The 68,273-nt window shown below is 40.5% G+C and overlaps 1 protein-coding gene across 4 annotated transcripts; it reads left to right on the top strand.

The window, feature by feature from the left end:
- Positions 1-21,046: 21,046 nt before the first annotated feature.
- Positions 21,047-60,195, top strand: CD84 (CD84 molecule). 4 transcript variants are annotated; one of them, XM_063626996.1, is made up of 8 exons: positions 21,047-21,211; positions 34,907-35,248; positions 50,482-50,733; positions 51,133-51,252; positions 51,893-51,925; positions 53,600-53,697; positions 54,658-54,720; positions 56,322-60,195. In XM_063626996.1, the coding sequence occupies exons 1-8, from the start codon at positions 21,166-21,168 to the stop codon at positions 56,385-56,387; spliced, it is 1,020 nt and encodes a 339-aa protein (XP_063483066.1). In that variant the 5' UTR covers positions 21,047-21,165; the 3' UTR covers positions 56,388-60,195. The 4 variants fall into 4 exon arrangements, with proteins under 4 accessions (XP_063483066.1, XP_063483065.1, XP_063483067.1 ...); XM_063626995.1 differs by having other exon boundaries at positions 51,133-51,270; XM_063626997.1 differs by lacking the exon at positions 51,893-51,925.
- The last annotated feature ends 8,078 nt before the right edge of the window (positions 60,196-68,273 follow it).

Here is a 68,273-nt window from a genome sequence, read left to right as displayed (position 1 = left end):
TGGTAAAGGGGAGATGGAGAAACAGCAGCAAACTAAGACTGAAAATGTATTTTAAGAAATATAGTCTTATAAACTGGGTGTGGTGGCACATGCCTGTAGACCCAGTGACTCAGGAGGCTGAGGGGGAAGGATTGTTCGAGCCCAGGAGTTCCAGGCTGTAGTGCTGTTGTGCTCTATGATCACACCTGTGAATAGCCATTGCACTTTAGGCTGGGCAGCATAGTAAGACACTGAGGAAAGAAGAAAAGAAAAAGAAAGAAAGAAAGAAAGAAAGAAAGAAAGAAAGAAAGAAAGAAAGAAAGAAAGAAAAGGAAGGAAGGAAGGAAGGAAGGAAGGAAAGAAGGAAGGAAAAAAGATAGGCTCATACACTTAAATAAATGGTAGGAATCAGAATTTTCTATAATCTAACACCTACCTCAATGTAGACATCCTTTTCAAGTGGAGGCACTTCAGCCTGAGTGACATTCTGGGCCTGGCCTCTCCCCTACTCATTTACTCCACCGTCGGGGAAATTCACCCGTGATATTTCACGTAGGTTCTTTTCTGTTTTCCTTAAGTGCTGGCAGGTCTGAGAAATAAAGGGAAAGAGCACAAAAGAGAGAAATTTTAAAGGTGGGTGTCTGGGGGAGACAACACATGTTGGCAGGTTCTGTGATGCCCCCCAAGCCACAAAACTAGCAAGCTTTTATTAGTGATTTTCAAAAGGAGAGGGAATGTACGAGTAGGATGTGGGTCACAGAGATCACATGCTTCACAAGGTAATAAAATATCACAAGGCAAATGGATGCAGGGCGAGATCACAGGACTGGGGCAAAATTAAAATTGCTAATGAAGTTTCGGGCACACATTGTCATTGACAACATCTTATCAGGAGACAGGGTTTGAGAGCAGAGAACTGGTCTGACCAAAATTTATTAGGCAGGAATTTCCTCGTCCTAATAAGCCTGGGAGCACTACAGGAGACTGGGGCTTATTTCATCCCTTATCCACAACCGTAAAAGACAGATGTCTCCAGAGCGGCCATTTCAGAGGCCTACCCCTAGGAACGCATTCTCTTTCTCAGGGCTGTTCTTTGCTGAGAAAAAGAATTCAGCAATATTTCTCCTATTTGCTTTTGAAAGAAGAGAAATATGGCTCTGTTCCACCTGGGCCACAGGCAGCCAGACTTTAAGGTTATCTCCCTTGTTCCCTGAATATCGCTGTTATCCTGTTCTTTTTTCAAGGTGCCCAGATTTAATATTGTTTAAATAATTTGTGCAGTTAACACAATCATCACAGGGTCATGAGGCGACATTCATCCTCAGCTTATGAAGATGACGGGATTAAGAGATTAAAATAAACACAGGCATAGGAAATCACAAGAGTATTGATTGGGGAAGTGATAAGTGTCCATGAAATCTTCACAGTTTATGTTCGGAGATTGCAGTAAAGACAGGTGTAAGAAATTATAAAAGTATTAATTTGGGAAACTAATAAATGTTTATGAAACCTTCACAATTTATGTTCTTCTGCCATGGCTTCAGCCAGTCCCTCCATTTGGGGTCCCTGACTTCCCGCAATACTCCACCTCAGGGGAGAGGAGTGCATAAACTATTTTGTGAGTTTGGGAAGATAACTAAGCAACCTCCGCTCAACTCCTTCTCAGCTGTCTTTCTTGGAACCAGCCTTTCTGCAGGAGGCAGATATTCTTGTCTATTCCTACCTGCTCACAATGGCAGACTCTACTCATGTTGGGAGGGTTTGCCCACTTGTGACCTCTTCCTTCTTCTCTTTCTCCTACATCCCCCACCTCCTCCTGATTATAATGATAGTGATAGTCAACATTTATCAAGTGCTTTCTAAGTGCCAAGTATGGTCCTGAGTGTGAATCATGCATTAACTTGCCTAAAGCCACATTTGCCAACCAGCTTTATCAATAACAGAGCTGACACTTTTTCTCTATCTGTATGAATCTTCTGTCTATCTTAAAATTGATTCCAAATCAGAAGTCGAGGAAGTATAATTTGTTGCTCCCTCCCTCTAACCCCAACACCTCCTCTGGCCAAACTCCCTTGCCAAACATCCTCCATGTCTTCCCTGAACTTCTCTCTCACAACAGTTCCTCATGTTCCATTGTTAGAGAGCTAACAATGGTACATGTTCCATTAGAGTCAGTAGAGAGTCAAGTTTTTGTACTTTAAAATACTTCTTGGAACTTGCCTACTTTCTCCTAGTGGTTTTCTCTGAATAACCTAATTCCTCTTCTGCATAATAATTTTTCAAATATCTGAAAATAACTGTCATTTCTATGCAACTTGTGATCACTAAAGGAAACACAAAAAAATTTCACTCCCAAATACACTTTTTGACATATTTCAAGATCGCTGTTCAGATGACCTGAAGATGGGAATAGCCCTGCAAAGCTGCTTTTTGTGGAGGAGATTTGTCTCTGTAGAGAAAATCTGCATTGGTGAAATAAACAGCCAGGCTTTCTCTGCCCCATCCTGTCTAGATCTAGGAAGGATAGGCTCCTGGGAGAGAGACTGAAAGTCTGACACCTTATGGGGGCTGACAGAAACATTCTTTCTGAGAGCTATGTTGTCCAAAAGATCATCAGGATGGCTAAATAGTAGGAAGGAGAGCATTAGTATTGATATTGGTTTACAAACCCGGAAGAGACAGTTTCAAATATGTGCCTAAGCTGGGGTCTCTTCAAAGAGAAGGACAGTTGGGTATTACATGACAAAGGGTCCATATGGTTTTTTTTTTCCTGTCTCTTGTAATATCCAATTCACTTTTCTTTCCTTCTTTCTTTCTTTCTTTCTTTCTTTCTTTCTTTCTTTCTTTCTTTCTTTCTTTCTTTCTTTCTTCTTTCTTTTTTTCTTTCTTTCTTTCTTTCTTTCTTTCTTTCTTTCTTTCTTTCTTTCTTCTTTCTTTCTTTCTTTCTTTCTTTTTTCTTTCTTCTTTCTTTTTTTTTTTTTTTTAAAGACAGGGTTTCGCTTTGTTGTCCAGGCTGGAGTGAAGTGGCATGATTATGGCTCACTGCAGCCTTGACCTCCTAGGCTCAAGCAATCTTTCCACCTCAGTCTCCCTGGTAGCTGGAACTACAGACACATGTAACAATGCCCAGCTAATTTCTGTATTTTTTGTAGAGACAGGGTTTTGCCATGTTTCCCGGGCTGGTCTTGAGCTCGTGGGCTGTAGCAATCTGCCTGTCTTAGCCCCCCAAAGTGCTGGGATTACAGGAGTGAGCCACTGTGTCTGGCCTCATTTTTCAATAAATTCAAAATCTCTGTTGAAATTCTCTACAGAGAATTTTCACCTATTGTGTATATCTTTTCCACTATTCTCTTCAAAACATTAATTATAGCTATTTAAACATCCTTGCATCCTAATCTAATATCTATAGGTCTGTTTCTAAAGTCTCTTTTCCTCTTGTTTATCATATTTTTGTCTGCCTGGTATTTTTTAAATTTAATGCTGTGCATTATATATAAACCAGATATTGTTTTCCCTTCTTTCTGTTAGGCAGATATAAGAGACTGATCACCTCATGGCAGTCAGGGATCCAGCTTCATTGGCCTGGATTTCAATTTATATAAGGTGGCCTCCTGGGCCTTTGATTAAGACACTGTCAGGCATCCATCTCCTCCAACCTACTGAAGGACAATAGGAGAGCTAGCCCTTCTTTTCAGAGTTTCTCGGCCCAGCTCCTCAGCCTCCCATAATATATAGCTTTAAAACTTGGCAAATCAACTAAGGGAGAAACCACCACGGCAGGTCTCTTTCACGGTATGCAGGACTGTGAAAGATTTCACTCTACTTTTAGAAGACATCTGTCTAGATAATCAGACTCCCATGCACTCCTAGAAACTAGTAAATGTCCTGTGAGGAAATCAGCCATGTGTTAGAAACCACCTCAGGTTTCTTAGTCCATTTGTGCTACTATAACAGAAGACCTGAGACTGGGTAATTTATAAAGAATAGAAATTCATTTTCTCACAGTTCTGGAGCCTGGGAAATTAAAAATCAGGGTGCTGGGATCTTTTGAGGGAATACTTGCTGCATCCTCACATGGCAGAAGACAGAAGGGCCATAAAGTGTTTTCACATGGCAGAAGAGCAGAAGAGAATGAATTTATTCCCACAAGCCCCTTTTATAATGTCAGTTATCCATTCTTGAATGTAGAGCCCTTATGACCTAAACACTTCCGATTAGGCCCCACCTCTCTATACTGTTGCATTGGGGATTACGCTTCCAACATACAAATTTTGGGTGACGCATTCAGACTGTAGCAGCTTCCAAATTTTCCCTCTACACTAACACAGTCAAGAACATTTTTATTGTTCTTTCCTCCTCAGCCTAGACTAAGCTCAAAATTCAGCTCATGTCTAGAATCAGCAAATCTCCCCCTAACTCTCCCCTCAAGGTAAAAAGTGGTTGATGATGTCAGGTCACATGAAAAAGGTTCTGCCTCTCTGGAATTTTGGGTGATGATATCCCATTACTTCCCCTTTAAAGACTCTTTGATGCCTTTAAAAATGAGGACTTTGTAATTCCTCTGGCCTTCATTATTATTATTATTATACTTTAAGTTTTGGGACATATGTACAGAACGTGCAAGTTTGTTACATAGGGATACACATGCCATGGTGGTTTGCTGCACCCATCAACCCGTCATCTACATTAGGTATTTTTCCTAATGCCATCCCTCCTCTAGCCCCCTACTCACTGACAGGCCCTGGTGTGTGATGTTCTCCTCCCTGTGTCCATGTGTTCTCATTGTTCAACTCCCACTTATCAGTGAGAACATGAGTTGTTTGGTTTTCTGTTCCTGTGTTAGTTTGCTGAGAATGATGGTTTCCAGTTTAATCCATGTCCCTGCAAAGGACATGAACTCATCCTTTTTTATGTCTGCATAGTACTCCATGGTGTATATGTGCCACATTTTCTTTATCCAGTCTGTCATTGATGGGCATTTGGATTGGTTCCAAGTTTTTGCTATTGTGAACAGTGCTGCAATAAACATACATGTGCATGTGTCTTCATAGTAGAATGATTTGTAATCCTTTGGATACATGCCCAGTAATGGGATTGCTGTGTCAAACGGTATTTCTAGTTCTAGATGCTTGAGGAATTGCCGCACCGCCTTCCAAAATGGTTGAACTAATTTACACATCCACCAACAGTGTAAAAGCGTTCCTATTTCTCCACATCCTCTCCAGCTTCTGTTGTTTCCTAACTTTTTAATGATTGCCATTCTAACTGGTGTGAGATGGTATCTCATTGTGGTTTTGACTTGCACTTCTCTAATGACCAGTGATGATGAGCTTTTTTTCCTATGTTTCTTGGCCACATAAATGACTTCTTTTGAATACCTAATAGATGTCTACAGAACTCTCCACCCCAAATCAACAGAATATACATTCTTCTGAGCACCACATCCCACTTATTCTAAAATTGACCACAAAATTGGAAGTAAAACACTCCTCAGCAAATGCAAAAGAACAGAAATGTCTCTTCATATCCTTCACCCACTTTTTGATGGAGTTGTTTATTTTTTTCCGGTAAATTTGTTTAAGTTCTTTATAGATTCTGGATATTAGCCTTTTGTCAGATGGATAGATTGCAAAACTTTTCTCCCATTCTGTAGGTTGCCTGTTCACTCTGATGACAGTTTCTTTTGCTATGCAGAAGCTCTTTAGTTTAATTAGATCCCATTTGTCAATTTTGGCTTTTGTTGCCATTGCTTTTGGTGTTTTAGTCATGAAGTCTTTGCTCATGCCTATGTCCTGAATGGTATTGCCTAGGTTTTCTTCTAGGGTTTTTATGGTCCTAGGTCTTATGTTTAAGTCTTTGATGCATCTTGAATTGATTTTTGTATAATGTGTAAGGAAGGGGTCCAGTTTTAGTTTTCTGCATATGGCTAGCCAGTTTTCCCAACCTCATTTATTAAATAGGGAATCCTTTCCCCATTGCTTGTGTGTATCAGGTTTGTCAAAGATCAGATGGTTGTAGATGTGTGGTGTTATTTCTGAGGTTTCTGATTTCTGAGGTTTCTGTTGTGTTCCATTGGTCTATATATGTGTTTTGGTAGCAGTACCACATTGTTCTGGTTACTGTAACATTGTAGTATAGTTTGAAGTCAGGTAGTGTGATGCCTCCAGCTTTGTTCTTTTTGCTTAGGATTGTCTTGGCTATACAGGCTCTTTTTTGGTTCCATAGGAAATTTAAAGTAGTTTTTTCTAATTCTGTGAAGAAAGTCGATGGTAGCTTGATGGGGATAGCATTGAATCTATAAATTACTTTGGGGAGTAAGGCCATTTTCATGATATTGATTCTTCCTATCCATGAGCATGCAATGATTTTCCATTTGTTTGTGTGCTCTCTTATTTCCTTTTTTTTTTTTTTTTTTTTTTTTGAGACGGAGTCTTGCTCTGTCCCCCAGTCTGGAGTGCAGTGGCACGATCTTGGCTCACTGTAGGCTCTGCCTCCCGGGTTCACGCCATTCTCCTGCCTCAGCCTCTCCAAGTAGCTGGGACTACAGGCACCCGCCAACACGCCCGGCTAATTTTTTGTATTTTTAGTAGAGACGGGGTTTCACCGTGTTAGCCAGGATGGTCTCGATCTCCTGACCTCATGATCTGCCCGCCTTGGCCTCCCAAAGTGCTGGGATTACAGGCTTGAGCCACCACGCCCAGCCTCTCTTATTTCCTTGAGCAGTGGTTTGTAGTTCTCCTTGAAGAGATCCTTCACATACCTTGTAAGTTGTATTCCCAAGTATTTTATTCTCTTTGTAGCAATTGTGAATGGGAATTCACTCATGATTTGGCTCTCTGTTTGTCTATTATTGGTGTGTAGGAATGCTTGTGATTTTTGCACATTGATTTTGTATCCTGAGACTTTGCTGAAGTTGATTATCAGCTTAAAGAGATTTTGGGCTGAGATGATGGGGTTTTCTAAATATACAACCATGTCATCTGCAAACAGAGACAATTTGACTTCCTCTCTTCCTATTTCAGTACCCTTTATTTCTTTGTCTTGCCTAATTGCTCTGGCCAGAACTTCCAATACTATGTTGACTAGGAGTGGAGGGAGGGGGCATCCTTGCCTTGTGCCAGTTTTCAAAGGGAATGCTTCCAGCTTTTGCCCATTCAGTATGATATTGGCTCTGGGTTTGTCACAAATAGCTCTATTATTTTGAGATACATTCCATCAATACCTAGTTTCAATGAAACAGAAAATTAATAAGGATATTCAGGACTTGAACTTAGCCCTGGACCTAATAGACATCTACAGAACTCTGCACCCCAAATCAACAGAATATGCATTCTTCTGAGCACCACATTCCACTTATTCTAAAATTGACCACATAAATGGAAGTAAAACACTCCTCAGCAAATGCAAAAGAATGGAAATCATAACAAACAGTTTTTCAGACAACAGTTCAATCAAATTAGAACTCAGGATTAAGAAACTCACTCAAAACCACACAACTACATGGAAACTGAACAACCTGCTCCTGAATGGCTACTGGGTAAATAACAAAATTAAGACAGAAATAAAGATGTTCTTTGAAACCAATGAGAACAAAGACACAACATACCAGAATCTCTGGGACACAACTAAAGCAGACTTTAGAGGGAAATTCATAGCACTAAATGCCCACAGGAGAAAGTGGGAAAGATCTAAAATCGACACCCTAACAACACAATTAAAAGAACTAGAGAAGCAAGAGCAAATTCAAAAGTTAGCAGATGACAGGAAATAACTAAGATAAGGGCAGAACTGAAGGAGATAGAGACACAAAAAGCCCTTCAAAAAATCAGTGAGTCCAGGAGCTGGTTTTTTGAAAAGATTAACAAAATAGATAGACCAATAGCCAGACTAATAAAAAAGAAAAGAGAGAAGGGTCAAATAGACACAGTAAAAAATGATAAAGGGGATATCACCACGGATCCCACAGAAATACAAACTACCATCAGAGAATATGGTAAACACCTCTACACAAATAAACTAGAAAATCTAGAAGAAATGGATAAATTCCTGGACACATGCACCCTCCCAAGACTAAACCTGGAAGAAGTCAAATCCCTGAATAGGCCAATAACAAGTTCTGAAATTGAGGCAATAATTAATAGCCTACCAACCAAAAAAAGCCCAGGACCAGACGGATTCACAGCTGAATTCTACCAGAGGTACAAAGAGGAGCTGGTACCATTCCTTCTGAAACTATTCCAAACAATAGAAAGAGAGGGGCTCCTCCCCAACTCATTTTATGCAGCCGGCATCATCCTGATACCAAAACCTGGCAGAGATACAACAAAAAAAGAAAATTTCAGGCCAATATCCCTGATGAACATTGATGTGAATATCCTCAATAAAATACTGGCAAATTGAATCCAGCAACACATCAAAAACTTATCCACCACTATCAAGTCGGCTTCATCCCTGGGATGCAAGTTTCGTTCAACATATGGAAATCAATAAATGCAACCCATCACATAAACAGAACCGATAACAAAAACCACATGATTATCTCAATAGATGCAGAATAGGCCTTTGATAAATTTCAACACTCTTCAAGCTAAAAACTCTCAATTAACAAGGACACAATTTTATTTACAATATCATTTAAAAAATACCTAGGAGTAAATTTAAATGAGGAAGTGAAGAATGTATACTGAAAACTATAAAACATTGATGAAAAAATTGAAGATGACACAAATAAAATTGAAAACTATCCCATGTTCATGGATTGGAAGAATTAATATTGTTAAAATGTCCATACTACCCAAATCTACAGATTCAATGCTCTCCCTGTCAAAATTCCAATGTCATTCTTCACAGAAATAGAAAAACAATCCTAAATTCATATGGAAACACAAAAGACCCGGAATAGCCAAAGGGATCTTAATCAACAACAACAAAACTGAAAGCATTACACTACAGGATTTCAAAATATATTTCAAAGTTATAGCAGTGAAAACAACTTGATAGTGGCATAAAAACAGACACATCAACCAATGGAATAGGAGAGAGAGCCCAGAAATAAACTGGGTTCACACATGTATGGTCAATTGATTTTTGACAAATGTGCCAATAATGCACAATGATAAAAGGATAGTTTCTTCAAGAAATGGTGTTGGGAAACTGAATATCTACTTACAGAAGAAAGAAAATGAACCCTATCTCACCCCTTATGTAAGAATCAACTCAAAATGGATTGAAGACTTAAATGTAAGACCTGAAACTCTAAAACTAATAGAAGAAAACATAAAGGAAATGCTCCTTAATATTGGCCTGGGCAGTGATATCTTAGAAATGATACCAAAAGAATAGGCAACAAAAGCAAAAATGGATAAATGGGATTGCATCAAACTAAAAATCTTCTGCACAGCAAAGGAAACAACAGAGTGAAGAGAAATCACAGATTGGGAGAATATATTGGTAACATACATTGGATAAGGGGTTAAAAATCCAAAATATATAAGGAACTCAAACTACTCAATAACAAGAAACAAATAAGCCTATTAAAAATGAGCAAATGACTTGAGTAGACATTTCTTTAGAAAAGACATACAAATGGTCAACAGATACATGAAAAACCACACAACATCTCTCATCACAAGAGAAATGCAAGTTAAAAACACAATGAGCAATCACCTCATACCTGTTAGATTGGCTATTACCAAAGAGATGAAAGATAAGTGTTGGCAAGGATGTAGAAAAAGGGAATACTTATACACTGTTGGTGGTATTGTAAATTTTTTCCCCAGCCATTTTAGAAGACAGTATGAAGGTTCCTCAAAAAAACTAAATAGAAAATTAACACATGATTCAGCAATCTCACTACTGGGCACATACTCAAAGGAACTGAAATCAGTATATCAAAGAGATGTCTGCATTCCCATATTCATTGCAGCATTGATCACAATAGCCAAGATATGGAAATAACTTACATATCCATCAGTGCACAAATAGATTTTTAAAATATGCTACATATACACAATAGAATACTATTCCACCCCCCAAAAAACAAACAAAAGAAAACAAAAAGAATAGAAAATTCTGTCATGAACCTAGAGGACATTATGTTAAGTGATATAAGCCAGGTGCAGAGGGATAAATACCATATGATCTCGCTTATATGTGGAATTTAAAAAAGGTGAACTCATAGAAGTGGAGAGTAGAATAGTGGTTATCAGAGTCGGGATTGTGGGGGTTGATGGGGAAAAGGAAGATGTTAGTCAATGGGAACAAAGTTTTAGTTAGCAGTAATAAATTCTGGTGTTCTATTGCACAGCACAGTGACTATAATAATATATTGTTCCTGGCTAACACGGTGAAACCCCGTCTCTACTAAAAATATAAAAAACTAGCCGGGCATGGTGGTGGGAGCCTGTAGTTCCAGCTACTCAGGAGGCTGAGGCAGGAGAATGGCATGAACCCAGGAGGAGGAGCTTGCAGTGAGTCGAGATCGTATCACTGTACTCCAGCCTGGGCAACAGAGCGAGACTCCATCTCAAAAAAATAAAAAATAAAAAATAAAATAATAATAATAGCCAGGTGCAGTGGCTCACGCTTGTAATCCCAGCACTTTGGGAGGCCGAGGCGGGCAGATCACGAGGTCAGGAGATCGAGACCACGGTGAAACCCCGTCTCTACTAAAAATACAAATTAGCCGGGCGTGGTGGCGGGCGCCTGTAGTCCCAGCTACTTGGAGAGGCTGAGGCAGGAGAATGGCGTGAACCCGGGAGGCGGAGCTTGCACTGAGCCGAGATTGCGCCACTGCACTCCAGCCTGGGCGACAGAGCGAGACTCCATCTCAAAAAAAAAAAAAAAAAAAAAAAAAAATATATATATATATTATTTATCTCAAAATAGCTAAAACAGGATTTCAAATGTTCTTACCACAAAGAAATGATAAATATTTGAGGTGAAGGATATGCTAATTAGCCTAAATTCATAACTCCATATTGTATATATGTATTAAAACACCACATTGTACTTTATAATATATATAATTATTATTTGTCAATTTAAAATAAAACGAAACTTTAAAAAATAGATAAAAGAGACCCCAGAAAGCTAGCTCTTCTGCTCTACCATGTGAGGACACAGAGAGAAGGTGTCTTCTATGAGAAAATAGGCTCGCACCAGGCACTGAATCTCCCAGCCCCTATCCTGGACTTCCCAACCTCTAGAACTGTGAGAAGTAAATGTTTGTTGTTTACAAGCCACTCAGTTTATAGTATTTTGTTATAGCAGCCCAGACAGACTAAAATACAGAATATCTTCCATTTAGCAGAATTTACTCAGAGCTTACCAAGTACCCCAGCACTTACAGAGAAATTAGTTTCTCAGTTTAAAATATTGAGTCTATAAAGAAGAGCCATTTAAAGGCACCAATACATTTGTCCAGCAAAGTTATCTCTCCCCAAGCCCTGGCTGTAGGCTGCACCACTGCAACTGTGACCTTGGCTCCAGCCACCATGCTTCCTCACACGCCAGGCACCAGCCACTTAGTCTGCAGGAGGGTGAAGGGCTCTGCCAGGCAAGTGGAAAATCTAGCTCACCACAGAATGGTGGCTGCCATTAAGTAACCATAAAACGCAAATTTGAAGAAGTTTACAGGTAATTTTATAAGATAATTAAAGTAATAAGATCAAAGTTAGTTAAAAAGTACATTTTTAGAAAAATAATCCAGTGACTTTGTATGAGAGACAGATACAGCTAAAAAACTGCAACTGTGTGCCTACGTACCAGGAATAATTATTCTATTTATGTTGTTGATGTGCAGATGACCAATAATATAAATATAGCTTAATATATAAGTAGTAATAAACAAAATTTTGATTTTACCTCAATAAACATAAATATATTTTTATTTTTAGAAATAAATTTATGAAAATGTCTTTAATAAAACTGTTTTACCAGTTTACCAATTTAATAAAAATATATTTTTCACCTAATATATTAATATTTCAAAAAATCAAATAACATTAATTAGTTTAGTGCTTCTTTATCCCAAACATCTCCTGGTTTGGATAATTAATTATATGTTTACTCTGGGCCAGGCACAGTGGCTCAGTCCTGTAATCCCAGCACTTTGGGAAGCCAAGGCAGGTGGATACCTGAGGTCAGGAGTTTGAGACCAGCCTGGCCAACATTGTGAAACCCCGTCTCTACTAAAAATACAAAAATTAGCTAGGTGTGGTGGCACATGCCTGTAGTCCCAGCTACTGAGGAGGCTGAGGCAGGAGAACCACATGAACACGGGAGGTGGAGGTTGCAGTGAGCCAAGATCGCACCATTGCACTCCATTCTGGGTGACTGAGCAAGACTCTGTCTCAAAAAAAAGAAAAAAAAATTATATGTTTACTCTAGAAAGAGGAGAATAAAGAACTGACCAATAGAGTTCTATAGAGATCACTGATAAACTTGACAGAAGGAGCCTTAGTGGACTCAGGAGCTGTATCAGAGAAGGCTAAAAATAAAATAAAGTAAGGAAGTGGAGAGATGACAATATATTTATTTTTTAATATGTTTTGCTTTTAATAAGAGCAAAGAAAATGAGATAGTGTATAGTGGAAGAAGCGAGGTCAGGAGATATTATTTTTGCAACTAGGTTATAAAGTATATATCTATGTGTGTTTGTGTTGCTGCCCAATAATGAGGCAGCAATTGATGACGCAGGATGGAGGTAAAGGGATAGAGTCCAAATAACCAGAAGATTGACTTTTCATTCAAAGCCACAGTTGCATCCTTCTGGTAGACACGTTAGTTTTTCTCTTCCTTATTCTGCTTAATTCCCATATTATTTGATCTTTATTTGTCTTTTTTGTAAGCATAAATAGTAACATAAATAGAATAACAAAAATAGAATAATTAATTCTGGTACATAGTTGTATTCGTTTTTCAGCTATATCTCTCTATACAACATTACTGGAATTATTAAGAATGTCTTTTTAAACTAACATGAGTCTTATTAATTTGCTTATCTTCTCTTCAAATCAGTTTTGAAAAAATAGGAATGAAAAAGAGGAAGCGAGAGGAGGAAGAAGGAAGGGAAAAATGTTTTTATTTAAACATTTTCTCTATGCTTTGAAGATACAGGTTAGATGCTAATAATTGTCTCTGAGCAAATAACCTAAGAAATATGTGTGCACATATGCGTTTGTGTGTGTGTGTGTGTGTGTGTGTGTGTAGGGGACTTGCTGTTCTTTTCATTGTTTTCTCTAAGTAATTGGAGAAAATGCTAGTAAGCCTTAGCTGACATTTCATGATCTTTCTGGCCAACAGTCAAATCCAAGCTTCTTTGTTTTACATTACCCCAAAATAGATTTCCTTATGCTGATACAGAGAAAGTGGTTAGGTCCTTCAGTTCAGCTTGCATGTTGAGAATACTGACATTGTCACAAAATTTAGCCCTTCCCTTCCTGATATTTATCATGTTAGGTTACTCACATGCTGCTGCTGATAGTGTTTTTGAGTCAACTAGAAAAGCACAATGTATTAGATAAACAACCTCTAAGTTCATGACCCCATACACTAGGTAGTTGAGAAGACTGCATAAGAATGAAAAAATTGTGGCTGGGTGCAGTGGCTCATGCCTGTAATCCCAACACTTTGGGAGGCTGAGGCGGGCAGATCACCTGAGATCAGGAGTTCAGGACTAGCCTGGCTAACATGGCAAAACCCCATCTCTACTAACAATGCAAAAATTAGCTGGATGTGGTGGTGCACACCTGTAATCCCAGCTACTCAGGAAGCTGAGGCAGGAGAATTGCCTGAATCGGGAGGCAGAGGTTCCAGTGAGCCGAGGTCATGCCAGTGCACTCCAGCCTGGGCAACAAGAGCAAAAACTCTGTCAAAAAAAAAAAAAAAATTCAGAGGTTATTCAGCTTGACCACCTGATATTGAGACAAGTATTCAACTTGACCACTTGACATTAATACAAGTATTCTTCTCAGTAAGTAGCAAAACTGAATTTGAAACTCAAGTTTTGTGGCTCCAACACTTGAGAGTATGTAGTCTTCTTTTTTAAAGATTTAATTAAAATTTTAAATTGACAATAATTATACATATTCATGGGTTACATAGTGATGTCTTGATATATATAATTTATAGTGATCAAATCAGAGTAGTTAGCTTATTCATCCTGATGGTTTTATTGTAAAGCTCAAAGCTTTGGTCACAGAGGCAAATGTTTTTGGAGTCTTTTTATGCTATTTGGTTTTTTGTATTGCTTACTCAGAGCCTAAACTTTGCTTGACACTATAAAAATTGCATGTACTCTTTCATTTCCCTTTTAATTATTTGCAGAATTAAAAATGTTTTCATATTTCTCTCTTATTCAAACCCTTCCTTGTTTTGCTTTCGTGACATCACCTCTCTTGTTTTCCTCCTATTGCTTTAACAATTCTTCCTTTCTTCACTTTTCTTTCAGTTATAGTTGTTTTCCAGAGTTTTACTCTTATGTTTTGTTTTTTAATTTACCCTTTCTCTAGTATAGAGAATTTTTCAACTCGGAATTAGAGATAATTATGAGTCAGGTGCAACTGAAGACTATGAAAAGATTTGGAAATGAAAGCATATTACCAAAGTTTAAAACTCAAGCAAATAGCTGAAAGCGGTAAACATAGCTGAGAACCAATGTTTGGAAGACATTCCATAGGGTGTCTATAAGGAACTCTATCAGAATGTAAAGCAAGAAGACAAAGAGAAAATTAGGAGATATTAATTCAGCAATGTAGAGGATAGCTTTAAATATTTAGGGGGACTTTTAGGAAGAGCAAGTAGAAAGGCCAAAAAGGAAGCCATAATCAAAGAAACAGAACAAAAATTTCCTTTGATAAAGAAAGATTTGAACCACCAGACTGAAAATACAATCAATTCCAGCCAGAAATATGCCATGCAAACACACCAGGACACACCCTGGTAAAATCTTGAATTTCTGTGATAAAGGGAAAACCTTAAGTGTTTCCAGATGGAAAAGATAAAGAACAAGAATAAAACTAGTATATGTTTTCTTGTTGCAAACCTAAATGCTGGAACCAATTTAGAACTTCCATTTGGTCCCCTTCTGGGTTTTTATTTCTGTCCAGAAATACCAATCTCTTCAATCTCAGACTTCAAACATTTATGAAAAATGAAATTTAAAAAGAAAAACTAAAAATGTAAACTTTATTTCTCAATAGAAGCTCCATCAAATTCAAAACACTTTTGAAAGTGATGATACCAAACATTTAGAACATCCCTGAAGAACTGAGTGTCCTGGATACTTAACTATGTTAATGTAGTATTTTTACATTATTAACTGAACAAAAATGAGTGGCCTTTAAAGATTTTTTAAAGATTAGGAAACAAAAAGAAGTCAGAAGAAGCCAAATCAGGACAGTAAAGTGGATCCTAAAGATTTCCTATTGAAAAATGAGCAGGAGCTTTGTTGTAGAGAAAGACTCTAGTGAAGCTTTTCTGGGCATTTTTCTGCTAAAGCTTTGTCTAACTTTCTCAAAATACTTTCATAATAAGTAAACATTATTGTTCTTCGGTCCTTTAGAAAGTCAACAAACAAAATGCCTTGAGCATCCCAAAAAAATGTTCCAATGACCTTTGCTCTTGACTGGTTCACTTTCACTTTGACTGGACAGCTTCCACCTCTTGGTGGCCATTGCTTTGATTGTGCATTTTCTTCAGGATCGTACTGATAAAGCCAAGTTACATCTCCTGCTATAATTCTTTGAAGAAATGCTTCTACAAAGCATTTTCAAAGTGAGATCATCCTGCTTCTTTAAAATTTCCATTGAAAGCTTTGCTCTTGCCTTCAGCTGATCTGAGAGCAACAACTTTGGCACTCATTGAGTGGTAAGTTTGCCTAATTTTAATTTTTCAATCAGAATTGTGTAATTGGTTCAACATATGGAAATCAATAAACATAATCCATCACATAAACAGAACCAATGACAAAAACCACAGATTATCTCAATAGATGCAGAAAAAGGCCTTCGAAAAAATTCAACAACTTTCATGCTAAAAACTCTCAATAAACTAGGTGTTGATGGAACATATCTCAAAATAATAAGAGCTCTTTATGACAAACCCACAGCCAATATCTTACTGAATGGGGAAAAAACTGGAAGCATTCTCTTTGAAAACCAGCACAAGGCAAGGATGCCCTCTCTCACCACTACTATTCAGCGTAGTATTGGAAGTTCTGGCCAGGGCAATCAGGAAAGAGAAAGAAATATAGGATATTCAAATAGGAAGAGAGGAAGTCAAATTGTCTCTGTTTGCAGATGACATGACTGTATATTTAGAAAACCTCATTGTCTCAGCCCTTAAGCTGATCTCCTTAAGCTGATAAGCAACTTCAGCAAATTCTCAGGGTACAAAATCAATGTGCAAAACTGACAAGCATTCCTATATACCAATAACAGACAGAGAGCCAAATCATGAGTGAACTCCCATTCACAATTGCTACAAAGAGAATAAAATACATAGGAATCCAACTTACAAGGGATATGAAGGACCTCTTCAAAAACCACTGCTCAAGGAAATAAGAGAGGACACAAACAAATGGAAAAACATTGCATGTTCATAGACAGAAAGAATCAATATCATGAAAATGGCCTTACTGCCCAAAGTAATTTATAGATTCAATGCTCTCCCCATCAAGCTACCACTGACTTTCTTCACAGAATTGGAGAAAACCCCTTTAAACTTCATATGGAACCAAAACAAAGCCCACATAGCCAAGAAAATCCTGGGCAAGAAGAACAAAGTTGGAGGCATCAAGCTACCTGACTTCAAATTATAGTACAAGGCTACAGTAACCAAAACAGCATGGCACTGGTATCAAAACAAATATATAGACCAATGGAGCAGAACAGAGGCCTCAGAAATAACACCACACATTTGCTACCATCAGATCTTTGACAAACCTGACACACACAAGCAATGGGGAAAGGATTCCCTATTTAATAAATGGTGTTGGGAAAGCTGGCTAGCCATATGCAGAAAACTGAAACTGGACCTCTTCCTTACACATTATACAAAAAACAACTCAAGATGGATCAAAGACTTAAACATAAGACCTAGGACCATAAAAATCCTAGAAGAAAACCCAGACAATACCGTTCAGGACATAGGCATGGGAAAAGACTTCATGTCTAAAACACCAAAAACAATAGCAACAAAAGCTAAAATTGACAAATGGGATCTAATTAAACTAAAGAGCTTCTGCACAGCAAAAGAAGCTATGATCATCATCAGAGTGAACAGCCAACCTACAGAATGGGAGAAGATTTTTGCAATCTATCCATCTGACAAAGGGCTAATATCCAGAATCTACAAAGAACTTAAACAAATTCACAAGAAAAAAGGCAAAAACCCCATCAAAAAATAGGCAAAGGATATGAACAGACACTTTTCAAAAGAAGACATTTATGCAGCCAACAGATGTATGAAAAAATGCTCATAATCACTGGTCATTAGAGAAATGCAAATGCAAAGCACAATGTGACCATCTCACGCCAGTTAGAATGGCGATCATTAAAAAGTCAGCAAACAACAGATGCTGGAGAGGTTGTGGAAAAATAGAAACACTTTTACACAGTTGGTGGGAGTTTAAATTAGTTCAACCATTGTGGAAGACAGTGTGGCAATTCCTAAAGTATCTAGAACTAGAAATACCATTTGACCCAGCAATCCCATTACTGGGCATATATCCAAAGGATTGTAAATCAATCTACAATAAAGACACATACACACACATGTTTATTGCAGCACTATTCACAATAGCAAAGACTTGGAACCAACCCAAATGTCCATCAATGATAGACTGGATTAAGAAAATGTGGCACATATACACCATGGAATACTATGCAGACATAAAAAAGGATGAGTTCATGTCCTTTGCAGGGACATGGAGGAAGCTGGAAACCATCATTCTCAGCAAACTATCACAAGATCAGAAAGCCAAACAACTCATGTTCTCACTGATAAGTAGGAGTTGAACAATGAGAACACATGGACACAAGGAGGAGAACATCACACACTGGGGCCTGCAGGGGATGAGGGGGCTAGGGGAAGGATAGCATTAGGAGAAATACCTAATGTAGGTGACGGGTTGATGGGTGCAGTAAACCACCATAGCACGTGTATACCTATGTAACAAAACTGCACGTTCTGCACATGTAACCCAGAACTTAAAGTAGAATAATTAAAAAATTAAGTTACATAAAAGTAAAATAAAATACACAGTATTAAAAAAATCTTGTAATACCATTTCCACATAAGAAATTGGTCTCTCCAGTAAATTACATATCACCATAAACAAAAATATACTGGAACTGAGAAAAATCAATAACTCTACTGTTTTGTGCAAATGCAGTTGAGTTTATGATCACAACTGCCCTTATCTATAAATCTGCTAACCCTTGAGCCTTGAAGGGAAAAGATAAACACCAGCAGGCAGTGTTTTAATTGTACCACAAGAAGGCCTGAAGAACATTTTTCCTGCATTGGTTTCATCAATACCCTGTCACTGAAGTCAGGAAATACCTTGCCAGTAAGGGACTGCCTTTTAAAGTTGTTTTGATACTGGACAGTGCCCCTGGCCACCCAGAGCCCCACGAGTTCAACAGCAAAGGCACTGAAATGGTATACTTGTCCCCAGACATGTTTCTAATTCAGCCTCTAGAATAGGGGGTCATAAGGACCTTTAAGCCTCATTATACACGTACTCTATGGAAAGGATTGTCAATGCCTTGGAAGAGAACCCCAGGAGAGGGCCATCATGAAAATGTAGAAAGATTACACCATTAAAGATGCCATCATTGTTGCAGAAAAAGTGGTGAAAGCCATTAAGCCTGAGACAATAAAATCTGCTTGAGAAAACTGTGTCCAAATGTTGTGCGTGACTTACACAGGATTTATGACAGAGCTAATCAAGGAAATTATGAAAGATATTGTGGATATGGCAAAAAAAAAAAGGTGGGGTAAAAGGTTTCAAGAAATAGACCTTGGCAAAATTCAAGAGCTAATAGACACCACACCAGAGGAATTAACAGAAGATGACTTGATGGAGAAGAATGCTTCTAAGCCAGGATCAAACAATGAGGAGGAAAACATAGAAGCAGCAGTGCCAGAAAACAAGCTGACAGACAGTCTGGCAGAAGGCTTCAACTATTCGGGACTGCTTTTGACTTCTTTTATGATATGGGCCCATCTATGGTATGATACAGGCACTAAAACTAAAACAAATGGTAGAAGTAAGAAGGGGTACCATATAGAAACATTTTTAGAGAAATGAACAAGCAAAAAAGTCAGACAAAAATTAAATATATTTCTGAAAAGTTACACCGACTGTGCCTGTATCTTCCACCTTCCCTTCGACCTTCTCTATCTCTTCTTCCCCAGGGACCCCTGAGACAGCAAGACCAACTCCTCCTTATCCTCCTCCTCCTTAGCCTACTTAACATGAAGATGATGAGGATAAAGACCTTTATGATGATCTAATTCCACTTAATGAACAGTAAATATATTTTGTCTTCATTATGATTTTCTTTATACCATTTTATTTTCTCTAGCTTACTTTCCTGCAAGAATATGGTAAATAATATATATGACACATAGAATATGTGTTAATCAACTGTGTTGTTGGTAAGGCTTCCAGTCAACAGTAGGCTATTAGTAGTTGAGTTTCAGGGTGTCAAAAGTTGTGCATGGACTTTCGACTGCTTGAGGGGACAGCACTCCAAACCCCTGCATTGTTCAAGGGTAAACTATATTCAGCATTATGTAAGTATATATGGGAAATGATCAGCAGGATTGTTCAATGAGTGACTCTAGAGGCCAGGTTACCTAGGAATGAGCTAGCTAGCGTGAGGACTCATCTCAATTTAAAAAAAGCTGTACGCATCCTCCAGGTCTCAGGGGTAGTGTCCCCAGCCTTCCCATTACTCCCCAAAACAGCTGAGTCAAACTTAAATATTCATTTCTATCCCCATTCCCAGACAACATCTCCCATACACACATTAAACAATCACTCTTATTCTTGTTAACCAGGATGAAGACCCTCTACAAGAAATAGTCCTGTTACATCTAGCTCAACTCCACCTAAGCATGCCTCTGCACCTGCTGTCTCTCATGCCTAGGAGTCACAGTCTTTGCCAAGTGACACTGCTGGCTTTTACCTCAGTTCACTAATTCACTGTGTGATATAGGGAAAAGTCACTTCCTCTCCTTCTGAGCCAGTTTCTCCATCTGCAAAATAGATTCAATAGTCTAAAAATCCCTTTTGACTTAATTTTTATCAAACACTTTTCGTGTCCCTAATAAGGTGTGATCATAATCATAATGTTTTATGATGATATCATGGAATTATACATAATTATGTGTTTGTAGTTATACTATATTATATATTAATATATTATATAATTATATATTAATATATTATATAATTATATATTATTGTATCATATATAAATATAATTATATATCATTAATATAATACTTAATATTGATTATGTTAAATATCACATGTTGATTATATAATACATAATCATGTACTTGTGATCATTTTATATAACTATATAATTATACAATTTTAATTGCTACAATTTTTTTAAGCTCCTACCATGTGTCAAAACATTTTTCCTCTTTCATATCCCCCACCGCCATTCGCCTAATAATAGTAATTCATTCTTCAAGCCTGTCTCAGGTTGGTTGTCAGTTTCTTCAGGAAGCCTACTCAAACTTTTCTTAGCCTGAATTAGATGCCCCTATTCCTCTCATAGTTCCCTGTATTTTTCCTATTGCAACGCTTACTACATTATATTGGAATTGCTTATGGAGTTGTTGATTACTCCAAAAAAGAGTATAAGCACCATGAAAGGAGGGTGATCAATTGCTTTCTTGCTCTATATATTGCCAGCACCCAGAAGAGTGACTGGCACATAGTAGGCACACAATAAATATTTGTTGAATAAATAATTAATGCTAGGCCCTTTAAATTGGAAAAAACTAGCACAGTAATACAAAGACCAATGTTAACTAAATCAGTTAACTTGCACTTCCTTTCTTAAATGTGGTTATAAAAAGGAGGAAGAAAACTCAAGTGAAACTGACTCTGCTAGAACAGTGCCGTGCTTTTCCACAGAAGGTTAGACCCTGAGAGAGATGGCTCAGCACCACCTATGGATCTTGCTCCTTTGCCTGCAAACCTGTGAGTTCTGACCCTTGCTGATCCCCTCCTAGATTTCCATAAAGTTTTAAAAATTGCCCTTAAGGAAGGCATTGAACTGTCTTTTTGATCTGTGTTTAACAGAACACCCTGGGTCTCAGTATCTACTGTACTCAACAGGATCCAACTGGCTGGGGAGAGACCTAAAATTCAAACCTAAGTGTTTAGGTTCAGCTTTAAAGTTTATATCTCTGAGTTATATTTCTGAGATCTGGAGATCTCAGTTTCCAAAGGTCTGAGGCAAATCCTTCTCAGAGGAATCAGCACTTGGTAAACCCACCCACAAAGCCTGGCAAAAGAAAGATCTTCTAAAAGCTTGAATGACTTACAAGCAATTTCTTCTTGGCATTCAACTGTGATGGCGTTTGAGAGAGAAAAATGTCTTTCCTAATTATAGTTGATTGCTCTATCAGGTTAGAGTGATGGATGACTCATCGTTATCATTGTTGAGCTTCATCTCTATAAACTCCCTTTATTTTCAAAACACAGAGCTATTACTCTGCTTTTATCCTCAAGAAACTCTAAAATAAATGAGGAAGAGATTACTATCCCATTTTTTACAAATAGTCTCAAAAAAGAGTTGGAGAACTTGAATTAAAAAACCCTATTTTCTTTACTTATGGCATAACAGTAAACTAAAAGAACAACATGAATATTGATTGTTATTGGTACAAAGAAAATTGTAACATTAACACAGATCTGAGAGTGCTGTGTCATTGTACATATTATCTCCTTAAATACAAACAATTGCTCTAACAGAAATTTACTATGTTTGGAACTTCTAAATCTACTTCTAGTATCTCTTTCCAGTTCTGAAAATGCACTAGCAAAATTCTGGCATAAGTTAGAACCCTGGGAACCTAGTACTTTTGGATTTTCTGTAAAGGTAGAATCGATGCACTGTGATCTCTCTGGTTCCCTTGGCCATTTCAAGCTATGGCTCCTTTAATTTGAACTTCATGGAGATTGTAACCGCTAGTCAGACCAAATTTTTGGAGCCTCTGCTGGTCGCTCTAGAATGGCAGACAGAAAATGCAAGTAGATGAGGAATGGTACTAGGGATGTCCCTAATCTTCCAGAGAGAGACCAGACAAGGTAGCATTTGATACCACTTAATTTGCAAAACATTCTACAATGTGTATGCCTACGTTCTTATGTTATCCATAGGAAAACCATTGAGATGAGCAAGATAGATGTTATTAATCCCATTATGCAAGAAAAATGCTCAACTAAGATTTAGAGGTTTAAAAATTCACCTGAAATTTCACTACCTAAATTGGTAGAGCTGGAAATAGACATTGGTTTTTCTAATCCCAAGGTTAATCCCAATCCCATTGATTCTTCTTTCTGCTCCACCTGACCTCTTCACTCATTGCTTTCAAATTTTTGACGCTCTTCAAAAGGTTAACACCTGCTAAGATAAAAGGTAGATCTAGGAGACACTTCTTTCATCTACTGAAACTGAAATAAAGTTGTCAAATCAGCTAGTAGTGAATTATTTATGAGTTTTGTGACCTAGAGGAAGTTACATTCCTCCTCTGACTCTTGTTTCAGCTTCAAAATGGGGAGGGTAATAATACAGTAGAATTGTTTTGAGAATCAAAATGATGATAATGCATGTCCAACACTTGGCATAGTACCTGAATATAGTAAGTGTTTAACAGATATTAGCTAATGCTACTATTTTTCACACTTGCTTTTCATGCAGTATTAGGAAGAGCCATGGCTTTACCACACAGAGATCCTGGGCAGGCCTCCTCTGTCAGGGAATTGTCCAAGGAACATAAACAGAAGAAAAGGTGGTGGGAGTTTGAGCTTAGGTGTTGGTTGTCGGTGTTCTGGAAAAGGAAACTAGGAATGAGATATTTATCTCATCAAGGATCCATGAAAGGGGAATGGGAGCTTGTTTTTATAAAAGTAAAGCCAGGAGCACTTTTTACATACTGTCCACCTTCACTGAAATATCTATTTGCCTCTTAAGGATTATTCTGCAAACCTTTTCTGAGCACAAAAATATACCGTGAATTCCTCCTGCTGCTGTTCCTGGTAGAGGTAGTCCCTTACATTCAGTATGGGGCTTAGGAGTCTACACTTTATTCATTTCCCTGGGATTCAGAGCAGTTGAAGAGGCTGAGAAGCAGTGGAGAGATGCAGGGAGAAATCCCCATTTCCCCTGAGAAATCACCGACATAAGGAAAGTCTGAGTGTGCAAACTTATGACTGTTGCATGTTGGAAAAGTTTTCTCTGAGTCAAAATTCACAGTCTTATGCTCTGATGCCAAATTTCTGATCATGACTTTGGAAACACCATGACTCTGACTGTCTCTCCACGTGCCATAGGAGACACTCCCACTCTGGGGGTAGGAGATGAAGGAATCCACCAGTTTTAATCCTTGCCCATCCCCTCTACATATTCTGTCTCATACTCTTAATTCTTCCTTTTCTCTGCCCCATTCTTACTTCTATTTCTTCAACTCCCTGCCTTGTCTCCCATCAATAATAGTAATAAATAACCATTTATGGAGCAATCACTGCATATTCAGCATTACTCTAAGTAGTCTACCGTTATTATTTTGTTTAATCCTTACAACACACTATGAGATAGGTATGGTTTATGAGCACATATACAGATGAAAGCATTGATGCACAGAGAGTCAAAGGTCACTTAACCAAAAAGTGAAAGAAGTAGAATTTAAGCTTCAGAGTCCTTAGACTTCACCTCTGAGTCATGCTGCCTCCACCCGCTTTGATGCCGAAGTGGAGTAAATTACTATCCCCACTGTTAATGTTTGGGAATATGTCAGTAAAGAGTGATGATTTATTTATTTCTGTCAAGACAGGGTTATTCGGATAGAAGCTGTGCCTTTCTCTATACCCACCTACAGAGGAGGAAGGAGCTGTTGGCAGGTCCTTGCCGATAATGGAAGTTTAGGCAGGGAAGTGAGGTAGAATACCCAAGCAAATAACCATCCCCAGACATGTTTCGAATACCATTCACTTTAATATTATTCAAATGTGATTTGAATTAGTTTCTTTAAACAAATAAAAGTCCAATATCGGCATGATGTTGATGTCCTGTTGGATGTTGAACATGGTCATGGGCATTTCAGCAGTTGAGACTTAAAATTCCAAGAAATGAGTGGGCCCACTGTGGGTAACTGGACCCCAACCATCATCCTGGGTCTCAGAGACAGGAAGCATATCCTTGCAAGTATGCTGACAAAACAACCCACCACTGATCTGAAGTCCTTGCATCGAGGGGTCTTCAAGATAAGGACAAGGCCTCTGTATTAGAATGAGATTTAAGCAGATGACTACTATAGACATTCAGAAAAGGGCTCAAAAGCAGAAATCCAGTTATAGAAATGGGAATATATTATATATGGGTAAAACTGGTTATCAAAAACCCAGCTTCCAAACAGAGGGTGAGAAGCTGTTCCCCCTGTGATAACTCAGGCCTTCATGGAAGGCAGTGGAGGCCTACCTTGTCAGCTCCAACTGCTGAAGCAGTCCTGGAGATCAATACAGAGGCCAACAAGGCAGCCGGAGCACCTTCACAACAGGAGCCTGATGGTCAGTGCCAAGCCATTCAGGCTACTGAAGTATTCCTAAATCAAACCTTTCTTGTCTTGGACCTTAGGAGAGGGATGGACCTGTAAGTTTGGAGAACACTGGGCTCATCTATGTGAAACTTGGAAAGAGGTGTGAGCAATCAGCTGGGGGCTGATATAGGTGGAACTGACTAGGTACTCATGTTTCCTTTGTTATACTCAATGTTCAAGTACACGCTAATAGAGGGCAGCAATGTTAAAACAGATGGATGGCCATGATCTCATGTCTGTTTTGAGATTGTGTGTGTGTGCCTGTGTGCGTGTGTATGTGTGTGTGTGTGTTTTGAAGGAACTGATTCAAGTAAACCTAAATCCCAATAAACGTGATATAAAGTAAAACTCCCGGGGGAAAACAATGTACTATTGCATGGGGGTGGTAGGTTCCTTTTTCTTAAAACCTCATGATCAAGGACTTTCCATCGCTTTGGAGAATGACACAAAATTTCTGGCAGTCCAGCCCTGTGCTTCCTCTTTCCCTCTATGTCCCTTCACTCAATGTAAGCAGTTACAATGGACTCTCTTTTGGGTACCACATGCTAAAGCTACCTCTGGTCACTCTCCCAGACCAACAATACTCAGTGATGTTCCACCCCTACTTTTTGACTCTAGGAGGCAGTGGGTGGAGAACCGGAGGGGAAGTTTAGCTAGTGCCACAAAAAAAGAACAAGAAATGTTTGTCTGGAGGATCCTAAGAAAGTAAGGGGTTGGAGGTGTCTGTTAAGCAACAGTACAGTCTTCCCCATTTCCACTCTTATTAATAGCTACTTGCTGACTTTAACATCTCCCCAATACCCCAACTCTAATTTTTCCCTTCATAGTTGTCTGAGGTGTTATTTTAGTCTCTTTGAGGATGTTTATTTGTTTTACATAGCAAACACATATAGCGCCTAGTATATGCCAGGCACTATTCTAAGAGGTCTACAAATATCAACTTATTCAACCCTCATAATATTTTTAAGAGGTCAAATATTGTGCTACTATTACCTTCACTAATGTGCTAATATTACCTTCATTTTAAAGCTGAGGAAACCGAGGCACAGAGAGGTTACTGACTTTCTCTGGGGTTTATGGCCAGTCCCTGACAGAGCCAGGATTCTAGCCCAGGCAGGCTAGGTCTCAGTGACTAACTCATGGTGCCACACAGGTGACTCCACAAGGCAAGGCTCTCCTTGGGACCACTAGACTCTTCTCCATTAGTACACACACTTGAGAGCACCCTCGTGTCATTTAATCCTCATAATTCCTCAAAGTGGCAGGACAGCTCTTTTTTATTTCTTTTACCAACTAGAACCCTCAGACTTAGCAAGTAAGTGACATTCATGGTCATTTAACTAGTCAAGACTCTTGACTCAAACATGTTTCCTAATCCCTGATTCAGGACACTTTTACTAACTATGCTGTGGGTCCCCATTCTGTGGATCTAAAAAATTTTCTTCACAAACAGTATAGAATATAGAAAGAAATTGCAGTTAGCCGTCTGCTTCTTGTTAATAATCAGTTCAAATACTTGACCTTTCACATCAAGACCCAGAGATCAGTAAAGAGTCCTCTCTTGTCTTCACTCTTTCTCTTGCTGAGATTTTCTGCCTTGTTTTTCTATTGTTGGAAAAGATTGAGTCAGTTGCAAAAAAAAAAATTCTTTGTGTTTTTTTTTTGCTTGTTTTTGCTTTTGTTTTGAGACAGAGTCTTGCCCTGTCACCCAGGCTGGAGGGCAGTAGCACAATCATGGTTCATGGCAGCCTTGACTTCCCAGGCTCAAGTGATCCTCCTGTCTCAGCCTCCCAAGTAGCTGAGACTACAGGCATGCATTACCATGCCTGACCGATTTTTTTTTTCTTTTCATAGAGATAGGATCTCATTGTGTTTCCCAGGCTGGTGTTCATTTTTTCAACAAACATTTAATAATCATCCACTAGTTATTGGAGAAACAGTAGTGATTGAAACAGACAAAGACTCACATTCTTGATAATTGCATTATAGTAGCAGTGTATTGAGGGGATAGGTTGGGAGACAATCAATAAATATGCACAGGCAATGCTTTAGTGGTGATAACTGCAATGAAGAGAAGGATAGCAAGGTAAGGCAAGAGAGAAGGATGGGGTAGGGATTGCTATTTTAGGCACAGTGACCAGGAAAGCTCTTTCTAATGAGATGATGTTGGGAGAGAAACCTGAACAAAGTGGGGGGGCTGCTGAAAAGAGTGTAGTAGGAAAAGAGGAGAACAACAGGTGCAAAAGCTCTAAGGCAAAGTGCCCTTGGCCTGTTTACAGAACAGAGGGAGCTGATGTGGTTGGAGTAGGGGAGAAGTAGGGGCAGATCAGGCAAAGCCTAGTAGTGATGGTAAAGGTTATGAAAGGAGAATAGAGAGCTCTCCAAGCTCCAGCGGTACACTGTGTTCATTTTTAATAGAATCTAAGGAGAATTATGGGGTTTTAGGTCTAAATGTCCTCTCCATTTTCATCCATATTTGACTTTGGATTCCACCCAAAACTTCAGTAAGTTTTGCTTGCCCAGCCTTGAAGAATTTTCCTCTCACCAGTTAAAAGACTCATGCCCCAATAATCTTTATATTTCATATGGGTTTCTGATTCTTTTCTATTTGTTTTTTGTTTTTTCAAATATTCTTCTTTTTCTCACAATCCCTATTGTCTTCTTCTAGTTAGTGGCTTTGAGCTGCCTAACCATGAAATGTACATTTGTAAAATCCATCCATACCCCTAAGATCATCCAGGGAAACAGGGTTATCATCTTAGACACAGAAAGGTGTATTGCATTGGGAAGGGTGCCCCAGCCCAATCGAGGAGGGGAAGGCAACCTACAGTGAGCAACCAGTCCTCAGTGCTCTCTTTCAACACTGGTCATCCTGCCCCCCTAGGTCCTGGGCTCCCTCTTTGCCATAGCTACCTAAGAGTCACAGTGAACAGGTTTTTCCATCTAAGCCTCCACCCCAGGGTTTCAGCCTTTTCTTGCCTTTGCTTCTCCTCTGGAGGTATGGCCTTTCTCCTACCTTTCCCATTTGTGTTCTGGCATAAGAAGGTCACGAAATCACACTCTTTGGAAAAGGTTGTAAATGTGGGTTACCACTTCTTCAATGGGCTTTCAAGGGTACTTAGCAAACACTTGATCCCCTTCATCAATCTCTTGTTGACTCCCTATGGTGTTCCTTATAGTAACATTCCCCCCTCCAATTTTTACATTCACCAAAATAATAGCAACTATCATTTGTATGTGCTAGGCATTGTGCTAAGTGCTTTATCTTCACAATTGCATTTAATAATTATCCACACTTTACAGATGAGGCACCTGAGGAACAGTGAATTTCAATAATTTTCTCAAGATAACACAGCTAGGTTCAAATATTCCTAGATTCAAAATCTGCACCTTTAGTCTGTATACCTCCTAGCTGGTCCCACTCTTGCCTCCTCACTGTTGCCAGATAGTCTCCCCTCCTACATTACTGAAGAGATGAAGGCCACCAAGAATGACTGTCTTCCATTTTATCCTATCTATTCCAAAATGTCCACTGTGTATTAAGCACCTTCTATGTGTCCTCAAAATAATTCTATAAGGCAGGCATTATTATAGCCCACCTTGTAGCCAAGTAAGATCAGGGCCTCAGCAAATGTCAGGAATTGAACCTGAGCACAAGCCCACCTGGCTCAAATCTATGCTCACTCTACTTCACCAAGCAGCCTGTTCCTATCACCATCTTTAATAATATCTCAAAATACCTTTGCTATTTCACTCATCCGTTCCTTTCCCCTTTCCACTTCAGGTGAGGGTGTAACCCTCCTTAAACCTATAGCTTCCACTGCCTGCCCTTTCCTTTCCATCTTTTGTTCCATGACAAGCATTTGTAGCCTGTGTATCTTGTGCTGTGCTGCGTGCCAGAGGTTTAAGGCAAGGCCCCTGGACTCAGTCATTCACAGTGTCCAGAACACAGACATGCAGATTGATGACCACCACACAATGTGGCAAGTGTTATGAGAGGGAAACCTGGAGTTCCAGAGAGGCCATGAGCAGGAGCATCTAACCTAGACCAGGCCCACTGGGGACATCTCTCTCTGCTCACCCTCCCTAGCACCTCCCCCCCAACCCCTAGTCTCCTCTATTTTAAAACAAAAATAAATTAGTTTTACCTGACCCTCTAGCTACTGTCCTATCTCATCACCCTTCTTTCACTGTCAAGTTTTTCCTCCATGCTTTACCACCTACTCCGTCAGTCCCCTAGACTCTGGCCTTCCATCGAGTTGTCTTACTTGTACTACATTCTCAAAGGCCATCAATAACCTCGTAATGGGCAAACCCAGGGCCATTTTCAGTCTTTATCCCATTGAACACTGATTCATTAGACATCAGTGGCAATCTCCTCCTTGAGACTCTTTCTCCTCTCTGTGATATGGTCCACTATTGGTGCCTCTCTTGCACTCTTACCGCTTGCTCTATTCTGTTGCTTTTGATGGTGTCTCTTCTATAAATGTGAGCACCCTCACAAGGCTCAGGCATGGACTTCAGGCTTACTCTTCCTGAATGACCCTCCTCTCCTTCACCCACGCCATTTCTGTGGATGATCTCTAAACCCGTTGGATTTCAGTGTTACAGTAAGTACCAGAGACACTAAAATAAGAATGGCTTAAACAAGAAAGAAGTCGAGATCGCGCCACTGCACTCCAACCTGGGTGACAGAGCAAGACTCCGTCTCAAAAAAAAAAAAAACAAAAAAAACAAGAAAGAAGTTTATTTTTTGCCCATGTAAAAAAGTGCGGAGTTGGCAGTTCACAGTCAGTAGAATAGTTCACAAGGTCATTGGGGTTTTGACTTCTATCTTCCTGCTCCACCATCCTCAGAACTTGGCTTCCTCCTCATGACTCAGAATGTCTGTCTAAGATCCAGCTGTCATGAACTTCTGGCCTTGCAAAGGCAAGGAAGAGATGAAAACAGCAAATTTCCCTCTTTTTATGTATTTATTTATTTATTGGTTTTCTTCTGAGACAGGATCTCACTCTGTCACCCAGGCTGGAGTGCAGTGGTGTGGTCTTGGCTTACTGCAACCTTGACCTCCTTGGGCTCAGGTGATCCTCTCACCTCAGCCTCCCGGGCAGCTGGGACTACAGGTGTGCATCATCATGCCCAGGTACATTTTGTACTTTTTTGTAGAGACAGGGCTTTGCCATGTTACCCAGGCTGGTCTCGCACTCCTGGGCTGAAGCGATCCACCTGCCTCAGCCTCCTAAAGTGTTGGGATTACAGATGTGAGCCACCGCGCCAGGCTCCTTATCCTTCTTAAAGACGTAGAAGTCATATACAACACTTCCATTTTTATTCTGTTGGGCTGAACTTAGTCATATGACCAACGTTAGCTAGAGGAAAGCAGGACAATATAGTCTCTACTCTGGATGGCTCTATGCCCTGCTAAAAATTAGTAATTCTATTATTAAGAATGACGGAGGGAACAAATATTGGAAAACAGCTAGCAGATTCTGCCACAGTGCCCCAAATAATACTTCAAGTCCATTCTCTCTCCTTATCTTCCATCCTTCCAACAGGTTACTTACATGGTCCACTATCATCTGAAGTTTAATATTTCTAAGACTAAACTTTCTTCCCCCTTTGACTTCTTTCCATCATAAACTTTATGAGTTTTTCAATGACATAAAGTAGAAACTCAAAATATATTGATGAACAATTGAATTCTAGCAGATGCTTCTTTATTTCTTGCCTTTCTTTGTGTTATCGTCAAATCCAGCCCTTCCTTTCCATTCCCATTATCATCCCCTGGTTCATGCCCAGAAGACTACAGTATTCCCTAAATGGCCTCTCCGATGCAGCCTCTCCTTCCTGTTTTCCTCCCTACACATCATTACTACATTACAATGACTAAAACATTATTTTAATCTTCACCCTCAAAAACCTTAATAGTTCCCCTCTGCCTCTGATGGAGACCGCAAACTCAAGGCTGTCTCAGATCTAAACCTAATTTGTATCTCCAGCTGTACCTCTCTCCACTCTTGATATGCAAATCTATATTCATCCAATTAACATCACAGGTTCTGCTTCTAAACTTTTATTCAGGATCTGAGGACTTGAGACACCCTTCCTTTCCCTTTCCATCAAGTAGAATTCTATTCACCCTTCAAAATCCTCCTCAGATTCTACTTTCTTTGAGATGTTTTTTCTAACCACTACAGCTCAGCGATCCCTCCCTTCTTAGAATTCCTACCGTAATCACTGTTTCTATCATTCACTTGAATTTATTATTCACTATCTCATATTGCAAAGGAGAATTTTGTGTGTGTGTGTGTGTGTGTGTGTGTGTGTGTATATATCTTATTTCCCCAACTGGGTATCAAATTCCCCCCAAAAGGCAGAGAAACCGTCTTTGCCATAGACTAGCATAGTGCATTTCATGGTTATCTCTGAAAATTAGATTTTACAAAGGTCACTTCCAGTGATAACATAATGTTAGAGTCCCTTTAGCACCTAGAAAAATAAATATTGGGATTGATTGATATGGACATTCTTTCTTTTAAATCATAAAGTCTTTAAAGAGCAGAATAAAGTCTATCCAGGGTACCTGAAACTGTCCCTCCAGGCTTTACTTGAATTAGCCCTTAAAAATGGCTTTTGATATATGCCCCAGTATGGCGTTGGCATCACCAAGACCATCATGAGGATGGCCTAGGGCAGGCCCAAAGGGCATGTACCAATTGTTAAAGTGATGATAAAGAACATATGATGAATGTTAAGATATCATTATCAACTCCAGAAATAACTAACATTTACTTTGCCTTAGTGATCAGCAAAGCATTTCTACTCATATTACATCATTTGCTGCTCACCAAATAGGACAAAGATCATAATTATTATTTTCATTCTATGGATGAAGAAACTGAGACTCAGAAAGGTTTTGTGACCTGTAATCCCAACATTTTGGGAGGCTGAGGCAGGCAGATCATTTGAGGTCAGGAGTTCGAGACTAGCCTGGCTAACATGGTGAAACACCATCTCTACTAAAAATACAAAAACTAGTTGGCCTTGATGGCATGCACCTGTAATCCCAGCTACTCTGGTGGCTGAGGCAGAACTGCCTGAACCCAGGAGGCGGAGGTTGTAGTGAGCCAAGATCACTCCACTGCACTCCAGCCTGGGTGACAGTAAGAGAGTGAGACTTTGTCTCAAAAAAATAAATAAATAAAAAAGAAAGGTTTTGTGACCTTGTTAAGATTGTCCAGCTCATAAGTAGAAGTACTTGCACTTACGCCTTCTGCCTCCCTATCTTTCCACCGCATGCAATGGTTTTGCAGCTGCTTCTCTCAGAGCACAGTTGGAGTGTTTGAAGGTGGCAGAATCTTCATCTTAAGCATGAGCAACCCCTTTGCCTTTTCCAGCAAGCAAAGTATTCTTGCCAACACCACCAGCAGCACAATAACAGCTTCCCCCAGCTTTGCCTACCCACCACCCCCACTGCCTGATTGCTCTTTGATACCCCACCATCACTTCCTGAATGACTTGCTACAGGAGACGAGAGATACTTTTAAAACTGACCACACACAAACCACTGTGGCTGCTCAACGGCACTAATATTAAGAAGATCTCAGCCTTAAAAATCTACCTACGTACTTCCTGGGGGTTAGTGAGAGAACCTAGCAAAATTACGAGTCTGTGGAATCTATGTTCTGTCTATCTCCTCACACCTAATCTCAATCCACAGAGTGGTGTGGCAATTAAGCACTAGGTCCTGACTTCAAAAAAGACTTGAGACATGGGAGATCTGAGACCAGGACTGGCTAGATGATTTGTGAGGCCCAGTGCAAAATGAAAATGGAGGGCCCCTTGTTTAAATAGTATGTAGAATTTAAAGTTGGCAACGCAGCATTAAGTCCAGTTCAAGGTCGTTTTGAGCTCAGGGTTCTGTGCAACTGCATAGATCACATGCCCATGCCTGGACCATCCAGGAATTCAGGCTGGGACACTCCAAACACCCCTCCCCTAGAACTCATCAGCCCAGAAAAACAGTTTATCTGGGAAGAATTAATGTTCTTGAATTTTGGCAAACTGTGACTCTTACCACCAAAGGCAGCATTAGCCTCTTTCTGACCAGCCACCCCAATGGCTTATTTCTATTGCTTTTACCATTTAGCACTCATCGTGTTGTATTATCTTTCACTTGTGTCCACATCTGTCTTATTTTCTGGGCCGTGAGCTCCTCAGGGCTGCAACGATGTACGGTTTATCCCTGTGTCCCTTACACAGCATCTGACACATAATTAGCACTTAATAAATGTTTGCAGATAAGGGTTCCCAATTTCCCCCTTCCTACTCCCACCCCACATACTCCCTACCCTGTTATATCTTCTGTACTTGGCCACCCCCCACCTACATCCTCAGGCCTTGTCCTGGATACTGCTCCTAAGGGAAAGTCTCTGTTGGTCAGAAAGGAAAGAGGTTTACATCAGCTGTCCCTGGGGCTCTTTCAGTGGTTGCTGAGCTGAAGAGCAAGGGTAGCCATAGTGAGATAACACCATCAGGTTAAGAAATCCCTTTGTTTTCATGCCACTTTAAAGTGATGTGTATACTTTATGATCCTTATTCTTCCATATACCAAGCCTTGGATAAACTTTAGGGTCAGCCTGAACCCACTTATGTGGAAAACTGATGTCGTGATCATCAGAGCCTACATGCAACCCGTACGCACCAGAACCGCTCAACTAGTTTGTTCATGGCTAACACCCTTTCTGATTGGTCAGGTCCCATGTCATATTGGTTATTAAATACTTTGGATATCATCCATGTTTGCCCCAAACAGTGTTTCTCACTAAAGAGCCCTCATTGAGAATTATAGGATAATGAAGAAGAGGAGGAGAAAAAGCAGAAAAATAATGTCTTGAAATTACATTGTCTCTCATTTTACAAACTATATATTAAATCAGTTTATCTTCAAAAGTGATAGAGGAGAGAAAAGGGAGGAGAAAATAAGCTTTTCATCTTCCCATGTTACATTTTAAAAGTATTCATCCTTAAGCTTTCACTAGGAAACGTTCCCTGGATTCCCAGACAGATCGAGTCCCCTTGCTGGTCTCTCTCAAATCACCATAATGCTTACATATTTTGTGCCTATCCATTTGTTTCTATGGTTATGTGATCAACATTGGTATCTTCCTCTGACTGTAAGTCTCAAAGAGCAAGAATTATATCTGTTTCTTCTCGCCGTTGTATCCCCAGCTCCTTGTATCTTGTTTAAAAGAGTAGATGTCCAACAAACACTTATATTATAAATTAAATTAATAAATACCCACCATAGTATCTGGAACAAAACTGATCCTGAATAAATACACGCAACCATTCACAAATGTATGAATGAATAAACGAAACTTGCTTACTTCAGAAGTTGTTCCGAGAGAGTCTAGGAAACACATGAGTAAATTCTATCAATTAATTCCACAAATATTTATTAAGCCCTTTCTCTGTGTTAGGCACTCTTCTAGAGACTAGGAGTATGGAATTAAACAGAAAAATATCCCTAAAAATCACCAACTTAGGGAATATTTTCTCCAGAGACTCCAAAGCACTCTCTGCTTGTATCTTCCAAGAAAAGAGACAAAACTGTTCCTTGCTTTTTGCAGAGATCACAGGAAAATAAAAAGCAATGACCCAAGGGTCCATCAGCCAAGGTATTCCAGGTTCTTGTTCCAGCTCTTCCACCACTTGGCAATATGATCTTGGGAAAGAAGTGCACCTAATGTCTTAGACTGCATGGAGGCTTATGGCCTTCACCTCTCAAATGTCTTCTAGCTTTCAGTGTCTATAAGTCTAGGTAAAATATTTTTGACAAAATGGATCTCTAGTGAGAAACTTAGTTTTTGAATGAGAATGCTTTAGAAAATTTAGTTGTCGTAACATATTAAATACACCTAGAGTAGAATGCAAAAAAAAAAAAAAGGCATCCTCAAGAAACTGGGTGAACTGCATTTGTGGCAGCTCCTCAGGGAGCTCCAAGGCCAGAAAGATTAGGAACTGAAAAAGCTGCAACAGTCAGATGGCTACAGTTTTCTTTTTATGTTCTCAGGGCCGGAAGCAGCTGGAAAAGACTCAGAAATCCTCACAGTGAATGGGATTCTGGGAGAGTCAGTTACTTTCCCTGTAAATATCCAAGAACCACGGCAAGTTAATGTCATTGCTTGGACTTCTAAAACATCTGTTGCTTATGTAAAACCGGGAGACTCAGAAACAGCACCCATAGTTACTGTGACCCACAGAAATTATTATGAACGGATACATGCCTTAGGTCCGAACTACAATCTGGTCATTAGCGATCTGAGGATGGAAGACGCAGGAGACTACAAAGCAGACATAAATACACAGACTGATCCCTACACCACCACCAAGCTCTACAACCTGCAAGTCTATCGTAAGTCATGGGAAGACGGAGGGCTTGTGTTTTATTTTTACTTTGCAAATTTGCTATCTGAAACACATCTACATTTCTGATAATTGGGTCCCCTAAATCTTTTTATATCTATAAATACTTATATATTAATACATCAATACTTATAAGAGGATGTAGTCTTATTTCAGTCCTGACTTTGCTAGTTTTTAGCTATGTAATCTTCCATCAGTAGTTGGTCCCCTGGGCCTTGGTTTTCTTTTTTATATAATGTCAATGATCATACTACTCACTTCCAGGGTTTTCATGATGATCAAATGAGACCGTGTATGCAAAGTGCTTTAAAAAAACTTTTTATTTTGAGATCATGATAGATGCAAAGAAGGTACAAATAAATATACAGGGAGGTTCTGTGTACCCTTCACCCTGTGTTAACACCTTGCATAACTATAGCACAATATCAAAAACAGGAAATTGACATTAGCACAATCTATAGTGCTTATTTAGGTTTCACCAAGTATGCATGCATTCATTTATGTGTGAGTATGTGTGTAGCTCTGTACAATTTAATCACATGGGTAGTTTTGTGTAACCACTACCATAATCAAGATTAACCATCACAAGATTCCCTCATACTCTCCATTTATAGCCACATCTCCATCTTTCCCTTACCCAGTCCCTGAAAAACAACTAGCTTGTTCATATCTACAACTATGTTATTTCACACATGTTATGTAGATGGAATCATGAAGGATGTATCTTTTTGAGGTTGGGTATTTTTCAGTTAGCATAATGTCACTGAGCTCAATGTCACTGAGATTCATCCAAACTCTTGTGTGTACTAATAGTTTATACCTTTTTATTGCTAGATAGTATTCTATGGTATGGATGCACTAGGTTGTTTAACCATTCACCTCTTGAGGAACATTTTAGTTCTTTCCAGTTTGGGGCTATTACAAATAAAGCTGCTGTGAATATATGTGTACACATTTCTGCATGAAATATGTTTTTATTTCTCTGGGACAAATGCTCAAGAATGTAATTTTATGATAAGTCTATTTACAGCTTTAAAAGAAACTGACAAACTATTTTCGACTTTCCATTCTCACCAGGAATGTATGAGTGATCCAGTTTCTCTACATCCTCACTAGCATTTGGTGTTATTATTTTTCATTTTGGCCATTCTGATGGGTGTGCAGTGATAACTCAATTTAGTTTTAATTTGAATTTCTAGTAGTTAATGCAAAGTGCTTTTGAAAGATAAAATATTATAACTATTTGTTATCATCATTATAATTGCCACAATTCACTGGGAGATGTGCGTGCTTTGTTTTGCAAGCTATCCCAAGTGTGATCTGTAGACTGGAAGTATCAGCATCAACTGGGAGCTTTTTGAAAATGCGAATGTTCAGGTCCTGCCCCTGACCTTTGTGAATGAATGAAGTCCAGGAATTTGTGTTTAACGTTATCTCTGGATTATTCCCACCTGTGCCAAAGTTTGAGAAAGCACAGACCTAGCGCTGCCCTGTTCAGTATGATTGACTCTAGACACATACAGCTCTTGAGCATCTGAAATGTGGTGAGTCCAAATTGAGATGTGCTGTAAGTGTAAAATTCATACCAGATCTTGAAAGCTTAGCACCAAAAAAATATATAAAATATCTCAATAATTTTCTTTTTTTTCTTCAATTTTTAAAGTTCAGGGGTACATGTGCAGGATGTCAAAATTTGTTACATAGGTAAATATGTGCCATGGTGGTTTGCTGAACAGACCATCCCATCATCTAGGTATTAAGACCAACATCCATTAGCTAACCTTCCTGATCCCCTCTCTCCCCCAACCCCTCTCCAACAGGCCCCAGTGTATGTTGTTCCCCTCCATGTGTCCATGTGTTCTCATCATTCATCTCATCATTCATCTCCCACTTATAAGTGAGAACATGTGGTGTTTGGTTTTCTGTTCCTGCATTAGTTTTCTGAGGGTAATGGCTTCCAACTCCATCCATGTCCCTGAAAAGGACATGATCTTGTTCCTTTTTATGGCTGCATAGTATTCCATGGTGTATATGTACCACATTTTCTTTATCCCATCTATCATTGATGGGCATTTGGGTTGATTCCATGTCTTAGCTATTGTGAATAGTGCTGCAATGAACATACATGTGCAAGTATCTTTGTAATAGAATGATTTATACTCTTTGGGGTATATACCCAATAACGCGTTTGCTGGAACAAATGGTATTTCTGCCTTTAGGTTTCTGAGGAATGGCCACACTGTCTTCCACAATGATTGAACTAATTTACACTCCCACCAACACTGTAAAAGCATTTCTTTTTCTCTGCAACCTTGCCGCATCTGTTGTTTCTTGACTTTATTAATAATTGCCATTCTGACAGGCAAGAGATTGTATCTTATTGTGGTTTTGATTTGCATTTTTCTAATGATCAGTGATATTGAGCTTTTCTTCACATGTTTGTTGGCTGCATGAATGTCTTCTTTTGAGAAGTGTCTGTTCATGGTTTTTGCTCACTTTTTAATGGGGTTGTGTGTTTTTTTTTCCTGTTTGTTTTTTCCTTAAGCATTTGTTTAAGTTCCTTGTGGACTCTGGATATTAGACCTTTGTCAGATGGATAGATTGGAAAAATTTTCTCCCATTCTGTAGGTTGTTTGTTCACTCTGATGATAGTTTCTTTTGCTGTGCAGAAGCTCTTTAGTTTAATCGGATCCCACTTGTCAATTTTTGCTTTTGTTGCAATTGCTTTTGACATTTTCATCATGAAATCTTTGCCAGTGCCTATGTCCCGAATGGTATTGCCCAGATTTTCTTACAGGGTTTTATACTTTGGGGCTTTACATTTAAGTCTTTAATTCACCTTGAATTAATTTTTGTTTAAGGTATAAGGAAGTGGTCCAGTTTCAATTTTCTGCATGTGGCTAGCCAGTTCTCCCTGCACCATTTTTAAATAGGGAATCCTTTTCCCATTGCTTTTCTCAGGTTTATCAAAAATCTGATAATTGCAGGTGTGTGGTCTTATTTTTGAGTTCTTTATTCTGTTCCATTGGTCTATGTGTCGTTTTTGTACCAATACCATGCTGTTTTGGTTATCTTGGCCTTGTAGTATAGTTTGAAGTTGGGTAGTGTGATGCCTCCAGTTTTGTTCTTTTTGTTTAGGACTCTCTTGGCTATTCAGGCTCTTTTTCCATTCCATATGAATTTTAAAGTAGTTTTTTCTAATTCTATGAAGAATGTCAATAGTAGTCTAATGGGAATAGCATTGAATCTATAAATTACTTTGGGCAGTATGGCCATTTTCACGATATTGATTCTTCCTGTCCATGAGCATGGAATGTTTTTCCACTTATTTGTGTCCTCTCTGATTTCTTTGAGCAGTGGTTTGTAGTTCCCCTTGAAGAGGTCCTTCACTTTCCTTGTTAGCTGTATTTCTAGGCATATTAATCTTTTTGTAGCAATTGTGAATGGGAGTTCATTCATGATTTGGCTCTCTGCTTGCCTGTTGTTGGTGTATAGGAATGTTAGTGATCTTTGCCCATTGATTTTGTATTCTTGAGGATTGCTGAAGTTGTTTATCAGCTTAAGAAGCTATTGGCCTGAGATGATGGGGTTTTCTAGATATAGGATCATGTCATCTGCAAATGGAGACAGTTTGACTTCCTCTTTCCCTATTCGAATACCCTTTATTTCTTTCTCTTGCCTGATTGCTCTTGCCAGAACTTCCAATACTATGTTGAATAGGAGTGATGAAAGAGGGCATTCTTGTCTTGTGTGGGTTTTCACAGGGAATGCTTCCTGCTTTTGCCCATTCAGTATGATATTAGCATGAGTTTGTCATATGTGGCTCTTATTATTTTGAGGTATGTTCCTTCAATACCTAAGTTATGGAGAGTGTTTAACATGAAGGGATGTTGAATTTTATCAAAGGCCCTTTCTACCTTGGTTGAGATAATCTGTGGGTTTTGTCTTCAGTACTATTTATGTGATGAATCACACTTACTGATTTGGATATGTTGAACCAACCTTGCATCCTGGGGATGAAGCCAGCTTGATCATGGTGGATAAGCTTTATGATGTGCTGCTGGTTTTGGTTTGCCAGCATTTTACTGAGGATTTTTGCATCAATGTTCATTAAGGATATTGGCCTGAAGTTTCCTTTTTTGGTTTTATCTCTACTAGGTTTTGGTATCAGGATGATAATGGCCTCAGAATGAGTTAAGGAGGAGTCCCTCCTTTTCAAATCTTTGGAATAATTTTAGTAGAAATGATGCCAGCTCTTCTTTGTAACTCTGGTAGAACTCAGCTGTGAATCTGTCTGGTCCTGGATTTTGTTTTGTTTTGTTTTTGGTTGTTAGGCTATTTATTACTGCCTCAATTTCAGAACTTGTTATTGGTCTGTTCAAAAATTCAACTTCTGAGGCCGGGCACAGTGGCTCAAGCCTGTAATCCCAGCACTTTGGGAGGCTGAGGTGGGTGGATTGCAAGGTCAGGAGATAGAGACCATCCTGGCTAACACGGTGAAACCCTGTCTCTACTAAAAATACAAAAAATTAGCCAGGCGTGGTGGCGGGCACCTGTAGTCCCAGCTACACGGGAGGCTGAGGCAGGAGAATGGCGTGAACCCCAGGGGGCGGAGCCTGCAGTGAGCCGAGATTGCGCCACTGCACTCCAGCCTGGGCGACAGAGCGAGACTCTGTCTCAAAAAAAAAAAAAAAAAAAAAAAATTCAACTTCTTCCTGGCTCAGTCTTGGGAGTGTGTATGTGTCCAGGAATTTATCCATTTCTTCTATATTTTCTAGTTTATGTGCATAGAGATATTTATAGTATTCTCTGATGGTTGTTTCTATTGCTTTGGGGTCAGTGGTGATACCCCTTTATCATTTTTTATTGTGTTTATTTGATTCTTCTCTCTTTGCTTCTTTATTAGTCTAGCTAGCAGTCTATCTTTTTTTTTATTTTTTCAAAAGGCCAACTTCTGGATTTGTTGATTTTTTGAAGGGTTTTTGTGTCTCTGTCTCCTTCAGTTCAGCCCTGATCTTTGTTATTTCTCATCTTCTGCTAGCTTTGGGGTTTGTTTGCTTTTGGTTTATAGTTCTTTTAGTTGTGATGTTAGGTTGTTAACTTGAGATCTTTCTAGCTTTTTGATGTGAGCATTTAGTGCTGTAAGTTTCCCTCTTAACACTCCTTTAGCCTGCCTTGCAGAGATTCTGGTACACTGTCTCTTTGTTCTCATTAGTTTCAAAGAACTTGATTTCTGCCTTAATTTCATTGTTTACCCAAGAGTCATTCAGGAACAGATTGTTCAATTTCCATGTAGTTGTGTGGTTATGAGTGAATTTCTTAATTTTGAGCTCAAATAATCCATGTTGTGACAGATGCAATTCAGGTATATAGGTCATCCACTAAAATGCAAGTTCCATAAAGGCAGGGACTTTGTATATTGTTTATCACTGTATTCCCAGCACCAACATCATCAGGTACATAGTGGATGCTCCAGAAGTATTTGTTGAAAAAGAATGAATGAATAGTATTATTCCCAGGTTTCACAGTGCTTAGCAATTGTGAATGTTTGATTAATATAAGATGATTGAATCAGATTCTATACAGATGGACAGCATAGTGCAAAGAACACTAATGTTGGGATTATGCATACTTTGCCAACTGTATGATCTTGAGCAAGTTGTTTAACCTCTCTGGCCCAAAGTTTCCTCACTTATAGAATGTAGATTGTAATCGATGGTATTAAATGAGATAATGGTAGTTGAGCTCCTAGTATAGTGCCTGCCTTAAAGTAAATGCTCAATAACTAGTAATCATTAATTTTTTAATCCTTATCCCTTAAAAAAATCTCATTATGAAGGACTTCCTAGATGAAGAAGGCTCTGAACTAGGCTTGAATAATGTAGTCAAAGAACCATACCCAAATGTCAACCCTTTAGAAAATATTTAACTCATTCAAGAACTTTAGCTGAGAAAATAAAGATGGTATTCAATTTTAAGATATTTATTTTTATCCCTTTATATGTTTAATTTTGCCTACCCAATCTTGAGAAAGTCTTCTACCACCTGCAATTAGAACACAATACAGTAATATCTTAGAGAAAGCTGTACTGTATATAAAATAAAACCTGTACCTTATGGGTAGTTAGCTGGAAAAATAAAGAGAAGGAAACTAACATTTATTGAACACCATTTATGTGCTTGGCATTCTACTATCTATTTTAAAAATATATAGATTATACATATTTAAGCACTGTGTGCACAAAAAGAGCAAAAGATAATACAATGAGATGTAACTCTCTCTTCTCAGAGGCAGTGGCTGTAGCCAGCTTATTCTGCATCTTCCATAGATAATTAATGTGCATACCAGCATAGACAGACAGATAGATGATAGATAAGTAAATAGGTAATTAGAATAATCTTTATCTTCAAAATCTCATTTAATCCTCACAACAATCGTATTTAGGGAAAAATTTTTACCCTCATGTTATAAATAAGGGAGCTGAAGCTCCATGAATCTGTATACCTTCTCCATTATTCCATAGCTAGAGACCAGTAGAGCCTGGATTCTGAACCAGGTCTCCAGTGGCTTCCACACTCTTGGCTTGGGAGGATGAAGATCTGTCAGCCATGACTCTGACTTTCTCTTCCCGGCATCTTTGTGCAGGTAACACCTCTGTTCCTGCTGAGAAAAGTGAGATGGGGTCCTCTTCTTCACCACTGTCCCCTACCTCAACACCTACCCCCAAAAAACTTTCTAAAAATTGGTAAACACCAAACACTCCCTAGGCATTTTTGTAAATCAAATTTCTAAAGAAACACACATGCACACACACAAAATTTGGTTCACTTTCTACTAATTGATATCGTATCAATCACTATTATAGTTAATCCAGGTCTGTAGCCCAAACTTGTTTTGGGTTTATTCCAAGTCATCACTAATTCTAATATGGAATAGATTCCTCTAAAAGATTGTTAGGACCAGAATTTCTGGCTAGCTTGGAATCAAACATTTTTACAGCTTCTTACTGTTCATGTTGTGTTCCTTCACAAGCACAAGATAATGGTTCTAATATCTTGTGTCTACACTTCTGAATTTATTGCCTTTCTGGACTCCACATTAATTAGAAAGTTGTGCACCAGTTGCTTCTGACTCCTCTATTCCCTTCCTCACATAGCTACAGTGGAAGAAACAAACCCCACCACAGCAACTTTGCTGAGAGGGCGCTGAACTTATTAACTCCAAATGTGGTCATTTTCTTATTCCTGGTAGAAGAAAAGACCTTAACGCTTCTCCATGCCAGCTCCAGTCCTAGCTATCACTTGAATTGAAATATTACTGTTCTTTAGTAACCCTTTACTAGCCTTCAACTTTTATAGTTTATTTTTTGATTGCTTAAGTAGAGACATTTTTAATGAACTTTTAAAGAAATTATAGCTTTCCACCATGGATAGTTTAAAAAAAAATAAAGAAAATATACATACACCAGAAAACAGAATGAAAAAAATTTTTAAAGATTATTTCAGCCGGGTGCGGTGGCTCATACCTGTCATCCCAGCACTTTGGGAGGCCAAGGTGAGTGGATCACCAGGTCACGGTGAAACCCCATCTCTACTAAAAATACAAAAACAAAATTAGCCAGGCGTGGTGGCAGGCACCTGTAGTCCCAGCTACTCCTCGGGAGGCTGAGGCAGGAGAATGGCTTGAACCCAGGAAGTGGAGCTTGCAGTGAGCCGAGATCATGCCACTGCACTCCAGCCTGGGTGACAGAGCAAGACACTGTCTCAAAAAAAAAAAAAAGATTATTTCTTGTAGTTGTGTACTGATAAATGTTCAATTAGCTCTTAATTGGGTGTGTGTATTCATATATATATAATTTATGTTTAGTACAAATTTTATTGACTTGAAGGATGTGTAGCACACAGTTTCATTAATGATAATAAAATATATAATAGTCTTTATTGTAAATTCTATATAGAATTTATTTTGCTGAGAGGGCACTAGAGGATAAATTCCAATTATTCTCGCAGAATGCTTTCATTGATTTTTGCTAAGCATTTATATCCCTAATCAGCTTATAGTTGTAACTGATGTATGAGTATAGTTCCAACATGAACATTGGTTGATATTTTCATTTCAGTTAAATAATGAGAAAAAAGTGATTCAACAAAGACATATATATTGGAGCTTCATTTGTTTATCAGTGACGCGAGCGACTTCTTTGCCGAATTGGATAATGGTTTCCAAACACCAGAAGAATACTTCCTATTCTTTGTGCTATTCACAATGTAATGGCTACAGATATTATACAATTTTAAGTTTAATCTGCATTCCTCCATTGCTATCTTAAGTCTAGAGCAACAATCACCAAAACAGCAAATCAAGTCCTAGCTTACAGCAATTGCAAATTTCTTTTTTTTTTTTTTTTTTTTTTTTTTTTTTTTTTTTTTTGAGACAGAGTCTCGCTGTCACCCAGGCTGGAGTGCAGTGGCGCGATCTCGGCTCGCTGCAGGCTCCGCCCCCCGGGGTTCAGGCCATTCTCCTGCCTCAGCCTCCCGAGTAGCTGGGACTACAGGCGCCCACCACCTCGCCCGGCTAATTTTTTGTATTTTTAGTAGAGACGGGGTTTCACTGTTAGCCAGGATGGTCTCGATCTCCTGACCTCGTGATCCACCCGCCTCGGCCTCCCAAAGTGCTGGGATTACAGGCGTGAGCCACGGCGCCCGGCCAGCAATTGCAAATTTCTGTGGGGTAAATACTCCTACCATGGCTGATTTTAAGACATGCAGAGTTGGAAAGACATATACTCCGTTAACAAAGGACAGATACAATAGACGTGGATAACCTCAAGAGCATAGACAGTAGGAAAATGTCAAAAAAAAAAAAGATTGAGGGTGGAGCCAAGATGGCCGAATAGCAACAGCTCCGGTCTCCAGCTCCCAGCCCCAGCGACACAGAAGACGGGTGATTTCTGCATTTCTGCTTGAGGTACCGGTTTCATCTCACTAGGGAGTGCCTAACAGTGGGTTCAGGACAGTCGGTGAAGCGCACTGTGCGTGAGCCGAAGCAGGGCGAGGCATTGCCTCACTCAGGAAGCGCAAGGGGTCAGGGAGTTCCCTTTCCTAGTCAAAGAAAGGGGAAACAGACGGCACCTGGAATATCAGGTCAGTCCCGTCCTAATACTGCGCTTTTCCAACGGGCCTGGAAAACGGCACACTAGGAGTTTGTGTCCCGCACCTGGCTCGGAGGGCCCTATGCCCACAGAGTCTTGCTGATTGCTAGCACAGCAGTCTGAGATCACGCTGCAAGGCGGCAACGAGGCTGGGGGAGGGGCGCCCGCCATTGCCCAGGCTTGCTTAGGTAAACAAAGCAGCCAGGAAGCTCAAACTGGGTGGAGCCCACCACAGCTCAAGGAGGCCTGCCTGCCTCTGTAGGCTCCACCTCTGGGGGCAGGGCACAGACAACCAAAAACTCAGCGAGAACCTCCACAGCCTTAAATGTCCCTGTCTGACTGACAGCTTTGAAGAGAGTAGTGGATCTCCCATCACGCAGCTGGAGATCTGAGAATGGACAGACTGCCTCCTAAAGTGGGTCCCTCACCCCTGAGCAGCCTAACTGGGAGGCACCCCCCCACTAGGGACAGACTGACACCTCATTCAACTGGGTACTCCTCTGAGACAAAACTTTCAGAGGAACTATCAGACAGCTGAATTTGTGGTCTCACGAAAATCTGCTGTTCTGCAGCCACCGGTGCTGACACCCAGCCAAACAGAGTCTGGAGTGGACCTCTAGTAAACTCCAACAGACCTGCAGCTGAGGGTCTTGTCTGGTAGAAGGAAAATTAACAAACAGAAAGGACATCCACACCAAAAACCCATCTGTACATCACCATCATTGAAGACAAAAAGTACACAAAACCACAAAGATGGGGAAAAAACAGACCAAAAAAACTGGAAACTCTAAAAAACAGAGCACCTCTCCTCCTCCAAAGGAACGCAGTTCCTCACCAGCAACGGAACAAAGCTGGATGGAGGATGACTTTGATGAGTTGAGAGAAGAAGGCTTCAGACGATCAAACTACTCTGAGCTACGAGAGGAAATTCAAAACAATAGCAAAGAAGTTAAAAACTTTGAAAAAAAATTAGAAGAATGGATAACTAGAATAACCAATGGAGAGAAGGGCTTAAAGGAGATGATGGAGCTGAAAGCCAAGTTTCGAGAACTACGCGAAGAATGCAGAAGCCTCAGTAGCAGATGTGATCAACTGGAAGAAAGGGTATCGCTGATAGAAGATGAAATGAATGAAATGAAGAGAGAAGGGAAGTTTAGAGAAAAAAGAATAAAAAGAAATGAACAAAGCCTCCAAGAAATTTGGGACTATGTGAAAAGACCAAACCTACGTCTGATTGGTGTACCTGAAAATGATGGGGAGAATGGAACCAAGTTGGAAAACACTCTGCAAGATATTATCCAGGAGAACTTCCCCAATCTAGCAAGGCAGGCCAGCATTCAGATTCAGGAAATACAGAGAACGCCACAAAGATACTCCTCGAGAAGGGCAACTCCAAGACACATAATTGTCAGATTCACCAAAGTTGAAATGAAGGAAAAATTGTTAAGGGCAGCCAGAGAGAAAGGTCGGGTTACCCACAAAGGGAAGCCCATCAGACTAACAGCTGATCTCTCAGCAGAAACTCTACAAGCCAGAAGAGAGTGGGGGCCGATATTCAACATTCTTAAAGAAAAGAATTTTCAACCCAGAATTTCCTATCCCGCCAAACTAAGCTTCATAAGTGAAGGAGAAATAAAATACTTTACAGACAAGCAAACGCTGAGTGATTTTGTCACCACCAGGCCTGCCCTAAAAGAGCTCCTGAAGGAAGCACTAAACATGGAAAGGAACAACCGGTACCAGCCACTGCAAAAACATGCCAAATTGTAAAGACCATCGAGGCTAGGAAGAAACTATAGCAACTAACGAGCAAAATAACCAACTAACATCATAATGACAGGATCAGATTCACACATAACAATATTCACGTTAAATGTAAATGGGCTAAATGCTCCAATCAAAAGACACAGACTGGCAAACTGGATAAGGAGTCAGGACCCATCAGTGTGCTGTATTCAGGAAACCCATCTCATGTGCAGAGACACACATAGACTCAAAATAAAGGGATGGAGGAAGATCTATCAAGCAACTGGAAAACAAAAAAAGGCAGGGGTTGAAAACCTAGTCTCTGATAAAATAGACTTTAAACCAACAAAGATCAAAAGAGACAAAGAAGGCCATTACATAATGGTAAAGGGATCAATTCAACAAGAAGAGCTAACTATCCTAAATATATATGCACCCAACACAGGAGCACCCAGATTCATAAAGCAAGTCCTCAGTGACCTACAAAGGGACTTAAACTCCCACACAATAATAATGGGAGATTTTAACACCCCACTGTCAGCATTAGACAGATCAACGAGACAGAAAGTTAACAAGGATATCCAGGAATTGAACTCAGCTCTACATAAAGTGGACCTAATAGACATCTACAGAACTCTCCACCCCAAATCAACAGAATATACATTTTTTTCAGCACCACACCACACCTATTCCAAAATTGACCACATAGTTGGAAGTAAAGCTCTTCTCAGCAAATGTAAAAGAACAGAGATTATAACAAACTGTCTCTCAGACCACAGTGCAATCAAACTAGAACTCAGGATTAAGAAACTCAGTCAAAACCGCTCAACTACATGGAAACTGAACAACCTGCTCCTGAATGACTATTGGGTACATAATGAAATGAAGGCAGAAATAAAGATATTCTTTGAAACCAACGAGAACAAAGACACAACATACCAGAATCTCTGGGACACGTTCAAAGCAGTGTGTAGAGGGAAATTTATAGCACTAAATGCCCACAAGAGAAAGCAGGAAAGATCCAAAATTGACACCCTAACATCACAATTAAAAGAACTAGAAAAGCAAGAGCAAACACATTCAAAAGCTAGCAGAAGGCTAGAAATAACTAAAATCAGAGCAGAACTGAAGGAAATAGAGACACAAAAAACCCTTCAAAAAATTAATGAATCCAGGAGCTGGTTTTTTGAAAAGATCAACAAAATTGATGGACCGCTAGCAAGACTAATAAAGAAGAAAAGAGAGGAGAATCAAATAGATGCAATAAAAAACGTAAAAGGGGATATCACCACCGATCCCACAGAAATACAATCTACCATCAGAGAATACTACAAACACCTCTATGCAAATAAACTAGAAAATCTAGAAGAAATGGATAAATTCCTCGACAAATACACCCTCCCAAGACTAAACCAGGAAGAAGTTGAATCTCTGAATAGACCAATAACAGGTTCTGAAATTGTGGCAATAATCAATAGCTTACCAACCAAAAAGAGTCCAGGACCTGATGGATTCACAGCTGAATTCTACCAGAGGTACGAGGAGGAACTGGTACCATTCCTTCTGAAACCATTCCAATCGATAGAAAAAGAGGGAATCCTCCCTAACACATTTTACGAAGCCAGCATCGTCCTGATACCAAAACCTGGCAGAGACATAACCAAAAAAGAGAATTTCAGACCAATATCCTTGATGAACATTGATGCAAAAATCCTCAATAAAATACTGGCAAACCGAATCCAGCAGCACATCAAAAAGCTTATCCACCACGATCAAGTGGGCTTCATCCCTGGGATGCAAGGCTGGTTCAACATACGCAAATCAATAAATGTAATCCAGCATATAAACAGAACCAAAGACAAAAACCACATGATTATCTCAATAGATGCAGAAAAGGCCTTTGACAAAATTCAACAACCCTTCATGCTAAAAACTCTCAATAAATTAGGTATTGATGGGACGTATCTCAAAATAATAAGAGCTATCTACAACAAACCCACAGCCAATATCATACTGAATGGGCAAAAACTGGAAGCATTCCCTCTGAAAACTGGCACAAGACAGGGATGCCCTCTCTCACCGCTCCTATTCAACATAGTGCTGGAAGTTCTGGCCAGAGCAATCAGGCAGGAGAAGGAAATAAAGGGTATTCAATTAGGAAAAGAGGAAGTCAAATTGTCCCTGTTTGCAGATGACATGATTGCATATCTAGAAAACCCCATTGTCTCAGCCCAAAATCTCCTTAAGCTGATAAGCAACTTCAGCAAAGTCTCAGGATACAAAATTAATGTACAAAAATCACAAGCATTCTTGTACACCAATAACAGACAAACAGAGAGCCAAATCATGAGTGAACTCCCATTCACAATTGCTTCAAAGAGAATAAAATACCTAGGAATCCAACTTACAAGGGATGTGAAGGACCTCTTCAAGGAGAACTACAAACCACTGCTCAATGAAATAAAAGAGGATACAAACAAATGGAAGAACATTCCATGCTCATGGGTTGGAAGAATCAATATCGTGAAAATGGCCATACTGCCCAAGGTAATTTATAGATTCAATGCCATCCCCATCAAGCTACCAATGACTTTCTTCACAGAATTGGAAAAAACTACTTTAAAGTTCATATGGGACCAAAAAAGAGCCCGCATCGCCAAGTCAATCCTAAGCCAAAAGAACAAAGCTGGAGGCATCACGCTACCTGACTTTAAACTATACTACAAGGCTACAGTAACCAAAACAGCATGGTACTGGTACCACAATAGAGACATAGATCAATGGAACAGAACAGAGCCCTCAGAAATGATGCCACATAGCTACAACTATCTGATCTTTGACAAACCTGACAAAAACAAGAAATGGGGAAAGGATTCCCTATTTAATAAATGGTGCTGGGAAAACTGGCTAGCCATATGTAGAAAGCTGCAACTGGACCCCTTCCTTACACATTATACAAAAATTAATTCAAGATGGATTAAAGACTTATATGTTAGACCTAAAACCATTAAAATCCTACGAGAAAACCTAGGCAATACCATTCAGGACGTAGGTGTGGGCAAGGACTTCATCTCTAAAACACCAAAAGCAATGGCAACAAAAGCCAAAATCGACAAATGGGATCTCATTAAACTAAAGAGCTTCTGCACAGCAAAAGAAACTATCATCAGAGTGAACAGGCAACCTACACAATGGGAGAAAATTTTTGCAACCTACTCATCTGACAAAGGGCTAATATCCAGAATCTACAATGAACTCAAACAAATTTACAAGAAAAAAACAAACAACCCCATCAAAAAGTGGGCAGAGGACATGAACAGACACTTCTCAAAAGAAGACATTTATGCAGCCAAAAAACACATGAAGAAATGCTCCTCATCACTGGCCATCAGAGAAATGCAAATCAAAACCACAGTGAGATACCATCTCACACCAGTTAGAATGGCCATCATTAAAAAATCAGGAAACAACAGGTGCTGGAGAGGATGTGGAGAAATAGGAACACTTTTACACTGTTGGTGGGACTGTAAACTAGTTCAACCATTGTGGAAGTCAGTGTGGCGATTCCTCAGGGATCTAGAACTAGAAATACCATTTGACCCAGCCATCCCATTACTGGGTATATACCCAAAGGACTATAAATCATGCTGCTATAAAGACACATGCACACGTATGTTTATTGCGGCACTATTCACAATAGCAAAGAGTTGGAACCAACCCAAATGTCCAACAACGATAGACTGGATTAAGAAAATGTGGCACATATACACCATGGAATACTATGCAGCCATAAAAAATGATGAGTTCGTGTCCTTTGTAGGGACATGGATGAAACTGGAAAACATCATTCTCAGTAAACTATCGCAAGGACAAAAAACCAAACACCGCATGTTCTCACTCATAGGTGGGAATTGAACAATGAGAACTCATGGACACAGGAAGGGGAACATCACGCTCCGGGGACTGTTGTGGGGTGGGGGGAGGGGGGAGGGACAGCATTAGGAGATACACCTAATGCTAAATGACGAGTTAATGGGTGCAGGAAATCAACATGGCACATGGATACATATGTAACAAACCTGCACATTGTGCACATGTACCCTAAAACCCTAAAGTATAATAAAAAAAAAAAAAAAAAAGATTAGAAAGTGATGAGTTTTGAGTATGTATTACCTTTATTTTTAACATAATTTATTTAATTAAGTTTTTATAATTTAATTTTTAATGATGGCTTGCAAATTTCTGAGAATTTAACAATTGGCTCCCACACACTAGTACAAGCCAGCTCCAGCTCATCATTGCCTCATGTGTTTGCCCCTCATAGGTCGGCTGGGGAAACCAAAAATTACACAGAGTTTAATGGCATCTGTGAACAGCACCTGTAATGTCACACTGACATGCTCTGTAGAGAAAGAAGAAAAGAATGTGACATACAATTGGAGTCCCCTGGGAGAAGAGGGTAATGTCCTTCAAATCTTCCAGACTCCTGAGGACCAAGAGCTGACTTACACGTGTACAGCCCAGAACCCTGTCAGCAACAATTCTGACTCCATCTCTGCCGGGCAGCTCTGTGCAGGTAACTAGCTCTGCCCATCTCTCCTGGTGAGTCTCAGAGATCACTCTGAGGAGCTGCAAGGTCTGAATGTGGGCCACATTCTCTAGGGAGATGTGCTTCCTTTATCTTTGGCCTGGTCACTGAGGGCATCACCTCCCAGAAGCCTACTGGGAAAGAGGCCAAATCCTTCTTCTGAGAGATACTAGACATTTCTGAGTGTTCTATGGCAGCCCCTGATCAACTCTCGGATTCAATTTCTCATCCTGGCTTTTAATAGCAGAAAGTTTAGTTTCCCTAGGAGCTTTGGCACTCCTTTGGAGGGCACCCAATTTTCATAATGCCCCTGACTGTGGGCAAACTTGCCCAGCCTCTTGGGCCTATTTCCTGAGAATCAAGACTCACTGCATCTTCTATTTTCAGACATCGCAATGGGCTTCCGTACTCACCACACCGGGTTGCTGAGCGTGCTGGCTATGTTCTCTCTGCTTGTTCTCATTCTGTCTTCAGTGTTTTTGTTCCATTTGTTCAAGAGAAGACAAGGTAGGATTTTCCCAGAAGGTAAAATGTAGAAACTCGCCTTCTCTCCTCCTGGAATTGAAGCCATTTATCCAAGGTTTGGCCGAAAAGTCCATTGTTCCAGAGAATCTGCCTTCTTCCAATCTCCACCCCACCACCTCCCAGAATGATGGCTCTGAGGATGGTATGACATTACCCTGAATGGTCTTCAGAATCCATTCCTGAGATCACCAGTATCTGGTGGGCCCAGAACATGGGTTTGAGCTTAGTACCTACATGAACAAGCCGTGCTTCATTGTACAAGTGTGTTCACCTCTCCAGCTCAGGGCCCTCACATGTGAAATGTTTGGACTAGAGGATCTCCAGGGTCACTTCCAATTTCATTGTATTTTGATAATGACTATTGGAGAGTCATTGAGAAACATATACTAATCCTGTACTCCATGGTTGTCACTAGGTCCCTCTGAATCCCTCTGGATCATTCTGTAGTTGTGCCATTCTCAATTCGGAAAACCTGATCTTAGACCCTGAAGGAATCATTATACCCTCCTATTCACCCACATCCCATGTCTGCCCAAGAACTTCCTTTTCCCATCAATCACAATAAAAAATATGGAACTTCTGCTTCCATGTTCCTGACTCTCCTTTGGGTCTGATTCCTCAGGTTCCTGCTTGAACACCTTCACTAAGAACCCTTGTAAGTTTTCAGCCACAAAGTTCCTTGAATAATAATTGGGAGGGATGGGGAGTTCACAACAGAATGGTTAAGACTAAGCACGTGATTTGCAGTCAGTCTGGGGGTGAAAGTCCCAGCTTGACCATTTATCATCTACCAGTTATTTTATCATTGTAAGCTTTCATTTTCTCAGTTGTAAAATATTCACAGTAATAAGGTGTGCTGCATATATATATTAAGTAGATTAAATTGAATTAGAAATACAAAATACTTGGCCCAATTCCCAGTACCTAGTAAATACTTGATAAATGTTAACTAGTATACTGATAACTGATGGGCCTGGGGCGTGGTAAGGAGGGGGCATTCTAGGGGGAAGGGGATTTGTGACATGTGCCATACTCAAATGGCCTCACAATGGGGAGAAGGCACAGCCTGCTTGAGCCACAGCTGATCTGCAAGGTCCCTCAAAGAGATATCGTCTTCAATCCCTCACCGCCTCTTGGGAAGAGAAAAGGGCTATTCTTTGCATCTATAAATGAGACAAGAGAGAGCACTCAGTTTGTCTCATACTCACCAAATACATGATAAGACTAAACTCTGAATGTTGGAGCCCTGTAATACTGCTCAGCTCAGACCTGTTATTTGCAGGTATGTTGGTGCCCTGTATTATGAAGGCCCAAAATTCTGGCCATCTTTTTGCACCTTGACCCTAAAATGTTCTGTGTTAGTACCAAAGCAAAGGAGTACACTGACGTGAATGTCTCTTCTAGCCTATACATTCTTAAAAGGAAAGACTTATCTACTGTCTTTTCTTCTCTGGGGCCTCACACAGAGCCTGGCACATAGAAGGAGCTTAATAAATGTTTATTAACTGTGTGAATTGGCAGGGTGTTGTGGCTCATGCCTGTAATCCCAGCACTTTGGGAGATCAAGGCATGTGGATCGGCTGAGCTCAGGAGTTCGAGACCAGCCAGGGCAACATGGTGAAACCCTGTCTCTACCAAAAATACAAAAAATTTGCTGGGTGTGGTGGCACATACTTGTGGTCCCAGCTACTCAGAAGGCTGAGGTGGGAGGATCACTTGAGTCTGGGAGATAGAGGTTGCAGTGAGCCCTGAGGTGGTGCACCACTGCATTCCGACGTGGGTGACAGAGTGAGAACTTGTCTCAAAAACAAACAAACAAAAACAGACTGTGAATCAATCAAACAAACAATAAATGCTCGTGAAACATCTACTATGTGCTTAACATTGAGATGGTTACAGCAAGGTCTGCACCAAAAGAATGTAAAACAGTGTATAACTAGAAAGAATCAATCAAGTTAAAAAACTAAGACCATGACATGGAAAGTCAACTAGCCATGCAAGACAGTCAGTGGTAAGTGTCAGAGACACAAAGGGAGATCCTGGGTAGAAGAGCTACATTTGACTGGCCACACAGGGAGGGGTTGGGGAAATTGTCTTTGGCCTAATCTGGACTCTAGAGTAGAAGAGAATTCCCACTGACCTTGGGTGAGGCCTCAGCCAAGTGACTCCTGAGACATTCTGAGGATCCAAGCATCCATTTCAAAGGATGGCAGCCATTTATCCCCTGGCGGCTTCCTTTCTTCATCTTAAAAAAGAGAACATTGGAATAGATCATCTCTAAAAAAACCACCTTTCACAGACTGTGTGTCTATATTTATTTTTGAGATAGATGCTGCCTCAAAGAAAACCATATACACATATATCACGGCTTCAAGGAACACCCAGCCAGCAGAGTCCAGAATCTATGATGAAATCCTGCAGTCCAAGGTGAGCTGATGCAATTCATGGACACCCCTGTGCCACCATCTCCATGACAGGGAGTCATGGGCAGCCATTGCCCTCCGCTTGTTGTTGTCTAGAAAGCAGCCATGGCCAAGAGTCCAGAGGTTCCAACCAGGAAATACTATGTCAGGGAAGCGATGCCACGGATCTTTCTATGAGGATAGGAACGTGACCCATTGTCACCCCATGGCAGCCTCCATGGGCTGAGGCCCTGAGCGTCCCAGAGTGGGCCTGGCTCCAGGTTAGATGAGCCATGACTAGGAGCAAGGCGCCCCTAGAAGGGCCACACAACAGAGGAGCTCTTGGAGTGAGGTGAGGGCTGCTATGTGACTACCAACGTGGTGAAAAGGTTGCTAAGGGGGCTCCGAGGCAACAGAACTGACAGACAAGTTCCCTTGAATGCCCTTCTTGGCCTAGCAGCAGCGGCTTGCTTTCCTCAGACTCAGAGTCACTGTTCCACACCCCTCCTCCCACCCGCCCTTTACCTGCCTTCCCCTCCCTCCCCTCCACCCTGGATCACCTTCTCCTGTGTCCCCACCAGCCTGCCTCCTTAAAGTTTGCAAGGAATCAAGGGGGAGACTGAGGCCTGCCTGGTCAGTCTAGCGTTGTGCTTGGACTGATAGGGCAGCTGGATCCATAGAGACCATGGAAAGCTAAAATCCTGACTGAGCAGGACTCATCCTGAACCATGGGATCCCTCCTCTTGGCCTCTGAGGTTTTTCACCCCTGAGACCCTGCCCAACTGCTATCCATTCACCCCCACCTTATCCCTTCCTGATCCTAAGCCTCTCCAGAGTCGGATGGAGCCAGAACTGAGGCCAAGGGGGAGGCCACCTTGTAAACGTGGGACCAGGGAAGGATGGTGGGTAGAGGCAGAATTAGGAAAGGGGACTTGTAAGATTGGGCCTGGGCTCCCTCACTGAGGGGAAGATGCATGTTTTACAGGTGCTTCCCTCCAAGGAAGAGCCAGTGAACACAGTTTATTCTGAAGTGCAGTTCACTGATAAGGTAACCCCTTTCTGGCTTTTTAATCCTTGCTTTCCTATCTCTTCCAGCCATTCTGGTGTACCCAGTCCATCCAACCAGGGGCTAGCTGTTTCCCATGGGACTCCTCGTAGTTCTCAGGACCCACTGCCTAGGTTTTTGGTCTATACGTACTTACACCCACGCACACAGTCCCACTCCCCAGGTCAACGGCCACCCGCGAGTTATCCTACTTGGGATGCTGATCCCACCTTTCAAATGCAGAAGTCCCTGTGCCTCTGGACTACGGTATGGGAACTCCATCCCGTATAATACCTGGGGCCACTGCTAGCTCACGTTGTGAAAATGAGAAAACAGGTGCTTCCCTCTGAGCAGACGCAGGCCCATGCCAGATGCCCAGATGGGTGCAATGGAGCAGAAGCTGAATTTCAGTTCATTTGCTCCCTCAGCTGCTCTTTTACCACACGCAGCCTGCGTGTGTCATCTGTAGTGTCAAGTGCCTTGTGCCTTATGCCTGTGCCTTATGGCCTTCTCTGCCATATGCAAAGCCCTCTGACAGGACTTTAACTTTCGGGGCTCTAAGGAGGGATTGCCACTATCTGAAGGTCCTCACTGCTGCTACAGTCAGGACAGCTTTAGGGTTGCTTAAAGAACCATGTTTTCTAAGTATTCCTGTTTAATAGCTGAGCTACCAAGCGGAAAGTAAACTGAGTACGAATTAAGAGTGATCCTATAAGGCAATAGGGAGGACATCTATGAGCTCGACGAGCAGGGCGGTGCTACTTCCTTTTAAGGAGGACTTGAAGCACAGGGCAGTTTGCTTGAAAAGATAAGCCAAATGGACTGGACAACCAGATAGAGGGACCTTTACTTTCTCGGTGATCAGGAGAGGGAAGGAGGGAAAGAAGAAGGAGGGGAAGAATGAGGAAAGAAGAGGAGAAGAAAAGGAGAAGGACAGGCGAGAATTGAGGGTCAGGGTGCCCAGCATATTTGTGCTGGGATCTCAAGGAGAGTTGGAGGAACAAGAGTAACCTAACTTAGAAGGAGATAAAATTTGAGGGATTAATCATGGAATCCTGGATTGTGACATCTCAAGATAAATCCTTAAAGACAAGTTAGATGACAATTATTGGGTCAGTATTTAATTGAAAACCTAAGACTCCTCAAGCCAATGGGAAGATTGTTTGCAACCCTCTAAATGCCTAGAGCACAGGAGATGCGAGCAGTGAGTCCCCACTATGTATAGGTGAAAGTGGAGTTATTGGGATATAAAAAAACTAAGGCTCAACTAGGAACAAGGAATGCAGGTAGCTTGAACCTGAATGTCACCTCAAGCCTATAATCAAAATCCGTTCCAAATACGCCTCCACCCCCATTCCCTCTCATTGCTCTTTTCTGGGCTAAGAAGTTAATTGCTCAGGGCCTCCCAAATGGGGGGTAGCTGGAGCAGACACAAGGGACTCAGCAAAGAACAAGGCCCTGCTACCCCAGATTTCCCCAGCACGAGGCAAATCTAAGGTATCCCCCTGTGCCATTTGCTTAACTCCTCTGGGAACTTGCAGGACTGGAGTTCCCCAGCAGCACCTCTCAGTTAACATTTTCTCACATGTTTCTCTCCTACACAGATGGGGAAATCCAGCACACAGGACAGTAAACCCCCTGCAACTTCAAGCTATGAAATTGTGATCTAGGCTGCTGGGCTGAATTCTCCCTCTGGAAACTGAGTTACAACCACCAATACCGGCAGGTTCCCTGGATCCAGATCTTCTCTGCCCAGCTGTTACTGGGAGATTGCAAACTGCCACATGTCAGCCTGTAAGCAAAGCAGGAAACCTTCTGCTGGGCATAGCTTGTGCCTAAATGGACAAACGGATGCATACCCTTCCTGAAATGACTCCCTTCTGAATGACTGACAAAGCAGGTTACCTAGTATAGTTTTCCCAAACTTCTTCCCATCATAGCACATGTAGAAAATAATATTTTTATGGCACACTGGGATAAACAATCAAGATTGCTCACTTCTGGAATCTGCATATGACTAGAGGCCTCTTGTGACTGGAGGTAACAACCCTGCCCAGTAACTGTGGGAGAAGGGGATCAATATTTTGCACACCTGTAATAGGCCATGGCACACCAGCCAAGATGCTCTGCTCACAGTCAGTATGTGTGAAGATCCCTAGTGCGTGGCCTCCACCACGCATCTTGAGCAAATTAGGAAAAGGTACCCTTCGCTTGAGGCAGATGCAGCCCTTCCCCTGAGTGCATGGCTTGTAGAGCAGAATGTGGGCTGCATATAAGCGCACTCATCCCTTTGTCTGGGAATCTTTGTGCAGGGCACAACAGGCTTAATAAGTCCAAACACAGATGACAATGCTGTGTGGGTCTCTGTCAGAGTTGTGGCTCTCAGCCACGTAGACACATTCTCCAAATGGAGTGTTGGAAAATGTTCTTTCTGCAGGGTCTAGAGACTGCTGGGACACTTTTCTTGGAGTGCTACTTCAGAAGCCTCATAGGATTTTCTTTCTGGCCAAGATTTCCTTCTGTATCACTCCAAGCAGCCTCAGCAGAAGAAGCAGCCATGCCCAGTATTCCCGCTCTCCAAAAGGAATTGACCAGCTTATATTTCCCACACTTCTGGGGAACTGGGTATAATCCAACCATCAAAATAGAAGACCTTGCAAGAAGCAGAGTCATTCTCCAGAAGGAACTTGGGAGATGGTGGTGCAGATGATGAAACTGGGTTCATCGCAGTTCCAAAGGCTCAGAGAACTACAGAGTTTAAGCTGAGGCAGAGTGCCCCCACCCTGGCATGCCCCACAAACAGACCACCAGCCAGCTTACACAGCCATTAACTCTCCGCAATGAGGAAGAATCATTCACAACTGAGCAGGACATTCATATGGTCATTTGAGGAAGTGTTTCCCTTATGTGTTAGCAAATATAATCGGCTAACTCCTAAATCCCAACGAATAGTCCTAGGCTGGACAGCAATGGGCTGCATTTAGGCAGATAAAGACATCAGTCCCAGTAAATGAATCCATAGACTCATCTAGCACTAACTACCATTAGCACTAACTACCATTAGCACTATGGTAGGAACTGCAAGGCCCCAAAGTAGGAAATGTACATAATGTCTGCCCTTGTGTAGCTCAGGAGACAATTCCAGCACAGACACTACAGTTAACGCTGAACTGCAGCTGCAAGTAATGGTATGAACAGTCAAAAAACACCTTATGAGGGGGCAGGGATGAAGCTGGGCCTTGAAGGATGGATGAAATTTGGATAGAGAATGAGGAAGACAGAGGGCCTCCAAGCGAGAGAAACATGAAAAATGAGCAGGGGCCTGGGTCAGTGGGGTGTATTCAGAGCACCTCTCCAGATGCACCATGCATGCTCACAGTCCCTTGCCTATGTGTGGCAGAGTGCCCCAGCCAGATGTGTGCCCTCACCCCATGTCCATTTACATGTCCTTCAACGCCTACCTCAAAAGGTACCTCTTCTGTAAAGCTTTCCCTGGTATCAGGAGTCAAAATTAATCAGGGATCTTTTCACACTGCTGTTTTTTCCTCTTTGGTCCTTCTATCACTAAGACTCATCTCATTCAGCCTTACAGCATAAGTAATTATTTGTTTTCCTCACTACATTGTACATGTGGGAATTACAGATAAACAGAAGCTGGCTGGGGGTGGTGGCTCATGCCTGTAATCCCAACACTTTGGGAGGCCAAGGCAGGCGGATCACCTGAGGTCAGGAGTTCGAGATTAGTCTGGCCAACATGGTGAAACCCCATCTCTACTAAAAATACAAAATTAGCCAGGTGTGGTGGCACACATCTGTAGTCCCAGCTACTCTGGAGGCTGAGACAGGAGAATCGCTTGAACCCAGGAAGTGGAGGTTGCAGTGAGCTGAGATCACACCACTGCACTCCAGCCTGGGAGAGACAGAGTGAGACTCCATCTCGGAAAAAAAAAAAAAAAAAAAAAAGATAGAAGCCAATAAGCATGGTACAATCAAATTCTGGCAAGCATTAAATATCAGGATGCAGCTGGGCACAGTGGCTTATGCCTGTAATCCCAGCACTTTGGGAGGCCAAGGTGGGCGGATCACTTGAGGTCAGGAATTCGAGAGGAGCCTGGCCAGCATGGTGAAACCCCATCTGTACTTAAAATACAAAAAAATTAGCCAGGCCTGGTGGTGCACACCTGTAATCCCAGCTACTTGGGAGGCTGAGGTGGGAGAATCGCTTGAACCTGGGAAGTGGAGGTTGCAGTGAGCCGAGATCCTGCCACTGCACTCCAGCCTGGGCAACAGAGTGAGACCGTGTCTCAAAAAATAAAAATAAAATAAAATAATATCAAGATGTATACATCAGAGGCTGTTCCTAGTGTAAAGGCACTTTGGAGGGAAAAGACTTTCAGAGTTAGGCAGACCAACTAAGAGGTCAGCTGAAGCACCAAACCAGTTGTAAGGAGGTGAAAGGCAGCACCCCAAGAAGAGACGTGCAGGAAGGAGGAAAGAGGCTTGGTCGTAAAGGATGGAGGAGTTCCAAAGTGACACTGAACAGATTGCGTTTATCCTAAAATAAAACCACTCCTCACTCTGTGGATGCATTGAAGACTCATTCCCGAACATCTTTATTCTCTAATTTGCCCTCTTCCTCTTCCTAATATGCTCACTCAAGTAAAATTCCTAGTGTCCTAATGCCCCTGTGCATATTGTCGAAAATAAAAATCAGAAGCAGGTTAGATCTGTTAGGTTTTCTAGAAGAGCAAACCTGGGATGAAGCCAGAGCCCAGGAATTCTGAAGGTGGCCTTTGGACTCAGGACACCCTGCTCTTGTCTCTCCTCTCACTGTTTCTCTCCTATGAATCTCCTGATTCATGAACACGTTATCTGTTCACCCTTCTCTCTAGGGCTTAGTTCTTAGATTTTCCTTCTGTAAAATGCATGTGATCTTATTTTCCCCTACACAACATACCAGATGAACTAGACTGTGACCAAGAGGTCTATAAAATCAAAGCATCATGGAACAGGATCTTGTATCAGACCAAAGTGTGCCAGTTTTTAAAAGTGTGCATCAAAATGGAAATCTCAGAGACAGAGCCCTCTGGTGGAAAGTTCTAGTAGGTCAGGACAGTCCTTCTGCCTGCAGACACCTTGGGCTTTACTGAGGACTCAACTGAGAAAATGAGGAATGTTGCAGCTCATGATTCTTAGAAGAAGAAAGTGAAGCTCGTTTAAAATATGATTTAAAAAATCTATAGAACACTCTAAACTACACAGGCTATGAGGGAATAGCCTGGTTGGACCAGCTTGGAAACCGGGCACAGGCAGGAAGGAGCCTGCCTGGTTTGGGCCGTGTCCACAGAGAGCACTTCTTAGGTCCTGCCTGGAGAGAAGGAATGGCTGGGCTATATTTTCTTCCAGACTCATTATTTTTCTTCTGTTTGACTTTTCTCTGAATTTCCCTTGATTTGTATAAATTTTCTCAATAATTAATGACAGTCTCTACTGATCGTAAAATGAAGCTTGAAGGCCAGGCACAGTGGCTCATGCCTGTAATCCTAGAATTTTGGGAGGCCAAGGTGGGTGAATCACAAGGAGTTCGAGACCAGCCTGGCCAACGTTGTGAAACTGCGTCTCTACTAAAAATACAAAAAAAATTAGCCGGGCATGGTGGCACGTGCCTGTAGTCCCAGCTACTCAGGAAGCTGAGGCAAGAGAATCACTTGAACCCGGGAGGTGGAGGTTGCAGTGAGCTGAGATCACGCCACTGCACTCCAGCCTGGGTGAGAGAGTGAGACTCCGTCTCAAAAAAAAAAAAAAAACGGGGGGTTGAAGAACAAAGACAATAAGAGGAAGTATAATGAGTGGTCATAAATGTGGGCTCTGACAGTAGAGGGCCTGGGTCTGAATCCTGGTTTCTTAGTCATGTGACCTTAGGCAAGTTACTTTAACCTCGCTGTACCTCAGGTTGTCCATCTGTAAAATGGGGATAATAATAGTGCCTACCTTGTAGGGTTGATGTAGGGATTAAATGAGGTGTTGCTCATACAGGAATGTGCCTGTGCATGGCAAAGTTCGGGAAATTTTTTATAAGCTGTTCTTCTAGGCCTGAAATCTTCAGAAGATGCTAATCCAAATTCAGGAAATAAGCTTCTTACAACAGAAATGCTGCTAGTATTATGCAAAATTAATGTTGTATATCAAACTTTTAACTCTCATCCCTCCTTATTCAGATATATTTTGTTATATGCAATGTTTATTCCCCCCATTATTATACCACAGTCTACTTACCTGATGCTATATCTGCCTCCCCAGTTAGACTGAGAGAACAGGGGATATACCTAAATAATAATAATAATAAATAATAATAATGGAGAGCTCCTTGAAGGTAGGGAACCTGTAAGAATCGTTGAGGGCTTATTTTGTATACCAACTGCTAAACTAGATGCTTCATACATTGTTGTCAATACTCATGACAGCCCTGTAAAATAGAAATTAATTCTTCCAGTTAACACTAAGGCTGACATAGGAATACCTTAGCAAAGCTGGAAAGCTGAGAAGACAGTATTTGAACTCAAGACTCCTTGTCACCAAGGGCCATGCACTTGTACTCTGCCATGTGGCCCCTTTTTACCTCCTGTGTATTCCCCCTACCTGGCACTTGGCCTTAGGTGTACACACACCTGGCACTTTGCTTGACACATAATAGGTGGACCACAAATATCTACTGAATGAATATTTGCATATACTATTTTGAGGTACTAAAAGCAGCTCAAAGTAAATATATTAATATATTAATTCCATTGCTATCTGGATACCCACTCAACTTTTCTGTTGAAAATGTCCGTTTAATTAAAGAAGGTTGGATAGAGCTCTCTCTATGCATTTTGGACAGGCAGAGGTTTCAGGTCATAAACACTCTGATGAGTTAATATAAAATGAGAGAAACTGTAAATTTCCACCACTAAAAATCACAAAAATAACAGAAACAAAAGAAGAGGTAAGAATTTGGGGAATTGTGCTGAACAATTTAGTGGTTAAAAAAAACAGCTGTGCATGTTTAGACTTAAATAAGCCCCCATCCAAGTGTGAGGAGTCCAGTAATTTTTCAAAACATATGAAAGTGTTAATACATTTTGACAAAGGACCATTAAAAAAGTCCTGAATTCTGACTTGAGGGAGGAAAGTAATGACTAATACATTCTCTAGAGACTTGCAGACTTTGGGAATTCATAAAAGAATGGATGATAATTATTAACTGTTGCTGGCTGATTGCCCAGACAGTTCTCAACAGCCCTGTACAAGTCTCTGGGTTTGGGATGGATCAATGCTGAGACTGGAAAATGGCCAAATCTTTGCAAATGAGAAATATTTTTCTTATAAGGTCTTATTGTAGGCAAGTAATTACATAAATTATTCATCAGAGAATTTTTAAATGCTCATAATCTCAACTCTTTCATTTACAACTTGTATTTCCAATAGTTTATGGGTCATCTCTGCATAGATGTCAGAAGTCACCTCAAGTTTAGTGTGTCCAAAATCAAACTCACGGGTCTGTCTCTGACCTCCCAACTTGCTTTCCTTCTGTTTTTCCTTCTGTTTTTCTGTTTTATGCTAATGATCCACCATAATCGAAATAATTAACATTTATCCAGTGCCTACTATGTACTATTCCCTGTCCTGTTTTACATTTACTCATTTAAAGCCCATAAGAAACATTAAAACTCATCTGCCTTCTGAAGAAGATACAACCATCCTCTCTTTTACAAAGTAGGAAACTGAGTCACACAAAGGTGAAGTCTTTAAGGCTGAATCACAACAGCTCATCCTAGTAAATAGAAAAGCTAGGATTCAACTCCAGGGGCTGGGTGCAGAACTGCTATTCTTCACTGCTTCACCAATCAGCAGCTACCCAAGGCCAGAAAACTTTTTCATCCTTGGCTCCTTCATTCTCCCTGTCACCCCAAATCCCCTCTACATCTAGTCAGAGAATAGGTCCTGTCAGTTCCAACTTCTCTATATGGCTCCTCTCAGGCATGTGCCCTTAATTGGCCTAATTCTCTAACACACCTTCCCTCTACATGCTCACTCCCTCAGATCATTGCTTTATCACGTGTTACCTGGGTTGCTATTACATAAAGAGCAATCTTTCTAAAATGAGGATCTTATCGCTTCACTTCCATACTAAAATGTTTTTCCTGGGGAACCACACTCCTTAGCAATCTGACCCATCAGCCCTTCCAGGCTGTCTCCTGCCTGCCCCCTAGGCTCCAGTCACACAGAATTATCATGGGCCCACACACCCACCAAATCCTCCCATGCCTTTGCCCATGTTGTGTCCTCTGTCTGGGATGCCCTTCTCTCCCTTCTGTCTCTGGCTTTTTCATACATCAAGCATCAGATTGAATATCCCTTTTGTGTGGCCTTCCAAAACCTCCCGTCCAAAGCTAAATATATAGCCCTCTATTTATACTTTTACAGCATTTGGCACACAAGTAAAGAGTAGTAGCTTTTTATCACATTCTCTGATAATTATATAGATATGGTATTTCTTAGCTCTCTCTCCAACTGGCTAATAAGTTGTTTTGTGTCTGAGTGCCTAATTTTGTGTTTTGTGTCTGAGTGTCTCAGTTCCTCAAAAAAAAGTTTTTTGATTACTTCATTATTCATTTGAACATGAAAATGATGCTCACTAGTGGCAAATGCCACTAACCCTGTTCCAGAAGCTAGGTGTCACGTCTGCAATAAGATATCTTATCCCCTCTACAAGTCATCTTGTAAATGTCTATTACAAATGTCAGGCATTTGTAAATGTTCATTAATAAAGTATAGTTCATAAATTTTACCTTGTAAGTGCCTAAGAAATGAGACTACAGGCTCCATTTCAGCAGGACACAATAGATATTATTTTATAATGCATCTATTTTGTGTTTTACTTTGTTTTGGTTTTTGAGAGCAACAAAAATGAAGTAAACAGATGAAACAGCAAAGGAGACAGTCCACATGATAAAAGCCCTGTGCCATCTGAAAACCCAGGCCCTGAGTGTACACAAGAGACCAAGGGATTGAGGGTATAAGACAGACAATGAAAAAAAGAAAGGCTGATGTAGAGAGATGATTGGGACCTTGGGAGGAGACTGAGAAGCTAGAGATAGGAAGGACAAATACCAGAAACAGAAAAAACCCAGAGGGCAGCAGAGGTGCTTGGTTAAGGTGGAGAAGAGAGTTCTGCCTTGATCAACCTAGAGAGAGGAAATTGAGGACTTAAATCACGTTTGGGGGGTCATCTCCCTCCAGGGAAGGAGCTTTGTCATTCATTTTTCACTCACGGTGCCCTATCACAGGAGCCAACGCCTAGCAGAGCTTAGTAAGTATTTGTTGAACTGAATTTGGATTGGCGCCCACGTATCAGGAGAGGAAAGGGAGTCCTGGAAACCACATTCAGAGTCTGAGTCCCAAATTGGAGAGTAGAAATTCTCTGTGTCACCCACAGTGCCACTTGGAGGAAAGTGATAAAAAGACTGGGCTTTTAACTGAGGAGAACGAGGTCGTGGTTTCCATGGAACTGTAGGTGCAGGGCCTCACAAAGTTTGGTAAACACTGAAGGGGAGGTGACTTACTAACAGGGGCTGTGTGAGATGGCAAATGGTTTTTAGGCCTGAGACAAAACCACTTCCTCTATTCCCTACTTATCAAAGAGGCCACAGCTGCTCTGTTCTGAGCCAGCCTTTGCAGATAAACCTGGTCTTCCAGCTCCGCAGCTACATCCTCTTGTGGGGTTGAAATTGACTGCTACCGATGAAGAATTTCAGAGTCCCTGTGTAGAAACTCTGTAGGCAGATACAGCAACCATTTGAGAAGATAAATTTCGCTAGTGTTTATCCAGCGCTTTCTGAGGTTTGGCACATTTCATTTCATTTCATCTACACATTAGCCATAGGACTTTCAGCTTGAAATTACCTCCACCTCCTTACCCTCACTACCTCCAATACACAGCTTCACTCATTCACACAATGCCCATTCATTCTTCTGGGATAAGCTCAAGTGTCCCTTCCTGGGCGATGTTTTCACTGTTCCTCCAGGCCATATCTGATGCCCATGTTTTGTGCTCATAGTACAGCACCTCTTGCCTTTACAGCAGTTTTCAATTTTGTCTTTAAGTATTTCTCCCTGTGATTATTTTATTAATTCCTCTCTTCCATCACTGGACTGTGAGTTCTATCAGGACACAGATCATGCGTGGTTTTGTCACCATTTGTATCCACAGTGCCTGACCCAGTGCAAATAGTCCTCAATTTGTAATACTTTAATTATCGAAGATGCAATAGTTTATCAGCCTTTAACTGCATTAGCTGGGATGTTACAATCTTTTGGCATATGTATCAATGACAAAGCCAGATATTCTGTTTATTTCTAAAGTATATTACCTTCAGAGATTCTATAAAACCCTTGGTTGGAAATGCAGTAGAAAATATTGATTTTACCTACTATGCAGGAAACACAGAAGAGTTAACACAGCAGGCCTAAAACTGCTGTCCTTTGAAGGGCATGCTTATAAGGTTGGCCCTTGGCTGGTGTCTGGGAACTTGGACTTTGGGATGGCTCCTACCATTCCCTGATAAGAATGACTTACACTGTACCGAAACTGTTGGCACAACAATTTGTTTTTTGCTAAATATCTGCTTTCCTTCTTGGATTCTGGAATTTGGGTGCATGCTAGGTAGAGGGTGCCTACGTTACTGACTGCAGAGAAAAACCCTAAATGCCTAGGCTCTGGTAGATTACACTTCAAACATGACACAACATGTTGTTGAAGGAATTACGTACATCCTGTTTGACTCCACTATGAGAGGACTCTAGAAACTTGCACCTGGTTTCCTCTGGACTTTGCCCTTTTGCCTTTGCTGATTTTCTTTGTGTTTATTCACTGTAATAAATCGGCCATGACTATGGCTATATGCTGAGTCTTGTGAGTCCTCCTAGTGAATGACTGAATCTGGGGGTGGTCTTGAAAACCCCAACACAACTCCTGAATGTCACTACAATCTATCTACTTCTCTTTCACCAGTAACTACAGTAGTCCAGCTTGCCATCATCTCTTACCCAGACAATAGCACTTGACCTCTTGCAGTCGTGCCTGCTCCCAGTCCAATCCATTCTCTACACCACAACCAGAGTGATCTTTCCAAAACACAAATAATGGTTATATTGTCCATGCTAATGTCATCTGGTGGCAGAAAGGACCAATGGATTGCTGTGGTATAAGGCTTTGTATATGTAATAACTTGTAAGTTGAAAATTTATAATTAAGCCCTGGCACAGTGGCTCACACCTGTATTGGGAGGCTGAGGTGGGCGGATTACTTGAGGCCAGGAGTTCAAGACCAGCCTGGTCAACATGGTGAAACCCCGTCTCTACTAAAAATACAAAAAAAAATTAGCCGGGCGTGGTGGCACACATCTGTAGTCCCAGCTACTCGGAAGGCTGAGGCACAAGAATTGCTTGAACCTGGGAGGCGGAGGTTGCAGTGAGCTGAGATGGTGCCACTGCACTCCAGCCTGGGCAACAGAGCAAGACTCTTTCTCAAAAGAAAGAAAAGAAAGAAAAAAAAAGAAAAGGAAAGGAAAAGGAAGGAAGGAAGGAAGGAAGGAAGAAAGAAAGAAAGAAAGAAAGAAAGAAAGAAAGAAAGAAAGAAAGAAAGAAAGAAAGAAAAAGAAAAAGTTAGTTTATAACTAGAAGAAATTCTTTAACCTGAGAAAAAATGGAAAGATATTCAGTGGTCTAATTGCCAAAAGTGTACTAGCCTAGATGGTCTCATGGACTAGTTCTATCACCTACAATGAAAGGATAATTCCCAGTCATCTTAACTGTCCCAAGGCATAGAAAACAGTGGGAAGCTTCCAAATTCATTAAATACTATAGTATAACACTGATTCCAAAGCCAGATAAGGATGATCCCCCACAAAGAGACACATAGGCCAGGAGTTAGCAAACTGTGGCGTGTGGCCACATTCAGTCTGCCATCTGTTTTTATTTCACCCATGAACTAAGAATAGTTTACATTTTTAAAATGGTTGAAAAGAATTCAAAGAATAATAATATTTTGGGACACGTTAAAATTATGTGAAATTCAGATTTCAGCATCCATAAATAAAGTTTTATTGAAACACAGCCAACAAGCATTCTTTTATGTGTTTATTATGGCTGCTTCCACACTACAGCAGCAGAGTTGAGTAGTTGCAAAGGAGACTGTGTGGTCCACAAAGTCCAATATTCACTATTGGGACTTTTACAGAAAAAGTCTGCCACATCCTGATATAGTCCAATCTCACCTATAAATATAAATGTTAAAAATCTTAACTTAAACTTCAGTCAATTTTAAAGCAATGCATTAAAAGAAAAAAAAATGCAACCAAGTAGGATTTTATCCTTAGAGTGCCAGGATGATTTATCTTTAAGAAACCATCTATTGTAATTTGCTGTTCAAACAGATTAAAGGAGAGGAAAAAAAGTAATCATGCTGACATAGTCTACAATATATATTTGATAAAACTGAATACCCATGACTGATTTAAAAAGTTTTCAAGAAAGCTAAAAATAGAATGTGTTTTAGTCAATATCCAATTTTAAAAAACTGAGACCATGTTAAATACTGAAAACTCAGCAAGCCGAATATAGAAAATTGATTCCAAAAGTGGATGGAGGAGTAAAACAGGGAAGCTGAGGTTACCAAGCAATTAATAATTCCAGGAAGTTGCTATGGAACTTTGTCCTTATGGAAATTTGTCTTGGGAATCAGTGCTGCCAGCTTTCAAGATTCTAAGAGTTCACAGTCTCATCAAAACTATGAGACTCTGGGAGACAAAAATCACTCACCACTGCAGATGCCACCATCAAAGCCTGATCCCACAAGTACCACACTATCAAGACTTCTGACATGCTTGCTGGAACTGCACTGCTACACCAGGAACCCTGAAGCAGTACTCATCTTCTGCCATCACTGCCATTACTGAAGACATTACCAGAAACCAAGATTATGGAAAAAATATAATTTATTCCTTCCATCCAACTTTAACCAATACCACCCAGTGACAAAATCTAATCAGAAGCCATCTGAGAATGGAAATGATAAACGTAGTTTGCAGACTTCTAACCTTCTGAAAAACAAAGAGCACAGAAGAGTGGGAATAGAGCTGAGAGCAAATAAGCAAATGACTGGCTTGGGTTAAACTTTTACAACTTGATACAGCATATGTAGCAAACATTTATTGGAAACATTAGAGGCATTCTTAATAAAGTAATGAATACAAGTAACCATTCTTGTATTCAATGAATACAAGATCACTGCTAATCTTCAACTGTATTGTATTGAAGATCCTTGTTAGTAAAGTGAGTCAAGAAAAACGTGGATATAAGAGACTATCTCACATGTAGAATTAGTCATTTTTCTTAGGGGCACTGGTTCCTTAGAGAGAATATTATTTATCCACCAAGATCTTGGGTAATGTCACTAATTTTTAGTTACTTAAGAAATATGAGAACACATTTCTATCATTTTTTAAAAAATCAAT

This window comes from Symphalangus syndactylus, chromosome 12 (assembly GCF_028878055.3).
Source record: "Symphalangus syndactylus isolate Jambi chromosome 12, NHGRI_mSymSyn1-v2.1_pri, whole genome shotgun sequence".
NCBI lineage: Eukaryota > Metazoa > Chordata > Mammalia > Primates > Hylobatidae > Symphalangus > Symphalangus syndactylus.
Note: the sequence above shows the minus strand (reverse complement) of the source record. Positions and strands in the feature narration are given on the sequence as shown.

Bases quoted from the DNA above. Each gene is read 5' to 3' on its own strand.
- CD84 (XM_063626995.1), top strand. From the start codon at position 21,166: ATGGCTCAGCACCACCTATGGATCTTGCTCCTTTGCCTGCAAACCT. The intron at 35,249-50,481 runs GTAAGTCATGGG...TGCCCCTCATAG, and splicing joins CTACAACCTGCAAGTCTATC to GTCGGCTGGGGAAACCAAAA. The intron at 53,698-54,657 runs GTGAGCTGATGC...CATGTTTTACAG, and splicing joins ATGAAATCCTGCAGTCCAAG to GTGCTTCCCTCCAAGGAAGA.